The 72,089-nt window shown below is 46.8% G+C and overlaps 1 protein-coding gene across 1 annotated transcript; it reads left to right on the forward strand.

Moving 5' to 3' along the window:
• Positions 1-6,926: 6,926 nt before the first annotated feature.
• LOC134948744 (keratin, type I cytoskeletal 18-like) lies at positions 6,927-53,084 on the forward strand. The gene is made up of 8 exons (XM_063936940.1): positions 6,927-7,254; positions 21,780-21,862; positions 26,321-26,477; positions 28,655-28,819; positions 30,786-30,911; positions 32,393-32,610; positions 48,359-48,384; positions 50,658-53,084. Exons 1-8 carry the CDS (start codon positions 6,940-6,942, stop codon positions 50,810-50,812), a joined length of 1,245 nt encoding a protein of 414 aa, XP_063793010.1. The 5' UTR covers positions 6,927-6,939; the 3' UTR covers positions 50,813-53,084.
• Positions 53,085-72,089: the final 19,005 nt, after the last annotated feature.

Genomic DNA, 72,089 nt, shown 5'->3' on the forward strand with positions numbered 1-72,089 from the left:
GGGGTGGACCTAGCTGGAAGGAAAGTACAGCCCTTGGAAAAGGGGAGGGTTAGTATATATAGGGAAGGATAGGCCATTTTGTCTCTCTCTGGTTGGTGAAATTGCCTGTTTGTGTGGGTGAGTGCTGCAGTGCAGAACTTCCCATTTCATTCCCAGTTTCCCTGCGGTTTTTCTAATTGGGGTTTATTGTTAAGCCCCCTGCATCCCTACATTAGCTGTGCCTATTGCTCCCCTGCATTACCGTTGAAAAATGGCTGCCCGCCCTCGACGTTCCGCCGGGCCCCCAGCCCGGTACTGCGCTTCTGGCGGTGGGGCTTGCCCGGGGGAAGGGGTGTCAGGCCTAGGGGACGGGGCTCCGTCCCCCAGGGCCTCCACGGGCTCGGGCGGGAGCGCAGTGCGGCGGACCAGGTCGGCCTCGCCGCTGGGGTCCGGGACGGTTTTGCCGGGCGGGCGCGGCGGGGTGGGCCGGGGGTCCAGTCCGGCCGCCCGGAGGTAGACGGGCATCGGCCCTCGCCTCCGGGAGCGGCTGAAGCAGCGGTGGTGTCCGGCGCCCGCGGGCGTGCGCATGCGCGCTGCGGCGGGCACCCGGCGGGGGATCCACGCGCGGCCTCTATCAATCCCCCCCTGCCGCGGCCGAGTGTAGGTGCCGGGCGGGGGGGAGAGGCCGGACGGGGGTCGGCTGCTCGCCGCGCGGGGCTGGTTACGGAGCCTCGCGCGGCGGGTACTACAATGGCGGCAGGCGGGAGCTTTGTGCCTGAGAGCGGTGGGGCGCGCGCACGAGGCCACGCTCGCCTCCGACGGTGCCAGCCGCGCACGTGTGCGCGCAGCGGCGCCGCCAGCCTTGCTGTCTCCCATGATATCGCCCCGGCAGCCAGAGTCCGGCAGGGGCCGGGGGGGGAGGAGAGGCAGGACATTTTCATATGCAGGGGACGGGCAGGGGCGTGCGGGAGTGGCACAATGGGTTGCGGCAGCAAGAGGTGACGTGGTGCACGCACGGGACATGCGCGAGCCCGTGCCCACGGCGAGCGGCGCCGCGTGTATCCCTGTCTCCCCAAATCACTCCCCTGGAGCCGGAATACAGCGGCCTGCGGGGGAGGAGGGGGGACAGGGAATGGGTTAGTGGCCGCGGGGCTGCTGCACGCGCCGCATGGGCTCGCAGTGGCCCCCCCTCAGTGGCGACGGATAGTTCTGATCCGCAAGAGGAGGGGGCGTATTCGGACGGGGAGAGCGAGGGCAGTGCGGGCACCGACAGGGGTGCCTCCGCTTTCCCGCCGGGGCAGCGGGCGCCGGGTGCCCGGTTCACGCCGGGCGGGCGGCGAGCGCGTGTTCACGCGCGGGCCCCGGCTGAAGGGCCATCGGGGCCTGGGGCCGCGTTTTGGGGCGGTCACGACCCCTCCGGAACGCTGGCGTCGGCCCTGGCCACGGTGGTGGAGGCATTAGGGCCGCTAGCCGCGGCTGCCTCCCCGAGGGCGGCTGTAAGTTCCGGCGCGTGTGGCACGCGCCTGCCGGGAGCTTGGGGCGGCCGCCGCAGAATTGGAACAGGGTCCGGGGCAGGACGCACAGGGGCGCGCGGCGGCAACGCCCCCTCACGGAGGGTGGATGTGTCCTCCGCTTCTTTCTCTGTTACAGGGGAGCTCGGGGACGAGGAGATGGCAGAGTTCGAGGAGGAAGACGTCGGTTTGGCCACGCCGGAGGATTCCATGTCGGGGCAGTCGGCGGCATCAGGTGAGGCGGTGCAGTCGGTATCGGGTTCCTCCACGAGCTCTAGTTCTCGTAGTTCCTCCTCTTCCTCCTCTTCATCGTCTCTGTCGTCGCAGGCGTCCGAGGTCAGTAGCACGACTAGGGCGAGGAAGCGGGCGACGAAATTCGCCAAGAGGGCAGCGGGCCAGCAGAAGAGGCGGAAGAGACGCAAGCGGCTTAGCGAGGAAGCTCGTAGGGCCAAGAAGCGCCGCGATTTGCCCGGTGTCGTGCGCTGCGACTATACTGCTGTAATGCGGGGGCTGCGAGATAGCTGCCGCAGGAAGATTCGCAGAGGGGACTTCGTTGATGTGTTCGTCTTGATGAAGGACGCGAAGAGGGAGTATAAAGCAGCGGTCGCAAAGAAGGGCATCGGGGCTGAGGCATTCCGTACCTTCGATAACTGGCTGGCCGGGTTTTGGGTCTTCGCGGCGTGTTACCTGGAGGACAGGCCGAACGAGCACATTAACATAATTCGGTACCTGCATCTCGTGCATGACATGCAGCGCACGTCTTCGGGATCGGAGTGGCGTAGGTACGACCAGGAATTCAGGGAAAAGCAGGACGGTTTGCAGGTCATGGATTTTGGGTTCAAGGACGTTGAGGTCTGGCTCAAGGTCACTCGGGCTTCGCAACAGGCTGAGGAGCCCCGGAAGCCGGGGGCGGACGCGCACAGCGCAGGGTCGTCCGCCCAGGGGGCCGGCGCGGACGGCGGATTGGCCAAGCCAGGTAGGTCGGCCGTCCGCGCAGGGGGGCGAGCCGCCACAAAAGGTAAATGTTTCGCGTTTAACAACGCGGCGTGTTCCTTCGGCAAACAGTGTCGTTTTCGACACTCGTGCCTGCAGTGTGGCGGATCCCACCCAGCCTCCTCCTGCTTCAAAGGCAGTCAGCAGGGTGCCCAGGGTAAGCCAACTTACCCCAGGCAAGCCGCGGGCGGGAGCGCTCCACAGAGCGCCAACACCAATTAAATTGGAAACTATGGGCCGGTGGTTGGACTGGTATCCGAATAGGGAGGATGCACAATTTTTGTTTTCCGGTGTTCAGTTTGGGTTTCGCTTGCCTGTTGCGAGCGAGGTGTCCGTGCTGGCCCAGCGGAACCTCCAGTCTGCCCGAGCCTTGCCGTTAGTACTGAGGCAGAAAGTGGAAAAGGAGGTCAGGTTGGGCAGGATGGAGGGACCGTTTCTATCACCCCCCGTGGATGACTTGGTCATCTCTCCAGTGGGGGTGGTTCCCAAGAAGACTCCAGGCGCTTTCCGGCTCATTCAGCATCTTTCTTACCCGTCGGGGGCGTCGGTCAACGACGCAATACCGCCGGCTCATTGCTCGGTGGTGTATCAGTCGTTTGACGAAGCGTTGGAGATGGTCCGCAGTTACGGGACTGGGGCCCTCATGGCTAAGATTGATGTTGAGTCCGCTTTTCGGTTGCTGCCATTACATCCGGAATCATTCCGTTTTATGGGTTTCCGGATTGGAGCGGAGTATTTCATCGACAAATGTTTGCCGATGGGATGTTCCGTTTCATGCTCATTTTTCGAGCGTTTTAGCACGTTTCTACATTGGTGCGTGGAGTCTTCGTCAGGGGGTCACGGGGTAGCCCATTACCTCGATGACTTCCTGTGCGCGGGTCCGGCAAATTCACCACGGTGCGGCAACTTGCTTTTCAGCACCCGAGCTCTGTTTTTCCACTTCGGCGTTCCGGTGGCCGAGGATAAAACAGAGGGCCCGTCCTCCTGTTTGTCCTTTTTGGGGATCGAGATTGACACGGTGGCAGGATCGTGTCGGCTGCCTCGGGACAAGGTGGTGAAGCTCCGCGACGCTATTTGCCGGTTTGAGGGGTCGCGTAAGGTCACACTACGGCAGGCGCAATCCTTGCTGGGCATGTTGAACTTTGCTTGTCGGGTAATCCCGATGGGCAGGGTTTTCTGCCGGAAGCTAGAAAGGGCGACTGCGGGGTGTGTCAGACCACACCATTTCGTGCGTTTGTCCTCAGAGATCAAGAGGGATTTGGCCGTATGGGCCTCGTTCCTGGAGGACTTCAACGGGGTGTGTATATGGCAGGCCCCAGTGGTGGACAGCGCTAGGTTGCAGCTGTTCACCGATGCAGCGGGTGCCTCTGGATTTGGTTGCTATCTGGAGGGATCTTGGTGCGCAGCCTCGTGGCCGGCGGAATGGCATCGCGAAGGTTTAACTAAGGACCTTTTGCTTCTGGAGCTTTTCCCCATTATGGTTGCACTGGAGGTATGGGGCGATCGGCTGGCTCATCGCAGCATCTTGTTTAGATGTGACAATCTGGGCATGGTGCATGCGATAAATAACCAGAGGGCGAAGTCGCTGGTCGTTCTGCGGGTGCTGGGGCAGTTGTTGTTGTCATGCCTACGGCGAAACGTGTGGTTCCGCGCGCAGCACGTGCCGGGGCTGTAGAACGGAATTGCTGACGCGTTATCACGAGGGCAGTGGGAAAGATTTTGTTTGTTGGCACCCGAGGCCGACGAGCATGGTTTTCATTGTCCCGGTTATGTTTGGCAGGTGATCGGGCCGGACTGGAGGGTCTAGCGTTGCGGTCAGTCGCGCCAACTACGCTTACGGCTTACAGGCAAGCTTGGAGCGAGTGGGAGGAGTTTGTTCAAGGACGGAATTCACAAGGTAAGAGCGGGCATCGGATGATGCTTTCTTTTATTTGGCAGCTGTATGTTTCGGGTAGGTCCAGAGCGGTGGTTGCCCGGTACTTGGCTGGTATTTCGTTTTTCAGCAAAATAAAGGGCGTCCCCGACGTGACGAAAAGTGGGATTCTGCTGAAGGCGATGAAAGGTTGGGCGCGAGTCGCGCCGGCGCCGCCTGACAGGAGGCGGCCCATTGACGCGGCCTTGTTGTCGGCTGTCATCAGGGCGGTGGGAGGTGTCGCATCGTCCATGTTTGAGTCGCTGTTGTTTAGTTTGGCGTTCTCAATGGCTTACCACGGGGCCTTTAGGGTTTCGGAATTGGTAGCGCCTTCTAAGCGAGCAGATTCGCGCATGCTTGTCGGGGACGTGGTGGTGGGTGAGAGATCCTTGCTTTGCAGATTGCGTCGCTCTAAGACGGACCAAGTGGGGAGAGGTCGATGGGTCACCTTGGTTCCGGCTCTTGATGAGAGCATTTGCCCAGTACGGTTGGCAGTGCAATATGAGGCAGTACGGCCCGACGGTCGGGGGTCATGGCTGCTGCATTATGACGGGCTGCCGGTGACGAAATATCAATTTCGTTGGATGCTGGGTCGCTGTCTTGCGAGCTTGGGCTTTCCACCCGCTGCGTTCGGGACGCATTCCTTCCGCATAGGGGCTGCGACGTCGGCTGCGGCGGCGGGATTTTCCACGGCTGAGATCCAGGCGGTTGGGCGATGGAAGTCGTCAAGTTACAGACGGTATATTCGCCCCGTTGAATGAGATGTTGGCTCGCGCGTGCTTTTTGTGCAATTGCAGTTGTTAATCATGATTGTTACAGTTCAGTACGTTATGGTGTTGTGCGTTTTGTTTGTCTTCCCGTTTTTTATCCTACTCAGGGATTAGCTACTCGCCGTTGCGGGCATGAGCCGGCAGCGGGGGTCTGGAGTTATTTTGCGATTTTTTGCCTGACTTGACGGACTGAATTCTAATCCACAATTCGGCTAATTTGTTCTAATCAGAGTCCCTCAGCAGGTCTTTACGCTTTCACCTCCAGCTGAGTTCTTACGTGTTTTACCCTTTTTTTACCCCCCCCCCCCAACCCCCCTCCCCCTTTTTTATTTTCTTAATTTTGTTTTTCAACTTCCCCATTTGTGTGTTCATGTTCTGCTTCAAATTGGCTGGAAGCTCAGGCAGATCGGCTAGGCCGAGATTTCTGCAATATTCGGAAACAAATTTGTTTTCTTTTTGGCAGATCCTTCAGGTTAACGCACTTACTGAATTATGGTGTAGATATTTAGTAACCAATTTTACCCCCTTTTTCCTCCTCTTCAGGTTGGTTTGCTGATGACTTGACCGTTTGGGTGGTGGGCCACTTGTATGTGTTTTGGGCCGCAAAGTTTTTAGCCTCGGCTGGGGCTCAGCGGTTTCCTAGGGCTCAGGGAGTTAGATGGCTTGGTTGGCGAGGCATGATGTGGAAAGATCTGAGGAGTAGGCTATTTAGTCAGGCCAGCAAGCATGGAGTTCCTAGAGTATTGGTTGTCCATCTAGGTGGCAACGACCTGGGGAAGAGGACATCTTTGGAGTTGCGGTGGGCCATGATACAGGATCTGGCAAGTGTGGCCGCGGCATGGACCAATTGCATATTGGTGTTCTCCTTGATGGTGCCAAGGTTGAGTTGGCGAGGTGTGGCGGACGGTCGCATAATTGATGAGGCCAGAAAGAAGGTGAATGGGGCGGTGGCGAAGTGGGTGCTGTCCCACGGAGGCAAGGTAGTTCGCCACCCTAGGATTCGGTTCCGAGACAGTCACCTTTTTCGGCCTGATGGTGTGCATCTATCCAATGAGGGGATGATGTTTTTCCTGGAGGATCTGTTCCTAGTGTTGCAGGAGTTAGGGTGAGGTTATGGTGGCGGTGCGAAGACTCTGGGGAGGAGTCTTTCGCTGTTGGCGGAAAAGAACGGCAGTTTGTAGTTGTATGGTAAGCTGTAGTGATTTACAGTTTGATTTGGTTTAGGTGCACTCACCTCCATCGACTTATTGGCCGCTCGACCACCCGACCGGGAGGCAGCGGAATGGGCACCCATCAGGGTGGGAAGTCACTGTGGGGGTGGAGCTAGCACCTATTACCGTTTTTGATAGTTTGAAGTTAAATTAGGATGGTTTTGATTTTAGCATTTTAAGGTTAGCGTCAGTTTAATAGAGCCGTTCTTTTTTCTGCCACCATATGCCGGCTGATTCGGCATCTTAACAAAAGTTTTTCATTTACAGGTTTGCTATGGTTAGGGTCAAATAAATAGCTAGCAATTTTTCTGCCAAATTCAAGTCTCCGTGTCTTTATTTCTTGGTATGAGAGGTAACGAATGCTTACTTAGAACGAAGGGGTCCACCAAATGTCACTAGGATGTTTATAGTATATTTATTTGGCTTCTAGATAATGTATTTAATTGTGATAGAAGTTTCTATGAATAAGCACAACTTGTATAAATGCATTCAAGATGCAACATACTGCTTTTTTCACACAATGTTCTAAATATTGCTTTTATCCAGAGACACAACAATCTCCCATGGCTTCTCTATCTCTCCTGCATGGAGGGTCCCGCAGGCTCCGGACCTCCTCTGCCAGTATCTCTTATGATGGAAGACCCAGGATTGTGTCTTCAGCACCAGAGTTCAGTTTACCTCTGGACCATGGGTCTAACGAAAAGGAGGTGATGCAAAACCTTAACAATCGGCTGGCCAGTTACCTGGACAAGGTTTGCGCTCTGGAGAAATCAAATAAGCAACTGGAGATCCAAATTCGAGAAAAACTATCAGTAGGTACTGCAGTAAGGAAAGACTACAGTGATCAGTTCAACCTGATTAATACCCTCAGAAAGAAGGTGAGAAATTAACATTGGCCATTATTTATTAAATGTAATTGCATATCATTGACTAGTGGAGTGCGCAGATGCCTCCTGTGTCCCTGCACAAGCGTATTAGGATTGTGTGCCAGGCTTTTAGGTGGGCCCAAGGAGATAAAGATGTGTTCACATTACACCTAGAGTCTCAAATTGCACCAAACAGCTACGTATGGCGCACCATGGACTTTGTGACTTATTGTAGCCTCTCCAAGCGTCCTTCCAGAGATTTTGTCACAAAATATGCTTCTTTTTTGCATTACTAATGTGACAAACACAGAATGCACAGGTAACCTAACTACTGGCACTGGCATTTCATGTAGCTTCTGTGTGCGACTAACCTGGGGAAAAATGCAAAAGACACAGGTCTGATACGAGTGGTCCACGATATGCCTTGGCCTGCGCATTGTCATGCTTAATCTGTGATTCTGGGCGTAATACAGACCTGACCAGACATTTTTCTCTAATAGACAAAACCATGTGCAGTGCAGCGGGGGGGGGGGGGGCAGATAAAACATGTGCAGAGAGAGTTAGATTTGGGTGGGGGGTGTTCAAACTGAAATCTAATTGCAGTGTAAAAATAAAGCAGCCAGTATTTAACCTGCACAGAAACAATATAAACCACCCAAATCTAACTCTCTCACATGTTATATCTGCCCCACCTGCAGTGCACATGGTTTTGCCCGTTAGAGAAAGATTTTGCTGCTGCGATCAGGTCTGGAAAAAAATAATAGTGCACAATTCAGGGAAAAGTATTAAAAGTCTGTAAATCGCTACCCATAGCGGTTCATCTAAGTCACACAGGGTGTCTCCCGCCATATGGAGCAAAAAGGTTAGGCGTATGAGGACACATCTGTACAGCAGCCCCACAGGGCCCCTTGTACAATTCAAGGCTTCTGGAAAATAAAATTTTATCAGATAACCTCATTCAAGTTTTTGTTTTATATTTATTTTGCTCTCCCAAGTTGTGTGATCTTCACTGTAACGTCTGCCCTTCCTTATCTTGCTATTAATTAAAACACACAATGGGGGTAATTCCGAGTTGATCGCAGCATCAAATTTGTTAGCAGTTGGGCAAAACCATGGGGGTCATTCCGAGTTGTTCGCTCGTTATTTTTTTTCTCGCAACGGAGCGATTAGTCGCGAATGCGCATGCGCAAAGTCCGCAGTGCGACTGCGCCAAATAAATTTGCTATGCAGTTAGGTATTTTACTCACGTTTTTTTCTTCGTTCTGGTGATCGTAATGTGATTGACAGGAAGTGGGTGTTTCTGGGCGGAAACTGGCCGTTTTATGGGTGTGTGCGAAAAAACGCTACCGTTTCTGGGAAAAACGCGGGAGTGGCTGAAGAAACGGAGGAGTGTCTGGGCGAACGCTGGGTGTGTTTGTGACGTCAAACTAGGAACGACAAGCACTGAACTGATCGCAGATGCCGAGTAAGTCTGGAGCTACTCAGAAACTGCTAAGAGGTGTGTAATCGCAATTTTGAGAATCTTTCGTTCGCAATTTTAAGAAGCTAAGATTCACTCCCAGTAGGCGGCGGCTTAGCGTGTGTAAAGCTGCTAAAAGCAGCTTGCGAGCGAACAACTCGGAATGAGGGCCCATGTGCACTGCAGGGGGGGCAGATATAACATTTGCAGAGAGAGATAGATTTGGGTGGGTTATTTTGTTTCTGTGCAGGGTAAATACTGGCTGCTTTATTTTTACACTGCAATTTAGATTGCAGATTCAACACACCACACCCAAATCTAACTCTCTCTGCACATGTTATATCTGCCTCCCCTGCAGTGCACATGGTTTTGCCCAACTGCTAACAAAGTTCCTGCAGCGATCAACTTGGAATTACCTCCCAATATGTACAGCAGAAGGACCAATGCACCTAAATAATATAAAATAAAATCCAAACTTTCAAAAGTATCTGAATGATACATGTATGCATTTTCAAAGTAAGAATATCAACGGTTTTATATGCAAATTGTGATCAAGATTATAATAAATAAATCAGAAAGGATTCTGATGACATCTGAGGATCTCATAAACAGAGAATAGATAAGCATTTTGTTAATCATTTAATAAATTATTTACTTGTAAAATCTAACTGATCATGATATTTTCAGACAGATTATTGCCTTCAGACAAGATAAATATTAGAGACAACAGGGGCGATTTATCAACACAGTGTAAATATTAAAATATATTCTACCCCCATAGCAACCAACAATAAGCTTTAGATGCCGCAGCAGAGGTAAACTAATGCTGGGTAAACACCTTCCTTGGAAGCAGCGCTATGGAAGCAGCAGTGATAGCGCTGTATGGTAATGAAGCAGGAGGCGTCTACTACAGGTATGACGTCTCCTGCTGCAGTAGTGATCCGAACTGTGTCCTAGGATGCAACATTGGATTAGTCACTCACCATCAGGCGGCTTGCAGCATTAATGGGGACGTGCAACCTGCCTGTCGCAGTGGCCAGAAAATCTCTTTGCAACTATGGCGATCCCTAGCCTCTTCCAATCCCGTAAATGGCGGCAACACACCTCCGTTTTGGGAAACGGAGGCCATCACTGCTCCCTCAACACCTCCTAGATGGAGTAGACTGTCAATCACTGACAGTCTGTTGCCGTCCTGCTTCCTACATTTCAGGATCTGTTCGCTCATGCACGGAACAGGTCCAGTGTGTACAGAGCCTAGGAAAAGCAAGTGTCTGGGGTAATTGCATATTTTAACATTTGTTAGTAATCAATCTAAGGGGTAAATTTACTAAGGTGGGAGGTTTTTTTTTAGAACTGGTGATGTTGCCCAGGGCAACATTACATTCTATCTATTATCTTCTGGAAGCAGCTAATGCAGGCCTGGCCAACCTGTGGCTTTCCAGCTGTTGTGAAACTACAGATCCCAGAATGCCCTGCCACAGGTTTAGCATTCCCTAATAGCAAAGCTGTGACAGGGCATGTTGGGACTTGTAGTTTCATAACAGCTAGAGAGCCACAGGTTGGTCAGGCCTTGACTAGATAAATGTTAAGTAGAATATGATTGGTTGCTATGGGCAAGATCTCCAGTTGTAAAAAAAAACCTCCCACCTTAGTAAATTGACCCCTAATTGTCACTTAGTAATGTTACTTATCAAATGAATTAGAATTTGCTTGTCATGTGCTGCATTGTGGTGACCAGTATACTACAGTACAATAGTCCAGTGCTGCATCTCGTTGCCCAGTGTCAGTTCTAGTATCCTCATCAGTGCTCAGTATCACTACTCATTGTCTTGTGCTGCATTGTGGTAACCAGTATACTACAGTACAATAGTCCAGTGCTGTTCTCGTTGCCCAGTGTCAGTTCTAGTATCCTCATCAGTGCTCAGTATCACTACTCATTGTCTTGTGCTGCATTGTGGTAACCAGTATACTACAGTACATTACTAAAAGTCCAGTGTCTTGTGCTGCATCTTGCTACTGTAGGGTGCTGTGGTAGTGTCCTGTCACTGTGCATAGGTCATCATCATTCCAGTCACAGTGGTATCTGGTATCTATCTAGTGGTATCTATTTCCAGACATTACTGCCGTCTAATTCCAGATACATTACTGGCATATAATTCCACACATTAAAAAATGGAGAACAAAAATTTGGAGGGTAAAATAGGGAAAGATCAAGATCCACTTCCACCTAGTGCTGAAACTGCTGCCACTAGTCATGGCAGAGACGATGAAATGCCATCAACGTTGTCTGCCAAGGCCGATGCCCAATGTCATAGTAGAGAGCATGTAAAATCCAAAAAACAAAAGTTCAGTAAAATTACCCAAAATCAAAATTAAAAGCGTCTGAGGAGAAGCGTAAACTTGCCAATATGTCATTTACGACATGGAGTGGCAAGGAACGGCTGAGGCCCTGGCCTATGTTCATGGCTAGTGGTTCAGCTTCACATGAGGTTGGAAGCACTCATCCTCTCGCTAGAAAAATTAAAAGAGCTAAGCTGGCAAAAGCACAGCAAAGAACTGTGCGTTCTAAATCACAAATCCCCAAGGAGAGTCCAATTGTGTCGGTTGCGATGCCTGACCTTCCCAACACTGGACGGGAAGAGGTGGCTCCTTCCACCATTTGCACGCCCCCTGCAAGTGCTGGAAGGAGCACCCACAGTCCAGTTTCTGATATTCAAATTGAAGATGTTACTGTTGAAGTACACCAGAATGAGGATATGGGTGTTGCTGGCGCTGAGGAGGAAATTGACAAGGAGGATACTGATGGTGAGGTGGTTTGTTTAAGTCAGGCACCTGGGGAGGCACCTGTTGTCCGTGGGATGAATAAGGCCATTGACATGCCTGGTCAAAATACAAAAAAAAAATCACCTCTTGTATGGTGTGGAATTATTTCAACAGAAATGCGGACAACTGGTGTCAAGCCGTGTGTTGCCTTTGTCAAGCTGTAATAAGTAGGGGTAAGGACGTTAACCACCTAGGAACATCCTCCCTTATACGTCACCTGGAGCGCATTCATCAGAAGTCAGTGACAAGTTCAAAAACTTGGATGACAGCGTAAGCAGTCCACTGACCACTAAATCCCTTTCTCTTGTAACCAAGCTCCTGCAAACCACACCACCAACTCCCTCAATGTCAATTACTTCCTTAGACAGGAACGCCAATAGTCCTGCAGGCCGTGTCACTGGCAAGTCTGACAAGTCCTCTCCTAACTGGGATTCCTCAGATGGATCCTTGAGTGTAACGCCTACTGCTACTGGCGCTGCTGTTGTTGCTGCTGGGAGTCAATCGTCATCCCAGAAGGGAAGTCGGAAGACCACTTGTTATACTTCCAGTAAGCAATTGACTGTCCAACAGTCCTTTGCGAGGAAGATTAAATATCACAGCAGTCATCCTGTTGCAAAGCGGATAACTCAGGCCTTGACAACTATGTTGGTGTTAGACGTGCGTCCGGTATCCACCGTTAGTTCACAGGGACTTAGAGAATTGCTTGGGGTAGTGTGTCCCTGGTACCAAATACCATCCAGGTTCCACTTCTCTAGGCAGGCAATACCGAGAATGTACACAGACGTCAGAAAAAGAGTCACCAGTGTCCTAAAAAATGCAGTTGTACCCACTGTCCACTTAACCACGGACATGTGGACAAGTGGAGCAGGGCAGACTAAGGACTATATGACTGTGACAGCCCACTGGGTAGATGTATTGCCTCCCACAGCAACAACAGTGGCGGCACCAGTAGCAGCATCTCGCAAACGCCAACTTTCCATAAGAGGCACACAGCTGATAACCTCTTACGGAAACTGAGGAACATCATCGCAGATTGGATTACCCCAGTTGGACTCTCCTTGGGATTTGTGACATCGGACAACGCCAGCAATATTGTGCTTGCATTACATGTGGGCAAATTCCAGCACGTCCCATGTTTTGCACATACAATGAATTTGGTGGTGCAGATTTTTTTTCAAAATGACAGGGGCGTGCAGGAGATGCTGTCGGTGGCCCGAAGAATTGCGGGCCACTTTCGGCATTCAGTCACTGCGTGCCGAAGACTGGAGCACTAGCAAGAGGTGGTAACAAGGTGGAATTCAACCCTCTATATGCTTCAGAGGATGGAGGAGCAGCAAAAGGCCATTCAAGCCTATACATCTGCCTATGATATAGGCAAAGGAGGGGGACTGCACCTGACTCAAGTGCAGTGGAGAATGATTTCAACGTTGTGCAAGGTTCTGCAACCCTTTGAACTTGCCACACGTGAAGTCAGTTCAGACACTGCCAGCCTGAGTCAGGTCATTCCCCTCATCAGGCTTTTGCAAAAGCAGCTAGAGAGATTGAAGGAGGAGCTAAAACGGAGCGATTCCGCTAGGCATGTGGGACTTGTGGATGGAGCCCTTCATTCGCTTAACCAGGAATCACGGGTGGTCAATCTGTTGAAATCAGAGCACTACATTTTGGCCACCGTGCTCGATCCTAGGTTTAAAGCCTACGTTGTATCTCTCTTTCCGGCAGACACAAGTGTGCAGATGTTCAAAGACCTGTTGGTGAGACACTTGTCAAGTCAAGCGGAACGTGACCCGCCAACAGCTCCTCCTTCATTTTCTACCGCCACTGGAGCTGCCAGGAGAAGGATAACATTTCCAAAAACACCCGATGTCGGTGATGCAGGGAGCGAAAACTGGTTCGGACTGAAGGACCTGCCAACGATTACTGACATGTCGTCTACTGTCACTGCATATAGTTCTGTCACCATTGAAAGAAAGGTGGAGGATTATATGAGTGACAGCATCACTGTAGGCATGTCAGACAGTCCGTACGTATACTGGCAGGAAAAAGAGGCAATTTGGAAGCCCTTGCACAAACTGGCTTTATTTTACCTAAGTTGCCCCCCCCCACCCCCTCCAGTGTGTACTCCGAAAGAGTGTTTAGTCTAGCCGGTCACCTTGTCAGCGATCGACGTAGGGGGTTACTTCCAGAAAATGTGGAAAAGATGATGTTCATCAAAATGAATTATAATCAATTCCTCCGTGGAGACATTACCAGCAATTGCCTCCAGAAAGTACACAGGGACCTGTGATGGTGGATTCCAGTGGGGACGAATCAATACTCTGTGAGGAGGGGGATGTACACAGTGAAAGGGGTGAGGAATCGGACGATGAGGAGGAGGTGGACATCCTGCCTCTGTAGAACCAGTTTGTGCAAGGAGAGATTGATTGCTTCTTTTTTGGTGGGGGCCCAAACCAAACAATAATTTCAGCCACAGTCGTGTGGCAGACCCTGTCGCTGAAATGATGGGTTTGTTAAAGTGTGCATGTCCTGTTTATGCACCATAAGGGTGGGTGGGAGGGTCCAAGGACAATTCCATCTTGCACCTCTTTTTTTATTTATTTATCTGTGCATCATGTGCTGTTTGGGGACTATTTTTTTAAGTGCCATCCTGTCTGACACTGCAGTGCCACTCCTAGATGTGCCAGGTGTTTGTGCCGCCCACTTGGGTCGCTTAGCTTAGTCATCCAGCGACCTCGGTGCAAATTTTAGGACTAAAAATAATATTGTGAGGTGTTCAGAATAGACTGTAAATGAGTGGAAATTATGGTTATGGAGGTTAATAATACTATAGGATCAAAATTACCCCCAAATTCTATGATTTAAGCTGTTTATGAGGGTTTAAAAAAAAAAAAACGAATCCAAGACGCACCGGAATCCGACAAAAATTCTTAAGGGAGGTTTTGCCAAAACGTGTCCGAATCCAAAACACGACCGCGGAACCAATTCCAAAACCAAAACACAAAATCCGAAAAATGCCCGCTGCACATCTCTAATTTCAACCCGGTATAAAAGCAGTGTTATACACGGGTTGGATCCGGGTCAATGTGCCCTCTAAAGTATTCAACCCTGCATTCATGTAAAAGTGCTGATTGGCTGTTCTTTGTGTGCCTTGATGATGTCAGCAGCCTGAGCCCTGCTACACAGGAGAGCATTAAGACAGAGAGCAACAGAGAGCATTAACAATTAGAGCTATTAAGAATTAGGGGTGAGGCAGAGATTGCTAGGCTGCTTTCTGCATACCTCCCAACTTATTAAAAGTACAAAGAGGGACCTTTGCGCGTGCCTGAAAAGGGTGTGTGGCCTATATGAAAGGGGCATGGCCTCGTGATAGAGCCTTGATCGCGAGTCACGCCCCCTTGTACCATCATTGAGGGGGCATGCCCAGCGCTCTCTGAGCTGCTGGCATGCCCCCTCTCCCTCTGTCACCTGTGAATAGATGCATGCGCACAGCTAGGGTGTTCGGCGCCCCCCCTGCAAACTATAAATTTGCGCCCTCCCATATTCCTTTGGCGCGCGCCGGGAAAAGGGGTGTAGTCTCACAAGTAAGGGGCATAGCCACACAATAGTGCCCCCATTCAAAATTACGCCACAATGTAGCACAATCTTATTCATCTTATACGTAATGCCCCACCCGTAGTAGTAGCGTCCTTATATGTAATGCCCCCCCAGTAGTTGTAGCGTCCTTATACATAGTGCACAACCAGTAGTAGTAGCATCCTTATGCATAATGCCCCCCAGTAGTAGTAGCATCCTTATGCATAATGCCCCCCCAGTAGGAGTAGCATCCTTATGCATAATGCCCCCCCAGTAGTAGTAGCATCCTTATACATAATGCCCCCCCAGTAGTAGTAGCATCCTTATACATAATGCCCCCCCCAGTAGTAGTAGCATCCTTATACATAATGCCCCCCAGTAGTAGTAGCATCCTTATACATAATGCCCCCCAGTAGTAGTAGCGTCCTTATACGTAATTCCCCCCAGTAGGAGTAGCATCCTTATACATAATGCCCCCCAGTAGTAGTAGCGTCCTTATACGTAGTGCACCCCCAGTAGTAGAAGCGTCCTTATACGTAATTCCCCCTAGTAGTAGTAGCGTTCTTATACGTAATGCACCCCCAGTTGTAGTAGCGTCCTTATACGTAATGCACCCCCAGTAGTAGTAGCATCCTTATGCGTAATGCCCCCCAGTAGTAGTAGCATCCTTATACATAATGCCCCCCCCAGTAGTAGCATCCTTATACATAATGCCCTCCCCCAGTAGTAGTATTGTTATACGTAATGCCCCCCCAGTAATAGTAGCGTCCTATACATAATGCCCCCAAGTAGTAGTATCGTCCTTATACGTAATGACCCCCCAGTAGTAGCGTCGTTACACGCAATGGCCCCCATTAGTAGCGTTGTTACACGTAATGCCCCCCCTGTAGTAGTAGCGTCCAAAAGCACACATAAACGCACACACACACACACACACACACACACACACACACACACACACAATTTCCCTCTCACACTTCACTTACCTAAGCCAGTCTCCCTACACTACAGCAGCCTGGTCCGTGTAGCCCCCTTCTGACCCGTTTAGCCCCGCCCCTTCCGCCGCTTAGCTCCGCCCCCTTCTGTACCGTGCACAGCGCTGTCCTGTCACACAGGTGAGGGAGGAGGATTTTCATGATGCAGGTGCCGCAGCCAGTGCCTGTCATACAGTGACAGGCACAGCAGCAGCAGGGGGCACAGGACGGCGCAGCAGGGAAGGAATGCAGAGCAGGGGGAGCGCCTCTCCGTCCCAGCGCCTCCCTGCACTGCATCCCTTCGCTGAGCGAGTAGCGCCGGGCCTGCGCACAGCGTCTATTCGCTGCTGCTCTGCTAAGCAGAACAGCAGTGAGAGGAGCCTCCCAACTGCCCCCCCCCCCCCCCCCCCCTCCTCCACCACGCGACACAGCGGCCCGCAGGTGGAACAGTGGGACAAGCCCCAAAAACGGGACTGACCCGCGAAAATAGGGACAGTTGGGAGGTATGCTAAAGATGCAATTGTGTATAAAAATTAGCTCTGTCAGCCATGATTCCTGCAATGCTGTGAGCTGTCCCCACCCTCTCCTTTTGTCCCCTTCTGACACCTCATCTTTCTGAGCCAAAAAAGTCCATTTAAAATGACATCCATGGTGTTTTAATTGCTGACCCGGGTTGAGTTAAAAGGAGCCAACCCTGCAATAACCCGGGTTGAAAGTGTAGTGTGAAGGAGTCGACCCGGGATTGCGGTGTAAAAGAGGTATAATTCACAATAGGGATCTGATGTAGATTTAGAATCAAAACTCAAAAAAAGGTGCAGCTTTGCTCCTGAACAAACCATTTTGCAAAACAATGCAAAAAGGGCAAATGCATTTATTTATTTTCCCATGCAGGAAATGACTGGCTTCTTTTGCATGCAGCCCACAAACACTGGATAGTTTTAGTGTTACGCTGCAATGTATGGGACGATACAGTTAGTCCAGCGATCTGTTCACAGCAAAGTCCTGCGAAACACTGCTTAGAATTTAACTAGAAATGTTACATTGTGGCCCCCAGCCTGGTATCATGTGTTAACTCATTGTGCGATTTATGTGAAGTGCACAAAAGAGGAAATTATCCTGAACCACACAAAAGTGTTACATATTGTAGGATAGCAAGAGGCCACAGGAGACATGTAGGAGGCTGTGAGTGGCCATAAGTCATTAAATTTGATTTTTACAATAAATTAAAAACAATAATTCATTTATTAATGAATGGAAACGATAATCAGCAATGTTTACAGTATTGTGGGGAATGTTTAAACAGAGTAGCAGCAGGGGTATTCCCCAAACACGTGACATCATGAGGTCATATTGAGGGGGCAGGGCTGCAGAGGCAGGGGAGCATCCCAAATATGCTCTAGGGAGCTCTGCAGCAGTGACCGCAGCATTCTAAAGGTGGGTACACATGGAACAATTAGAACTACGATGAGGGCATTCCCGATCATTTGGAATGACACATTGTGTATATCGTTCCATGTGTATGCCCGATACCGGTGGCGATGCATGCACCGGAGAGTCGCTAACGACAGCTCCAAATCTTTTGAACATGCAAGAAGATCTGTGGCTGCCGTTAGCTAAGCCATCCTACCGAATGAAACATGGCCCCTGCCCCCCTCCTCCCCCCGCCACCGTTTGTCACTCCCCACGTTGCCAAGTGTGTATGCACTTGGCGATGCCATGTGTACGGACCATAAGGATGATCCGGGCAGCTATCTAGGGTGTAGGGTGCCATTTCAGGTATGCTACAAGACAATGCAGGTCCCACAGTGTGAGTCACAGTGCTGCCCCTGAGACCTGCTCCCTCGCAGTGGCACCACTCACCCACCCTTAGTTAGAACTCTGCATTTAAATGTCTCTGTTGAGCTTTGTAAGTGTACATACTGTATATAGGAATACTAAATTATTGGAACAAAATACCTGCACCTACCATCAATACAACACATCAACATACATGCTGAGCTAGTATATAACCCTACCAGCTGTAAATCTATACATTTTAAATTTGGCTGTTTAAAATGCTCCAAAAAGCTTCATTTGTTACTTTAACATTAATATTTTCAATATTTTTAGAGAGAATTATATAATTATTGCTAGAAATACTAAGCTCCACAATTGCTAGTATACTAATCCTTATTTTCACACTGTAAAATAAGAGTATTTCCAACTGTGTCACCCGTGAAAATTGTAGTTCAGCCAGTTTCATTACTGCAACAGGCACATGAAATCTCCCTTATATAACCAACAATATAACAGAACAATGCTCAGAGTGAAGCAGCAAATATTTAACATAATCCAATTTCTCTACAAATGGAAATATTTATTGATCTTTCAGTTACTAAGGTGAGAAAACAAACAGTAACGTGCACTAAGACATTTATATTTGCAGAGGATTATGTGTATTATGAGAAATGGTGACTTTACTAAAGCAGCCCAAACTGCCTGATAATCCACATCCCAAGTGTGTGTGTGTGTGTGTGTGTGTGTGTGTGTGTGTGTGTGTGTGTGTGTGTGTGTGTGTGTGAGAGAGAGAGACTGTGTGTGTGTGTGTGTGTGTGTGTGTGTGTGTGTGTGTGTGTTTGTTTGTTTGTGTGTGTAGTGTGTATGTATGTTAGTATGTCCCCCATCGGGGGAATGCAGTTGTAGGGGCCCATGATCAGGGGTGTGGCCAACCATTGGAGTGCATGGTCCGAGTCCCTTGAGATTGAGATATATATATACATATATATAAATGCACTCACCAAGAAAGTTCAAACAGGCATTTTTAATGATAACTCATGAACATATGTAGATAGGTTGGGTTCCGGTATAAAAGATAGATAGTGTCTAGTTAGACAGTCAATAGATAGACACCATATGTTAGACAGACATTAGGTCGACAGGGTCAAAAGGTCGACAGGGTCAAAAGGTCGACATGAAAATGGTCAACATGAAAAAGGTAGACACCATGTTTTTTGCATTTTTGTGGTTTGTGTGGATAGTTTTGTCATCTGGAACCCCCAATTGTACAAAGTCATACCCTCGCGGGGCTCGCTTCACTCGACACGCTTCGGGCACGGTGGCTCGCTGCGCTTGCCACAAGGTTTATAACCAACTCTATGCCGACATGGATAGAGAAAGTATGAAATAATCCAAAAACATGTTACATAAAAAAAAAAAACATTTGTCTATCTTTTTTATGTCGACCATTTTCATGTTGACCTTTTGACCCTGTCAACCTTTTGACCTGTCGACCTTTTTCATGTCGACATTTTGACCCTGTCGACCTTTTGACCCTGTCGACCTAATGTCTGTCAACATATGGTGTCTATCTATTGACTGTCTAACTAGACACTGTCTATCTGTCAAACGGATACCATAGGTTGTCGAAGTTTCGGTCATAGCACAACCTTTTTCAAGACATCATACAGCACAGCGGGGGTAATTCTGAGTTGATCGCAGCAGCAAGTTTGTTAGCAATTGGGCAAAACCATGTGCACTGCAGGGGGGGCAGATATAAGCATGTGCAGAAAGAGTTAGATTTGGGTGGGTTATTTTGTTTCTGTGCAGGGTAAATACTGGCTGCTTTATTTTTACACTGCAATTTAGATTTCAGTTTGAATACACCGCACCCAAATCTAACTCTCTCTGCACATGTTAAATCTACCTCCCTTGCAGTGCACATGGTTTTGCCCAACTGCTAACAAAATTCCTACTGCGATCAACTTGGAATTACCCCCAGCAATAGGAATAATGCACAATGAACCACCAATGGTGGCTTATATAAGCCGTCCACCTGTGGGTCACTGGTGAATGGGGATATAAGGTGAGCTTTGTTTGATTTGTATTATGTTTGTTCCTGACGAAAATCCATAAAGGATTGAAACGTTGACTGTACCTGCACTGGATCTGTGACTTCTTCCAAAGTGTTCGTGAGTGCCGCATCTTTGCTTGCCCATATCCTTCTTATGAGGGCACCAGAACAAGTAATACATCAGGTGGAGTGCCGGGTTAACTGCATTGTGTATATATATATATATATATATATATATAACATACATGGAAAAAGTGGGGGATAGGGGTACCGGCGACCTGTGTTGTTTCAAAAGTATGTACTAAAAAACTTTGAATTTATGAGCCAAAAAATATATATATAAAAATAAACAAATTTTAATAAAATATAAAAGTTAATAGATAAAAAGTACAAATTTTCAAGAGATAAAAGTATATAAATATAAGGTAGGAGATTAGACTTAGCTTTAAAAATAGGCAGGGGGTCAGTGCAGGGAACCCAACGCGTTTCGTCACATATGACTTCTTCAAAGGGTAGGTATACATACATGCATACATACAATATGAAAGGACCGGCACTCCCCCCGATACTTGCTAAGTTTCACTCAGGTGCCATTCGGATAAAGTAATAAAATACAAACAGTTAAACGAGCAGCGGCACTCTGAGATTCAATGTGTTCAACAAAAGTAAGTAAACAAATGAGTGATTTATTCCATCCTAGTGTGCCAACGTTTTGGGGCCAACATGCTTCTTAGTCAAGGTGATTATAATCACCTTGTAAAAGGGGCATGTTGGCCCTGAAACTTTGGCGCACTAAGGATGGAATAAATCACTTGTGGGCCAATCAAACCATGTGCATATGTATCTCCCACACCCCTGAGACAGTAGACAAGCCTACTCTATCTGCTCTCTTCCCCAGAGTAGTGGTGCTCGATGACCTGATTTGCACTGTACAATGCCCATATAGCTTGGAGAAAATGGAGTATCCAGGAGGGGGATGGGACAGGACAATCAATTCCCCCCCCCCCCCTCTTCCCCCCACACACACCACATAACATACACACCTGTGTCCTGTCTCCTGTCTCAGCCCTCCTTAAGCTTCTGGATCACCTCTGGCGGAAATTTTTCCATCTAGTGCAGGCCTGGCAACCTGTGGCTCTCCAGCTGTTGTAAAACTACAAGTCCCATCATGCTTTGCCACAGTTTTGCTATTAGGTAATGCTATAACTGTGACAGGGCATGCTGGGATGTGTAGTTTCACAACATCTGGAGAGCCACAGGTTGGCCAAGCCTGATCTAGTGCTTCTGAATGTGTAACAGGACAATAATTTATAATGAACAGGTCACTTAAGCCCTCTACCACTTAAAAGTTTTTCACCATTGCAGGGCACTTATGCTGGTTCTTCTGATGTGGTCATCCCTTCTAGATCAATAACTGGATACGGCTAAAGGAGAGCTCTTAAAGTTGCCCCCTATTTGATACCCAGTTGCATGAGGCAGTTTGGAGGCATATAAGGGGCATATAAAGTGCATGTGGAGTAGATGGCATTAAAGGAACACAGGAGTTCTTGAAATATGACACAGGTCACAGTGTTTCAGGGTTAAGTTGATCTGCTGGCGACAGTCTTCCCAGAGTGAAGGCTTCAGTTATGTGAGCATGGGGCTGGGCCACACACTAGGTAATAACCTTTTCTAGATATGCTTTACTTTGACAATATAATTTTTGTATATATGATAATGAAATGATACAATTACATGATTGCTTGTAACCGTGGTAACTATAGGTTATATGAATGCCCTACTACTAGGCTTTTTTGCCTATAACTAATTTTGCTTACAAATATATATTTTTTTAAAAGTTCACTGTGACTTTCACATCATATGAATTCCATTGATTTTATAGATTGCAGATTCAATCTCTGAGAATACAAAGCGCCTGTTGGCTATTGATAACAGCAAACTAGCAGCAGATGACTTCCGGGAGAAGTGAGTATCAGATGTGTAACCCATAGTCTGGGAATTACTTTGTGAATATACTTTGAAATATGGGAAAGAGCACTCTTATCTTCTGTGAGCAATTTGTCAACTGTTTACAGCAAATTAAGGTCCAGATTTATCAAGCCTTGGTGGAGTGATAAATTGCACGGTGATAAAGTACCAACCAATCAGCTCCTATCTGTCATTTGTCAAATACAGCATGTAACATGGCAGTTAGGAGATGATTGGTTGGTACTCTATCACCGTGTAATTTGTCCCTTTCCAAGGCTTGATAAGTCTGGGCCTTATTAACTTATAATCATTGTGATGGCAGTTCCACTGTGTTGCTACAAGAGTCTTGGTCAGCAATTAGGTCTAACTTGGTGATATCTCTGGATCCCTTTAATTTAGAGGTTCTTAAACGAGGAATTGACTGAGGTGCTAATTAAGTCACTTGTGCCCAAGTTTGGCTAACCTTAAAGCCTGGATCATTGGGGTGCCTTGAAGAACGTGTTTGAGAACCTCTGCTTTAATCAATAATGACGCAGGTGACATAGACAACACTTACAGATTATTATTATTATTATTATTATTATTATTATTATGTTAAAGTAGTTGTATTATTTGTATATTTATCAATAATACAACTGCTTTAACTTAATAATCAATATCATAGTGGAAAGTAAAACACCAGTGCGGCAGAAGAACAGCTACAATATCAGCAGTGTTTGATTTAACCAAAATTGACATCCATTCAGAGTATATGATATTTGGGTCCTCCTAAATGCTACAGCAATAAATATAATTGGAGCACAGTCTGAAGGTGATATTTTGGGGTATATCAATAGAAGTAACAACTGTGCCACGGCCAAGTGACATTGGGGGCCAGGTTGCAACTAAAATATGCTACATTCATACCTCCCAACATGACCCTCTCCAGGAGTGACATAATGGTCTGCTCCTGTACTTCCCTCTTAATTTATTATTGCTATCACCTGTGCTGAAACACCTTTCATATCCATTAACTAGTTCAACACAGGTGACGGCAATAATAAATGAAGAGAAAAGTCCAGAAGCAGAGCATTTTGTACCTCCTGGAGAGGGTCACGTTGGGAGGTATGTACATGGGTTTAGGACCCAGTCAGATGTACAGTGTAGCCAAATTTCACCCAGAAAGCAGAGTGTAGATATCATGGTTGGAAAATCACTACAAACAGAACATAGTCGAATGCAGCTATTGCCTAATCATAGTTATCAGCAACCTCAATCATCATCTCAATGATCACGATCAGAGGACCCATTTAGAGCTAGGACTAAATTCAGCTAGAACGTGCTCTGTTGCACTGTGGCAAAACCAGGTTACGCTGTAAAGACCAAGCCTGGGTTACCCTACAGGAGACAGGATTGAGACTGTGCATGTGAGAAGCCAGGCAACGCTAACCTTGTGAGAGATTTTTTATATAAGAGCCTTTTGGCAGATTTATCACCATCCGGATCTGAGGATGCATATGGGATAGGATAAAATCACTCCAATCTGCAATTCGATAATTGATTACATTGCATGGACATATCAATTATCGCATGCAGGGACAGAGCTTGCAAGAAAACTCTGTCCCTTTGATGCCACTCCGCAGCAGGGTATTTTTTTGTGAAAAATACCTGGAGTAATGGCTGCGCATGCACTGCCAACATCGCCACTACCGCTGTCAGGGCACATCCCCCCGTTGGGACTACCCCCACACCGCTACCCCCATTCCCTGCATACTTTCCCGTGACCTGTGCCCCAGTGCGCTCCTCCATCTCTGGTCATGTGATCGCTGGCTTCTTGCACTGTGACCCAGTCATCTGATGCTGTAAACTGCTCTGAATGTCGGTTTACAGCAGATGACCAGGGACACAGTGCAGGAGCCAGAGTTCAGTATATTTAAAAAAAGGGGGCAGAGAAGTCAATGCAGGAGGCAGCATATCGCAGTGAGCTCTCTGATAATGCTATCTCAGGATAACGTTATTATCACAGGACTTTTTTTATTTTATAGTAAATTTGGCCAGATCACATTTCCCATTATAGTAATGGGAAATACAATCTTGTTACTAAAAAAAAAAAGTGAATTAAAGGGTTTGGAACAGTTTTTCCCAAACACTGCTCCAAAAGCCCTTAATACAGCCAGGTGATACTAAAATAATGTGAAAAGGGTGTAAAAATAAAAATTTTCACATTATTTTAGTAAATTGTCCCCTATATGTTTGCAGAATAGCTGCCCAAAGTTAGTTAGGGGCAAAGAAGTGAGCCAGTGCCCTGAATGGGGGCTAGGCATTTGTTATTTTCTATTGACTTGTGTTGTTCCATTTATGCTGAAAGTAAGCACCATTCCTTTACCTAAAAATCTGTGTTGGATACTGTGTGAGCACCTAGACACTGCACAAATTCAACCCTCTACCATGCTAATTATCCCACGTCATCACAGTCCTTATACGCGGAAATCCGTTATTCATTGTACCGAGGGCCTGATTTAGAAAAGGACACAATGTTGATGTTGTACACAGTGGAGTGATTTACCTTGCCACTGTGTATGCTTCTGAGTCGCACTGCGCATGTGTTGCAATGGGCTTGCAATGGCGATTACAGTGAGGATTCTTTTGCAAAGTGATTGACTATCAGGTAGCATTTGTGGAAGGTAACAGGGGAGTGACGACTCAAAGGCAGGCATGTCACAACTGTTTCAAGTGCCTGTCCCAGCTTGCGACTGCCACCCCGCATGTAGTAAAAGGGTTCCAGCATCTTACTGCAGGTGACCATGCTGCGTGACCATAAAGTTACCCAGAAGGCCAATATTTAACGTAAGCGCATCCGATGTGTGCGCCATTCATACACAAGCGGCAAAATTCTCAGCTCCAGTGGACACCTTTATACGGGTGTAGTACGGCTGACCAGCGGTCTCCTGACCGCCGGTCAGCTTACCCACGCCGGGATCCCGGCAGCATACCGACGCCGGGATCCCGGCGGGGAGGGGCGAGTGCAGCTAGCCCCTTGCGGGCTCGCTGCGCTCGCCACGCTGCGGGCTCGGTGGCGACCTGCGGTCGCCACGGATTCTATTCCCACTCTATGGGTGTCATGGACACCCACGAGTGGAAATAGTCCCTGTTGGTCAGCATGCCGACCATCGGGACAGTGACCCATCGGGCTGGTGGAGGAGGTCATGTGACTGTCGGTCAGCTGACCGGCGGTCACATGAATACCACCCCTTTATACAAAGCCCAGTGGCTGCGACATTTGCATATTTTCACACGCGTGCTGTGCAATGCCGTGATGGCATTTGCCTACATCCCTAAATCAGGCCCATAGTATGTTGCTTTTAACATGCTAGATTTAACTGATTTTCAATGCTAGTAAATATTTTTAAGTTATAGTGCAAGTTCAAAAAGGTAAAAAACAAAAACTTCTCATTTTCTGATGTGACCTATTTCACCTAATGCACAATGTAAAAACTGTTATCTAGCCACACAGATACATCTAACTGGCTATGGGGTGCCCATTATAATGAATGATGTCTTAAGATGGCCATACTCTGATCGATAATCAGCTGATAAAACCATTGTTCTGTATAATTATCGTTCAGTGAATGAATATTAATGATAGTTGTCCACACCATGAAAACACTAGAAAAACAGTTAGGATCATTTGATTTATTTATGAAACATGTCCGATGGTCTTCACCGTCATCCAGCTGATTCCTAGCTGTAAATTGTAGATCGTGCATTGATGTATGGAGGCATGGTTATTATTGGCCATTGCACCGCCCCTCATCTGTTCCATCTGATCGTGAAGCCTATGGCCAGCATCAGTATCATTTAATATCCAAATACAAAAGCAATAACACAAGGACCACCAACCCCAACCCAAATAAAATGCCAGATAGATATGTATCATCAAACGTAAAACATTGTGTATGCATACAGTTATTTGTGGGAGTGCTTTTATTGCTTGTCTTCATGAGAACAAATGCCAGGGGGTAAATTTACTATAGGTTCTAAGAATGATAAGTGGTGAAGTTGCCCACAGCAACCAATCAGATTCTGTCTATCATTTTCTAGGATACAATAGAGAAATGATAGACAGAATCTGATTGGTTGCTATGGGCAACATCACCACTTTTCATTTTTAGAACCTTTAGTAAATCTACCCCCAGCTTAAGCCATAAGTATTAGGCATCAGAAGTATTGAGTATTAGCCGTTACATGTGAAAGACAGCTTTATATGATCATTACCGAAAAACTGAAACTAACATTGTTTTAATAACCGTATCACAAGTAAACAGACTTCATCGCAGACAACCTATAATATAAACCGTATTGACTTATTAAGGTAAATTCCTTTTAATCCTCATGAAGTATGCCTTAAAGCAATGTTAATCTGCACTGCTATGCATTATACCTTCACAATGAATGAGAACATTGTATTGTCATTAGGTGGACCACTGAATCTGCACTACGTCAGTCGGTGGAGAGAGATATGGTCTCACTGAGAAAAGCAAAGGAAAATCACGAATCTCTAAATGACAGTCTGAGAGCCGATCTAGGCACTCTGGACAATGAGCTGCTGACTTTAAAGAATGACCACAAACAGGTACCATTAATAAATAACTTCCATCAAATTCCGTCTTCGACAATAATTAACCAGCTATGGGATAGGTAAACATATCTTTTACATACTAAAACAATGAAGACTTCACAGTGGAAATGATGTCTTTGCTGATAAGCCACATATTATTACTGTAGTTCTCTCTTTTTTTTTTATAGAGCAGTGTTCAGGAGACCATGGTCACCAACGCTAGTGCAGACAGGCTTTAGCACACTTGGTATTGAGAGTGAGGGAGGCACAGATTGGATCAAATAATCATCTCATCTTCCATATACAGTAGGAGCTGATTACTTGTTATGGAGGGGAACAGTCAGTGGTCTATCTATCATGGGTGCAGTGTATAAGGTGCATACGGGCCACTGAGCATACTTGCCTACCCTCCTGGAACGGCCCAAAGGCTCCTGAAAATCGTGTGGCACACACTCCCGGTCCCCCCGAAAGGTGGGCAAGACTCCTACATCCCCCACCTTACCTGCCCACAACAGAGCACAAGTGGGCAGTCCAAGTGGACCCGATGACACAATTCATGCTGTATCATGCAATTGTAGCCCTGCCCCTCGCTATACAATGCCTGTTTTCTCAGCCCACATTTGCATGCGCCATGTCCCCTACGTGGAGGAGGGGGCTGCAAGTATGCCACTGAGTCAAAGGGAACCTGCAATTGCTATAGATCCTGGACCCATAGCAATTACTCACCGTGCTCCCACCCTTAGGAATTATTGAAGCAATCGCCAGATGCGAATAGTCGCAACCTGGCACACCATGCAGCATGCAATGATGCAAAATGCTGCATCGCAGCAAAAGATGATAGTACACGATAGTGAGCATAATACAAAGGCAATCACAGGTGGGTGCATCTGGTTCTCCACCCACAGGGCATATGTGCTATGTGTTGAGCACCGTCCGCACCACCATAGTTATGGCCATGCATAGAGCATCAAAAGACAGTCCCATATAAACCAGGGCAATCAGGGATAACTGAAAAAGAGAAAATGGAAAGGCTTCTTGGATACTAAAAAAGATCCAAAGGATAAAAAAGCCTGGAACCAAGAACACACAAGGTGACCATCTATAATAATAAGATAACATTTGTTGGAGACTTAATAGATAATGATGACCCTCCTAGACTTAGCTACGATACAGAGGCGAAATCCAACACTAAACAGATCTTTTTAACAAACAATTAAATTCACTGTAGGGCTAGGCACTATGGGTAAGATAACATAGTGAAGAACAGACTACCAAGTAAGACATTCAACAAGGGAAAACAAACATAATCCATTTCTGTATATCTCTCAAACAAAGCAAGTGCAATTAGTATTTGTGAACATCCTGGAAAGACTTATCTCATCTTTCACAAAGGGAAGCCAACAGATGACCAAAGCTGCTGAAGGAAATATTGTCCATGCACGTAAACCAAACCGGGATTATCATGCACAAATAAATGTTTACTTAAAGAGAAGTGTAACACAGATTACAAAATTGAATGACAGCCATTACAAGTAATGTAAGGAAAATGGGTCTAAAGATGGGAACACACACTATATATATATCTCCACGGAAGTCCAACCAGATAAATTCTGTATAATGAAGAACAATAGCTCATGGGGTCCTAAAAAGAATAACCCCTCACCAAAAGATCACCCAAACAGAGGCCCACGGCCAATTAGTAAAAAGTAATATTTTAATATCACAAATTACACATATAAAATTTCTTTGCAGACAAAAGTCAAATATTTATACAAAGAATTTATAATTAAGACAGGGGGCCCAGGGTTCTGACCCCCTGGCCCCTCCCCCCTTAATCCGGCTCTGGCCGAAGTAGGAGCGCACAACACATGCCATGGGGAAGAGGGTGGGAGTGCAAGACACACTGGAACAGCGCTGCCTACTATCACATAGCCAGCGATCCAGCGCCATCCGCCAACCCAGGATAAAAGCAGACGGTGTGCCTGAATGACCTGCCTCCAAAGATTTAGCTACTGTGTTGCAATTTGGAATACAGTGTTTTGCAAATTTCTACTTTCTGTAAATACCATCATGGACTTCTCTTTTGTCTGATAACTATCCTCTACACATTAACATAAAAGTGACATGTTCTAAATACTACTGTAATAAGTCCATAAAGATCTATGCACCCTGACAAGTAGCATTTAATACAGGAACTTGCAGCTCTCAAGGAGTCACTGGCGAAAGGAAAGATCGAAGTTGCTGTTGATGCTGCCCAAGGACCTGACCTCAACTCTGTTTTGTCTGAAGTCCGTACACAGTATGAAGACATTATAAGGAAAAATAAAGAGGAAGCAGATGATCTGTTCCAGACTCGGGTATGACTATTAATGTGAAAATGAAGTAAAATATGTGATTAAGCAAACATACTAAAGGCAAGCTACACCAAAAAAAAATGAGTTTGTAGGGTCTGGTGCCAATTTTACTAACTTCACCTGCACCTTTTGTAGCTATACAGGGCATAAGATTTGTATCAACGATAAGCATCCTTGGTATATCTGGCCATTGACAGACAACAACATATTTATTATCTGGCCATTGACAGACAGCAACATATTTATTGTCTGGCTGAAATCCAGTGCAGTGACTAATGAGCCATGATAATTACACATATCTAGTTTATACTGATAAACTGTAGTACTGTAAAACTAACAGGGCGGTAAACTAAAAATCAAATAGATTACCCTATAGGTCTGCTTACTGATGAATAAGTAATGAATAATGTCATACATTACTCTACACCACTGCTCACAGACTCCTACCACCGGGTACAAAACACTCTGCTCTTGAACTTCCCACTTCATGTATATTTACAGTCACCTGTGTTGAACTGATTGATGAGTCCAGGAGCAGAGGATTTTGTACCTGGTTGAAGGTGTTGGGGGGTATTACACAGCACTTTACCGATACACATGCTGCAGCAGCCGGCCGTGATAGACGACTGAACTGGGCGGGCGCATGTAAATTCCCACCAGGTTTGTGACATCAGTTCCCGACAGATCGGGCAGTGTATATTCACAACACACTGCCCAGTCCATCTGTAGATATACAGTATCTACAGATCAGTTGATCTGCAGATATATCTATAAAGGTGCATACACACGGTGAGATTTTGGCTATCTACGATTTTGACTATGCGATATGGACTATGCGATTTTGTCTATGTGTGCTTGCGATATTGGCTATGGGGGTAATTCAGACCTGATCGCTCACTAGTGTTTTTTTGCAGTCCAGCGTTCGCATAGTCGCAGCCCACCGGGGAGTGTATTTTAGCTGCGCAAGTGTGTGATCGCATGTGCAGCCGAGCGGTACAAAAAGATCGCTCGCTAGCGTTTTTTTTGCAGTGCTGCGGTCAGGTCAGAGCTGCGCATGTGTATGCACCGCAATGCACAGACACGTCGCACAGGTACAAAGCGGATCGTTGCTGTGCGATGGGTTTTACAAAGAAACTATTCGCACAGCCAGTTGCAAGCATATTGACAGGAAGAAGGCGTTTGTGGGTGGCAACTGACCGTTTTCAGGGAGTGGTTGGAAAAACGCAGGTGTGTCCAAGCATTTGCAGGGCGGGTGTCTGACATCAATTCCGGCCTCGGACAGGCTGAAGTGATCGCAGCGGCTGAGTAAGTCCTGGGTAACTCAGAAACTGCACAAGGTTTTTTTGTACCACTGAGCTGCACATGCGATCGCACACTTGCACAGCTAAAATACACTCCCTGGTGGGCGGCGACTATGCAAACGCAGGACTGCAAAAAACAGCTAGCGAGCGACCAGGTCTAAACATTTTTTGCAAATATACAGAATCCACACAGTTAGTGTCCCGCTTGGAATGGAATCCATGGTCGCAGTGCAGCAAAGCTAATCCCTGCGCTACCATGACACACTTAGTGGTCTATTCAATTGAAGTCGAAACTGCCGTCTACTCGGGAAAGACGACAGTTTCCGACTTTTTTAGGTCAAATTATGATTCAACCTATTCAGTGGGGCTGCCGTTTTTCCGACTTGTTGGCAATTCCGTTTTGTCGGAAAACACATGGATCGGCGGATTGTTTTCGACAATGTCAATCCGAATTTTAAAAAAGTCGGATTGGCATTGTCGAAAATGGGCAAAACCATTCGGATTTTCCCGCAAATTGAATACTGCATTGTCAGATCCTTTCCGTCGGAGAGGATCCAACATGCATTGAATAGACCCCATACTAGATAAATTCCTATTTTAGGATACATCTACTACATACTGTTGTTGTTTTTAAAAGTGTTTGATACATAGTGCTACTTGTTCTGTAGTATGAAGCTGTGACTCTGCAGCTGTCAAAGGAAGATGAAGAAGTTAAGAGGACACAAGCTGAATTGCGGGAGAAACGACCTCTGATACAGTCACTACAGCTGGAATTAGAGAACGCAGGAAACCAGGTGATTATAAATTGTTTTATAGGAATGTTCTCACATCTTGGCCACTGTCACACTACAGTAGTGTTCTGTTGTTGATATACAGCACTCAGTAGGAAACAGTGTTTTTCCGTCACACTATGCTTCAGAGGCATATGTGTGTTACATTGAACAGTGATAACTCTCAGTTATTGCTGACCAAGAGCTGCCATCATTTTGGTTACTTGGGGAGAGATGTCTCAAGCAGTGTAAATCCTGGAGAAGTGGACAAGTTTCCTAGAGCAGCCAATCAAATTCTTCTACCTATCATTTTATAGGATGTACTTGATAAACTAATGAATGGATACAATGGACAACTTCTCCACTGGTCCACTCTGCACTCATAACACTGCAGTATACAGCAACCCCTAAATTGTATATACTGAAGGCAAAGCAAATTATATGGTAACCAAACAAATAACTTATTCAACCGAAACATTTTAAACCTCCCCTGTGTTCAAATGCGGATTTAGGGGTCTGGCCGCCCCAAGCACACCATTTTACCCCCCTCCCCCCCCCCAAAGAAATTTATATATATATATATATATATATATATATATTATACAATACGAGTGGCCAGACTAAATTACAGGATTAAATAATCTAAAATTATACATATATGAGCTCATTTAAGATACCCAGCAGGGCAATATAAAATGCAGTGTTGACAAAGAGGGGAAAGGGGAGGGAGAGAGGGGTGGGTGATCAGGGGTTCTTAGATGAGGTGAGGAGGGCGTTGGAGGTGCCTCGCTACGAGGAAGATGAGAGGGATCGGAGGTGCTGCGATGGTGGGGTGCCTCAATGGTAGGGGCATTCGGGGTTCTGCGATAGTGGGGGGATTGGAGGTGATGCGATGAGAGGGTGAGTAGGGGAGGGTCAGGAGTGACGCAACTGAAGGGGGTTTTGAGGGGGGTCGGGGGTTCTGCGTTGGGGGTGAGCTAATGAAGCAGGGACTCAGGAGAGGAAGCCGATGGGAGGAGTGAGAAACAGGAAGACAGAAGGTGATGTGTGTATCCAGTTGCTGCCACCCCATATTTCCCTGTCCGGTCTGATCCCCAGCTGGATCTTACCTGCTGCCCGGCATTGCAGGGTGTAATTTCCACGTGCAGAGAGCCAACATCGTGGGGGGAGAGACCTGCTGTGCCACTTCTGGTAGGTGGCACTGTCTGTGTTTCCCCTCGCTGCCCTTGGCATCCCTTCCCTAATTAAGTTGTGCACCAAACCTGCTCATAGTCCTGTAACTGTGGTAAGAAACACTCAGTGATTGTATGTATCTGTGTGTGTCACAAAATAAATAAAGAGCAGAAATACTTTACCTCTTTTTACATTCTGGTTCTGGAACTTTATGGATTTCCAGATAAGAGATCCCACACCTGTCATTTACTTACTACTTCTAGCAGTTCCCATCCAGCATACAGTATGAGAAATTACTTTGTGGTCTGACTAAAAGGAAACCTTTATTGCAGGTAAATGCCCTAAGACGAGATATTGATGAAACCGAGCTCAGAAACAAGAAGGAAATGGAGAAATTGCAAGGTCACTTATCTTTGGTAGAACAGGAGCTGTCTGAGATATTAAGAACTGTACAGAACAACAAACTGGAATATGAAGCCTTGTGGAAAATTAAAGAGACCCTAGAAGCTGAAATCATTGAATATCGGCGTTTACTAGATGGAGAACCTGAGTAAGTGCCCAGTGTAGCAGCAGTGATGGAATGCAGTTATTTCACAGCTGAATGATGAGAGTGATTAATTTAGACACCTTGAGAATGTCACAGGCCTATGTGATATGTAGCCCTTTCTTTATACACAGGCCTCACATTCCTCAGCTGTCCTTGGTGTGTGAGAGCTTTGCAATGATATTCATGTGCGTGTGAGATGTACTACATAAACTTTTTATATTTTTCTCACATTGTAGATACATTTTGCAGCTCAACTGTTATCCTGACAACTTAGTTAATAGGAGTCTGGCCCAGTGACTTGCTTTACCCACATAGATTGTCCTTGTTTTACCTCTCCCTTTCACCATATTATGCCCCCTGCATCACATTATGTCATACACAGCAATGCCCGTGATACATTATGCCCTACAGTAAAGCTTCTAATTACTTTTAAATTACCTGTTCGTTGCTAGGGGTTTCATGCGCTAGGTGTTATGCTCATTGCCAGAGGTTTCATGTTCTGGGATGCATGTTCGTTGCCAAGGGTAAAGCTCATTGCCAGGTGTTTCATGCTCTGGGATCCATGGTCATTGCCAAGGGTAATGCTCATTCTATGGGCCACTTCACTGTGACTGATTATTGATTAATTGAACTCACTGGACCCGATTCAGAGGTGGATGCTGCTGCGTCCACTATAACGTCTTTGCAAATGTTAGTGTCAGCCTTCCCTTGTGCACTAGCATGTGCTGGCCCGGGGACAACCACTTTCTGAGTCCATGCACACAGTAACACCTTTGGTGGTTCTAGACAATCCACCATCCCCTGCACAATCCACACTTGCACCTGCACTCTAGAATAGCCTCCCTACAGAGATGGTTGAGGCAAAGACAGTAGAGCAATTTAAAAACAATTGGGAAAGACACGAATCTCCTTACAAAGACCTAAGGAACAAATATTTGAAGTTTTCGTGCATGTGCAGTAGCAAATTATCGCTAACCTATGTGAATATCGGAAAAGCGTGCAGTTTGCATGTGCCTCTAAATTAGGCACACTGTCACTGCCTCAGCAAAGTAACAACTTAATTAATGTCACACTGAAGGTTTTCAGACCCTCTTAACTCAACCAGTGCTGCCGATTCACTGACTGACATGTCTCCACAGGCCAGTCATCTCAGTATATTCCTCTTTATTTCATCTTTAATATAATGCTCCTGCTGCATGGGTGCAGCCATCTTGCCTGAAGTCAGTTGACACTATTGCAGCCAGTCACAGAGACCATACTACTCACATGATTCCAGTGTCTAATTCAGGTGCAGACTGTCCTATATAAACTGTTCCCAACCACCTGTGCTTTGCCACTTCGACTTCTTATTCATTTGTTCCTGTTCAGCAGCTCTGTCTACTGACTCCTGTTTCAGAGGGATGCAGTTAATTTGCCGGCTGTAGGGATCCCGGCTATCAGGATACCGATGCCAGAATCCCAACAGGCGACAATGCTGACAGCCGGAATCCCAGCGCACGGTCTATTCCTACGTGTGGGTGTCCACGACACCCATAGAGTGGAAGTAGAACCTGTGGTGAGTGCAGCGAGCCAATGAGCCCACAGCGTGGCAAGTGCAGAGAGCCCGCAAGGGGACTCTTTACACTTAGCCCACTGCCGGCATTATGGCAGGCGGGATGCCGCTGTCGGAATATTGACAGCCAGCATTCCGTCCGCTGGGAATACGTATGTATTCCCTTTCAGACTGTACATTCCACTATTCTCGTTCAGCAGTGAATCCCATCATTAGTAACTCACGTCTGCCTGTTTGGTGCACAATCCACTGTGAACATTAAGAGCAATTAATTCTCTGGCTTGGAGCTTCCTGCATTTTTCATTGTGCTCATTGCTAGACCAAGTACACATTGTTACTGATTCTAGTGTACAATATTACCAGCTTGCAATACCTGTTACTCTGTTACAAGAGGTGTATCCATCTCCAAGCACTGTGTCAGTGCTCTTGTATTATTTCTATTTAGTGAGGTACAGTACTCAGCCTTCCCTAACTGTACTCTGCATTTCCTAATTACAGGACAGGGCTGTTTCTAGCCAATTTGGCACCCAAAAGTGTGCCCCCCCCCCCATAGTAATGGAATGGGAGGAAAGGAATCTGCGTGTGGAAACGCCCCCTCCCCAAAAGGGGAGTGGTCTAGCAGAAAATGGGTGCGGTCTTGCTAAAATGGGCATGGTCCTGCAGAAAAACACTACCTTACACCATATTAAGCCCCAAACAGTAATGCCCCTAGCACCAAATTTTGTCCCACACAGTAATGCCCCTTGCACCTTATTATCCCCCCACACAGTAATGCCCCTTGCACCATCTTAAGACCCACACAGTAATGCTCTCTAGCACCAAGCCTCACTTGAAATCAGCACTGTACCTGCTTGTTGTCAAGAGGTTGTTTCATGCTGCTGGCCATGCCTGCGCCCTTCGCTGCTGCCGCATCCCCTATTTCTGCATCTTCCTGCTCCCTCCGGGTTCCATCTATGAGATGTCCCTCCCAAAATGGCCGCCGCCTCTTCTAGCATCCTTCATCCTTAAAAAATGGTTGCGGCATTTTAGGAGGGACGCTTTCACAGTATTATTACATGCGGCCAGCATAAAATAGTCCATCTATTCTGCCCATGTACTACACTATTACACACCAAGGTTAATTTTTGTCAGGAGCCAATTTATTTACAAGTATATTTTTTTTTAAAAACTGGAGTACCCGGAGGAAACTCACACATGCACGGGGAGAATATACAAACTCCATACAGTTAGGGCCATGCTGGGAGTGGAACCCAGGTGCTCTGAAGCAGTAATGCTAACCACTACATCATCCATAGTTACTCGACGCAGCAAGCACATTCCCATCCCCAGTACGTTGCCCCCCCTCAAGGAGTGTAGCAAGCACACACCCCTCACTTGTGTAGTAATAAGTATGCCCCCACCTAGATCAGCACAGTGAGCACATGCCCCCAACCCAGTAAAAGAATGACTATGCCAACCTTCAAATGGTACAGCAAACACATATACCCTCCCTAGTGGCACAGTGAGTATGACCCCCTCAGGAGGTGCAGTGAGCATGACCCACCCTCAGTCAATGTAGTGAGCACATACCCCTTCCGCAAGTGGCAAAGTGAGTACAGACACCCCCCAGGAGGTGCAGTGAGTATATATATATATATATATATATACACACACACAAATCAATACCTCACCATCCCCTGGTTCGGAGACCCGCACTCCCCCACGTAGCACTATTACACGTAAACAACATTTAAAAAAAATATCCTAAACAATAGGTGAGGCACGTGCCGTGCCTGTCAATCAGGCAGAGGCCTGTCAATAAGTTAAATGGGGGGCATGGGGACGCAAACGAGGGGCGTGATCACGGCGGCTGTGTGACGTCACATGCAGCTGCCGCGATCGGAAAGATGCCGGTGGGCCTCCTGCAGGTGCAGCTAAGCTGCGCCGGCAGGAGGCAACCTGAATTTCTGCTATCAAGCAGAAATTGCGATGTGATCACACTTTCTGCTTGATCGAGAGGGGGAGGCGGCAGTCAGCATGCTGGTCGGCCCCCCCAGCGTTCAATCTCATGGATTGCAAATTCTGCTACTTAGCAGAATTTGCAATCCAACCTGAATCAGGAACATACACTGTAGGTGTGTGCATCATTGCAAACCAAAGTGATTTGTGTTGTGCATTCACTTTTATTCATCCTGATATATCTATTTCTCAATTGCTAATTTGAAACAGCACACTCAGCACCAGTACTGTCGCTGTTCTGTAAAGCACTAACTCAGGGGCTGCTTCAGACCTGATCGCTGGGCTGCAAAGTTTGCAGTCCTGCATACAGATAGTTGCCGCCTCCAGGTGGAGTGTTAAATCTCTGTGTTCTAGCGTGCGATCCCATGTGTACGCAGAGCTGCAAAAATCCACTTTGTGCAGTCTGGGCCTAAATCAGACCTGATCGTAGATGTGTTAAACTTAGCACATCCATGATCAGCTACCCTGACATGCGGGGGGACGCCCAGCACAGGGCTAGTCCACCCCGCATGTGTGCCCCCCCCCCCCCCTTCCCGCACAAGTACAAAAGCATCGCACAGAGGCTATTGGCTGTCATGATTCCGGCATCGGTATCCTGACCACCTGGATCCCGACAGCCAGGAAACTAACTGCTTTCCATAGAGAGCACTGTCAGACTAACCAGACCTTAACAGATGAGGCCCTTTCAATCTTAATGTTGGAGCTCCTTTTTGTGTATGTTTGTTACCCGTTTTTGCATATTTGATGAAGGAAGGATATTGATTATCGTACTAGCAATGAAATCTTTGACCCTTTTATTAAAATAAATGTGAGGCTGATGCAGTGTGACTGCTACATCAGTCTATCCTTGGTGTATCTGCTCAGAATGAGAACACACACATACAGTATGTGGTTAGCAGACCCCCACCTATTTTTACAGGGATTTATTCTTGTTACCAGAGTGGGGAAGCAAGGGTGAGAAGGCCCAAGTAGACCAGATGTTAGGCACATATACTAGAGATGAGCGGGTTCGGTTTCTCTGAATCCGAACCCGCACGAACTTCATGTTTTTTTCACGGGTCCGAGCAGACTCGGATCCTCCCGCCTTGCTCGGTTAACCCGAGCGCGCCCGAACGTCATCATGACGCTGTCGGATTCTCGCGAGACTCGGATTCTATATAAGGAGCCGCGCGTCGCCGCCATTTTCACACGTGCATTGAGATTGATAGGGAGAGGACGTGGCTGGCGTCCTCTCCATTTAGATTATAAGAGACTGAGAGAGATTTACTGGAGCTGACTAGGAGGAGTACTGTTACTGTAGAAGTGTAGAGACTGAGTGGAGAGAGTTTACTAGTGAGGACAGTGCAGTTTACTTTATAATCCGTTCTCTGCCTGAAAAAAGCGATACACAGCACACAGTGACTCAGTCACATACCATATCTGTGTGCACTGCTCAGGCTCAGGCCAGTGTGCTGCATCATCTATTATCTATATATAATATTATATATATCTGTCTGACTGCTCAGCTCACACAGCTTATAATTGTGGGGTAGACTGGGGAGCACTACTGCAGTGCCAGTTATAGGTTATAGCAGGAGCCAGGAGTACATAATATATTATATAGTGAGTGACCACCAGACACACAGTGCAGTTTATTTAATATATCCGTTCTCTGCCTGAAAAAAGCGATACACACAGTGACTCAGTCAGTCACATACCATATCTGTGTGCACTGCTCAGGCTCAGGCCAGTGTGCTGCATCATCTATTATCTATATATAATATTATATATATCTGTCTGACTGCTCAGCTCACACAGCTTATAATTGTGGGGGAGACTGGGGAGCACTACTGCAGTGCCAGTTATAGGTTATAGCAGGAGCCCGGAGTACATAATATATTATATAGTGAGTGACCACCAGACACACAGTGCAGTTTATTTAATATATCCGTTCTCTGCCTGAAAAAAGCGATACACACAGTGACTCAGTCAGTCACATACCATATCTGTGTGCACTGTGCAGTGCACTGCTCAGGCTCAGGCCAGTGTGCTGCATCATCTATATATATTATATATCTGTCTGACTGCTCAGCTCACACAGCTTATAATTGTGGGGGAGACTGGGGAGCACTACTGCAGTGCCAGTTATAGGTTATAGCAGGAGCCAGGAGTACATATTATATTAAAATTAAACAGTGCACACTTTTGCTGCAGGAGTGCCACTGCCAGTGTGACTGACCAGTGACCTGACCACACTGACCACCAGTATAGTTAGTAGTATACTTATATTGTGATTGCCTGAAAAAGTTAAACACTCGTCGTGTGACTTCACTTGTGTGTTTTTTTTTTTTTTATTCTATAAAAATAAAACTCATTCTGCTGACAGACAGTGTCCAGCAGGTCCGTCATTATATAATATATAATATATACCTGTCCGGCTGCAGTAGTGATATATATATATTTTTTATATCATTTATCATCCAGTCGCAGCAGACACAGTACGGTAGTTCACGGCTGTGGCTACCTCTGTGTCGGCACTCGGCAGCCCGTCCATAATTGTATATACCACCTAACCGTGGTTTTTTTTTCTTTCTTTATACATACATACTAGTTACGAGTATACTATCTCTTTATCAACCAGTCTATATTAGCAGCAGACACAGTACAGTGCGGTAGTTCACGGCTGTGGCTACCTCTGTGTCGGCACTCGGCAGCCCGTCCATAATTGTATATACCACCTAACCGTGTTTTTTTTTTCTTTCTTTATACATACATACTAGTTACGAGTATACTATCTCTTTATCAACCAGTCTATATATTAGCAGCAGACACAGTACAGTGCGGTAGTTCACGGCTGTGGCTACCTCTGTGTCGGCACTCGGCAGCCCGTCCATAATTGTATATACCACCTAACCGTGGTTTTTTTTTCTTTCTTTATACATACATACTAGTTACGAGTATACTATCTCTTTATCAACCAGTCTATATATTAGCAGCAGACACAGTACAGTGCGGTAGTTCACGGCTGTGGCTACCTCTGTGTCGGCACTCGGCAGCCCGTCCATAATTGTATATATCACCTAACCGTGGTTTTTTTTTCTTTCTTTATACATACATACTAGTTACGAGTATACTATCTCTTTATCAACCAGTCTATATATTAGCAGCAGACACAGTACAGTGCGGTAGTTCACGGCTGTGGCTACCTCTGTGTCGGCACTCGGCAGCCCGTCCATAATTGTATATACCACCTAACCGTGGTTTTTTTTTCTTTCTTTATACATACATACTAGTTACGAGTATACTATCTCTTTATCAACCAGTCTATATATTAGCAGCAGACACAGTACAGTGCGGTAGTTCACGGCTGTGGCTACCTCTGTGTCTGCACTCGGCAGGCAGTCCATAATTGTATACTAGTATCCATCTCCATTGTTTACCTGAGGTGCCTTTTAGTTGTGCCTATTAAAATATGGAGAACAAAAATGTTGAGGTTCCAAAATTAGGGAAAGATCAAGATCCACTTCCACCTCGTGCTGAAGCTGCTGCCACTAGTCATGGCCGAGACGATGAAATGCCAGCAACGTCGTCTGCCAAGGCCGATGCCCAATGTCATAGTACAGAGCATGTCAAATCCAAAACACCAAATATCAGAAAAAAAAGGACTCCAAAACCTAAAATAAAATTGTCGGAGGAGAAGCGTAAACTTGCCAATATGCCATTTACGACACGGAGTGGCAAGGAACGGCTGAGGCCCTGGCCTATGTTCATGGCTAGTGGTTCAGCTTCACATGAGGATGGAAGCACTCAGCCTCTCGCTAGAAAAATGAAAAGACTCAAGCTGGCAAAAGCAGCACAGCAAAGAACTGTGCATTCTTCGAAATCCCAAATCCACAAGGAGAGTCCAATTGTGTCGGTTGCGATGCCTGACCTTCCCAACACTGGACGTGAAGAGCATGCGCCTTCCACCATTTGCACGCCCCCTGCAAGTGCTGGAAGGAGCACCCGCAGTCCAGTTCCTGATAGTCAGATTGAAGATGTCAGTGTTGAAGTACACCAGGATGAGGAGGATATGGGTGTTGCTGGCGCTGGGGAGGAAATTGACCAGGAGGATTCTGATGGTGAGGTGGTTTGTTTAAGTCAGGCACCCGGGGAGACACCTGTTGTCCGTGGGAGGAATATGGCCGTTGACATGCCAGGTGAAAATACCAAAAAAATCAGCTCTTCGGTGTGGAGGTATTTCACCAGAAATGCGGACAACAGGTGTCAAGCCGTGTGTTCCCTTTGTCAAGCTGTAATAAGTAGGGGTAAGGACGTTAACCACCTCGGAACATCCTCCCTTATACGTCACCTGCAGCGCATTCATAATAAGTCAGTGACAAGTTCAAAAACTTTGGGTGACAGCGGAAGCAGTCCACTGACCAGTAAATCCCTTCCTCTTGTAACCAAGCTCACGCAAACCACCCCACCAACTCCCTCAGTGTCAATTTCCTCCTTCCCCAGGAATGCCAATAGTCCTGCAGGCCATGTCACTGGCAATTCTGACGAGTCCTCTCCTGCCTGGGATTCCTCCGATGCATCCTTGCGTGTAACGCCTACTGCTGCTGGCGCTGCTGTTGTTGCCGCTGGGAGTCGATGGTCATCCCAGAGGGGAAGTCGTAAGCCCACTTGTACTACTTCCAGTAAGCAATTGACTGTTCAACAGTCCTTTGCGAGGAAGATGAAATATCACAGCAGTCATCCTACTGCAAAGCGGATAACTGAGGCCTTGACAACTATGTTGGTGTTAGACGTGCGTCCGGTATCCGCCGTTAGTTCACAGGGAACTAGACAATTTATTGAGGCAGTGTGCCTCCGTTACCAAATACCATCTAGGTTCCACTTCTCTAGGCAGGCGATACCGAGAATGTACACGGACGTCAGAAAAAGACTCACCAGTGTCCTAAAAAATGCAGTTGTACCCAATGTCCACTTAACCACGGACATGTGGACAAGTGGAGCAGGGCAGGGTCAGGACTATATGACTGTGACAGCCCACTGGGTAGATGTATGGACTCCCGCCGCAAGAACAGCAGCGGCGGCACCAGTAGCAGCATCTCGCAAACGCCAACTCTTTCCTAGGCAGGCTACGCTTTGTATCACCGCTTTCCAGAATACACACACAGCTGAAAACCTCTTACGGCAACTGAGGAAGATCATCGCGGAATGGCTTACCCCAATTGGACTCTCCTGTGGATTTGTGGCATCGGACAACGCCAGCAATATTGTGTGTGCATTAAATATGGGCAAATTCCAGCACGTCCCATGTTTTGCACATACCTTGAATTTGGTGGTGCAGAATTTTTTAAAAAACGACAGGGGCGTGCAAGAGATGCTGTCGGTGGCCAGAAGAATTGCGGGACACTTTCGGCGTACAGGCACCACGTACAGAAGACTGGAGCACCACCAAAAACTACTGAACCTGCCCTGCCATCATCTGAAGCAAGAAGTGGTAACGAGGTGGAATTCAACCCTCTATATGCTTCAGAGGTTGGAGGAGCAGCAAAAGGCCATTCAAGCCTATACAATTGAGCACGATATAGGAGGTGGAATGCACCTGTCTCAAGCGCAGTGGAGAATGATTTCAACGTTGTGCAAGGTTCTGATGCCCTTTGAACTTGCCACACGTGAAGTCAGTTCAGACACTGCCAGCCTGAGTCAGGTCATTCCCCTCATCAGGCTTTTGCAGAAGAAGCTGGAGACATTGAAGGAGGAGCTAACACGGAGCGATTCCGCTAGGCATGTGGGACTTGTGGATGGAGCCCTTAATTCGCTTAACAAGGATTCACGGGTGGTCAATCTGTTGAAATCAGAGCACTACATTTTGGCCACCGTGCTCGATCCTAGATTTAAAGCCTACCTTGGATCTCTCTTTCCGGCAGACACAAGTCTGCTGGGGTTGAAAGACCTGCTGGTGACAAAATTGTCAAGTCAAGCGGAACGCGACCTGTCAACATCTCCTCCTTCACATTCTCCCGCAACTGGGGGTGCGAGGAAAAGGCTCAGAATTCCGAGCCCACCCGCTGGCGGTGATGCAGGGCTGTCTGGAGCGACTGCTGATGCTGACATCTGGTCCGGACTGAAGGACCTGACAACGATTACGGACATGTCGTCTACTGTCACTGCATATGATTCTCTCAACATTGATAGAATGGTGGAGGATTATATGAGTGACCGCATCCAAGTAGGCACGTCACACAGTCCGTACTTATACTGGCAGGAAAAAGAGGCAATTTGGAGGCCCTTGCACAAACTGGCTTTATTCTACCTAAGTTGCCCTCCCACAAGTGTGTACTCCGAAAGAGTGTTTAGTGCCGCCGCTCACCTTGTCAGCAATCGGCGTACGAGGTTACATCCAGAAAATGTGGAGAAGATGATGTTCATTAAAATGAATTATAATCAATTCCTCCGCGGAGACATTGACCAGCAGCAATTGCCTCCACAAAGTACACAGGGAGCTGAGATGGTGGATTCCAGTGGGGACGAATTGATAATCTGTGAGGAGGGGGATGTACACGGTGATATATCGGAGGGTGATGATGAGGTGGACATCTTGCCTCTGTAGAGCCAGTTTGTGCAAGGAGAGATTAATTGCTTCTTTTTTGGGGGGGGTCCAAACCAACCCGTCATATCAGTCACAGTCGTGTGGCAGACCCTGTCACTGAAATGATGGGTTGGTTAAAGTGTGCATGTCCTGTTTTGTTTATACAACATAAGGGTGGGTGGGAGGGCCCAAGGACAATTCCATCTTGCACCTCTTTTTTCTTTTCTTTTTCTTTGCATCATGTGCTGAGGGGAGGGTTTTTTGGAAGGGACATCCTGCGTGACACTGCAGTGCCACTCCTAAATGGGCCCGGTGTTTGTGTCGGCCACTAGGGTCGCTAATCTTACTCACACAGTCAGCTACCTCATTGCGCCTCTTTTTTTCTTTGCGTCATGTGCTGTTTGGGGAGGGTTTTTTGGAAGGGACATCCTGCGTGACACTGCAGTGCCACTCCTAGATGGGCCCGGTGTTTGTGTCGGCCACTAGGGTCGCTAATCTTACTCACACAGCTACCTCATTGCGCCTCTTTTTTTCTTTGCGTCATGTGCTGTTTGGGGAGGGTTTTTTGGAAGGGACATCCTGCGTGACACTGCAGTGCCACTCCTAGATGGGCCCGGTGTTTGTGTCGGCCACTAGGGTCGCTAATCTTACTCACACAGCTACCTCATTGCGCCTCTTTTTTTCTTTGCGTCATGTGCTGTTTGGGGAGGGTTTTTTGGAAGGGCCATCCTGCGTGACACTGCAGTGCCACTCCTAGATGGGCCCGGTGTTTGTGTCGGCCACTAGGGTCGCTAATCTTACTCACACAGCTACCTCATTGCGCCTCTTTTTTTCTTTGCGTCATGTGCTGTTTGGGGAGGGTTTTTTGGAAGGGACATCCTGCGTGACACTGCAGTGCCACTCCTAGATGGGCCCGGTGTTTGTGTCGGCCACTAGGGTCGCTTATCTTTCTCACACAGTCAGCTACCTCATTGCGCCTCTTTTTTTCTTTGCGTCATGTGCTGTTTGGGGAGGGTTTTTTGGAAGGGCCATCCTGCGTGACACTGCAGTGCCACTCCTAGATGGGCCCGGTGTTTGTGTCGGCCACTAGGGTCGCTTATCTTACTCACACAGCGACCTCGGTGCAAATTTTAGGACTAAAAATAATATTGTGAGGTGTGAGGTATTCAGAATAGACTGAAAATGAGTGGAAATTATGGTTTTTGAGGTTAATAATACTTTGGGATCAAAATGACCGCCAAATTCTATGATTTAAGCTGTTTTTTAGGTTTTTTGGAAAAAAACACCCGAATCCAAAACACACCCGAATCCGACAAAAAAAATTCGGTGAGGTTTTGCCAAAACGCGGTCGAACCCAAAACACGGCCACGGAACCGAACCCAAAACCAAAACACAAAACCCGAAAAATTTCCGGCGCTCATCTCTAACATATACTGTATGTCTGTCAGGGCAGGAGTGAGTACACACTAATGATGATATGTAGTAATCTTCCCTAGCGGAGAGCAGATCAGGGAAGTAGGTAAATATGCAGTGACTTTTATTATTTAAGTAATTATTTAAGGGTAGTAAGGATGGTGTAATGGTTAGCGTGGCTGCCATCAGAAATTGTGGGGCCCGCGCCCCCCCTCCCCCCCACCAAATATAAAGTTAAATCAAAATAAATATATATTCCAAAGCCACCCCCTCAAGTCTCAAGTCTGTGTATTTAAGGTAGGAATATTTATTTATTAATTGTAGTTGACATTTTTAAATTCGCCATCAGATACCTTAAGATCTCACCTCATTTTTCTTTATATATATATATATATATATATACATGCATACATACATGTGCCTCTGTCTGGAGGGCCCAAGATGCTCATGCTGCTGCCTGCCCGCCTCTGTCCCCGCTATTCTGCTGCTGTCCTTTGTCCTCCTGCAGCTCTGTGTTGAAAATGTCCCTCTCAAAATGCCCACCGCCTCAAAGGAGACAGTTATTAAAGATACTAGAGGGCTTCTCTAGTATCTTGAATAACTGTCTCCTCTGTGGCAGCAGAATTTTGGGAAAGACGTTTTTCAATACAGAGCTGCTGGAGGATCGGAGGACAGCGGGGATCACAGCGGAATGGCAGGGACGGCTACGGGTGGGTAGGCGGCTGCATGAGTATCCCGGGCCCTCCTCTCTCTTCAGAGAGGCCGGGCCCGGGACAGCTGTGCTCCCAGCACCCCCCTGATGGCGGACCTGATGGTTAGCATTACTGCCTCACAGCACTGAGGTCATGGGTTCAATTCCACTATGGCTCTATCTGTGTGGAGTATTCTCATCATGCTTGTGTACGTTTCCTCCAGGTACTCTGCTTTCCTCCCACAATCCCAAATTATACTGGTAGATTAATTGGCTTCTGACAAATAATAACCCTCGTGTATGAATGTACGTTTAGGGTAGACTAGATGGGCTTCTTATCTACTATTACATTTTACTTACAAGACACCACAGTGTTTCGCAGCTATGTAAGTACATAGAATTTGTTTCCATGGATACCATGTGCCACATTTTCTTGAGGAGCTACTGCCTAGAAGGGTATTTAGGGATTTTATCCAAATACATGCAAATAAAAATGTAGCTTCATTAGGAATTTGCATGAGAAGTTTTCATAATATTAGCTTGGACCTCTAGTGGAAAACCAAGACTTTGGTGGAAATTTACTAAGGTCCACTCCCAACTTGATTCAAGATTGCATTTTCATACAAAAATGCAACTCGGAAATTTACTAAACACAAATCTCGGCAGTGCTGGGCCAATTCCTATTGAGATGCACTGCCGTCCACGCAAATACGAATCAATAGACCATCGGTCAAACACGGTTGTTTGTACACATAAACCTTATACAACACGGGAATTTACTAAGAATTCGTATTCTCAGTCACTGCAGATAATAGCTATACACTGCTGGAAAAGCATGGAATTCGTACACAAATAGAACTTTCAAATAAACCTGCTTCTGGCTGGCATGTTTGAAGAATCATGCACGGATCAGTGAGATCCGTGCATGCTTCTCTATTTTAAAGTATAGTAAACAGTCACAAATAAAAAATTGTGTGGGGTCGCCCCTCCTGAACACAACCAACCCCGGGCTCTTTAGCTGTTCCTTCCTGGTTGTTAAAATACTGGGGGGGAAATTGAGTAGGGATCCCCAGTGTTTTAAAAGCCAGCACTGGGCTCTTGGACCAGTCCTGGTTCCAAAAATATGGGGGGAAAGGACGTAGGGGTCCACCGTATTTTAGAAACCTGCACTGTGTTCCACTAGTCAAAGAGATAATGCCACAGCCAGGGGAGGGGGCACATTTATATAGGTCCCTGCGGCCACCACCCGTGTGCTGTGGGTGGCGATGTCATAGCTTTAGTGTAAAAATATTAGTGATGTGCACCGGAAATTTTTCGGGTTTTGTGTTTTGGTTTTGGACTCGGTTCCGCGGCCGTGTTTTGGATTCGGACACGTTTTGGCAAAACCTCCCTGAAATTTTTTTGTCGGATTCGGGTGTGCTTTGGATTCCTTTTTGTTTTTACAAAAAATCCTCAAAAACAGCTTAAATCATAGAATTTGGGGGTCATTTTGATCCCATAGTATTATTAACCTCAATAACCATAATTTCCACTCATTTCTAGTCTATTCTGAACACCTCACACCTCACAATATTATTTTTAGTCCTAAAATTTGCACCGAGGTCGCTGGATGACTAAGCTAAGCGACCCAAGTGGCCGACACAAACACCTGGCCCATCTAGGAGTGGCACTGCAGTGTCAGACAGGATGGCCGATTTAAAAAATAGTCCCCAAACAGCACATGATGCAAAGAAAAAAAGAGGTGCACCAAGGTCGCTGGATGGCTAAGCTAAGCGACCCAAGTGGCCGACACAAACACCTGGCCCACCTAGGAGTGGCACTGCAGTTTTCTAGCGAGAGGATGAGTGTTTCCATCCTCATGTGAATCTGAACCACTAGCCATGAACATAGGCCAGGGCCTCAGCCGTTCCTTGCCACTCCGTGTCGTAAATGGCATATTGGCAAGTTTACGCTTCTCTTCAGATGCTTTTAATTTTGATTTTTGGGTCATTTTACTGAACTTTTGTAGTATACTTGACAACACAGAGGTAGAGCAATGGACTACTGTACCGTACTGCTATATATATACTGGTGGTCAGCAAAATTCTGCACTCTATATAATGAGTAGTGATGAGCGGGTTCGGTTCCTCGAAATCCGAACCCCCACGAACGAATACGAATCTCGCGAGAATCCGACAGCGTGATGATGACGTTCGGGCGCGCTCGGGTTAACCGAGCAAGGCGGGAGGATCCGAGTCTGCCTCGGACCCGTGTAAAATGGGTGAAGTTCGGGGGGGTTCGGATTTCGAGGAACCGAACCCGCTCATCACTAAAAAATATACATAAATATTGTCTTTTGCTGTGGAACTACAAGTCCCAGCAAGCTTCCCTCGCATGCTGGTACTTGGAGAACCACAAGTACCAGCATGCAGGGCATTAAAGGGTCTGCTGGTAGCTGTAGTTCCACAGTAAAATAAATATTTAAAAAAAACAGTACACACACACACTGTGAAAGTAAAATTTTATTTAAACATACATGCACAATTACACACTCACACATACTTACCTAGTGTCCCATGGAACCCCTCGGTCCCCCTGTCAAGTAGAATCCACGGAGTACCTGTAAATAAAAAAATTGCACTCACCTAATCCGATGTAGATTGGTCCTCTTCAATCCATGGAGGCACCCAGGGGTTAAAAAAACAAAAACAAAAGAATGTTCTGAAGAGAACGCAGTTTAAGGCCTTGCGCATGCGTGTACGTGCGTATGTGCATGCACTGATGTGCAGAAATCGCTTCATTGCGATTTCTGCAAATCAGTGTGTGAACCTGAATTAAGCCCTTAGGGTATTAGTAGAAAGTGGTTTATTCATAATAGATGTTTACAACATCTGCCCAACGTCCATTTCAACCACCACATTGCTTTTCGTCAGGGGCGTTCATCATTAGGCCCCAGACAAAAAACCCTGCAGTGGTCAAAACGGTCATAGGGAAAAAGTTGGTAACACCTATTATAGAATAAAACACTTTTTATTAATAAAGTATCAGTGACGTTTAATTCCCTGGTTGTCGCACCACCAGTGCCGCCCAATCTACCCGGTAACAGCTGGGAAAGATGGGGAATTGATTGGACAGCCAGGGGGCTGTCACATACGGGGGCACCGATCGCAAGCAATCCTGCGCAATGGATGCCCGTACCTAATTACATTCTGGAGCGACGGAGCAAGAGGGTAAAACTCACTGCAGGTCTGGGTAGCTGCGGGCCCCTTAGTCCCTAGGGACCCCAGTGCATAGCAGTGGTGGTAGTCCCGCCGTTGATGCATACTGTATATATATCTATAGTCGAAAGTGAAAACAGCACTCATGGTCAAGTCAAACACCAAAGTGTTTATTCAAGCTTCAGGATACAGACTATATAAGTATACTTTACACAGTTTTTAATGTAGTTGCATTTAACATTGTGAGTCAAAGAAAATTGCCATAGAAAAAAAATTATTTCTGGCAGTCATTTTTTATGTTTTATTCTAAAAGCTATATATATTTTTTTCTTTTTCAGAGAGATCATCATACCTGAACCACGGCGTAAGTTACTTATATAGAGAACCGGTATTATCAGTGCATTATCACATACACAGAGCTAAGTGGGATAGGCACTGTGCGCCTGATTCATGTTTGTAAGCAGGGCCGGACTGTCCATCTGGCAAATGCCAGAAGGAATGATGGACTGGTGGGCCAGTCCTGTCACACAGAGAAACGGGAAGGCCGCGCGCAGCGCAGCCTCCGTCTCTCTGGTCTTGGCCGCTCCCCCGCCCGCCTCCATGGAAATGGGGGTTTGCCGCGAGTCCACGCCTCTGACGGTAGGGTCCACGCACCCCTGGGTGGGGTGTGTTCAAACTGAAATCTAAATTGCAGTGTAAAAATAAAGCAGCCAGTATTTACGCTGCACAGAAATAATATAACCCACCCAAATCTAACTCTATCTGTAAATGTTATATCTGCCCCCCCCCCTACAGTGCACATGGTTTTGCCCAACTGCTAACAAATTCGCTGCTGCAATCAATTCTGAATTACCCTCTCTCTCTCCTGCCTTTGTATTAGTACTATAGTAGCTTTTGTCACACATGCTACTCACAGACTGACAGAGATGACCTGGCTTCTGTATGCCTGCCTTTCTGAACGAACGTCCACACCCATGCCACCTGCTGGTGACTGTTAGGCTGCACATTGGGGGAAATTCCAAGTTGATCGCAGCAGGATTTTTTATAGCAATTGGGCAAAACCATGTGCACTGCAGGGGAGGCAGATATAACATGTGTAGAAAGAGTTAGATTTGGGTGGGTTATTTTATTTCTGTGCAGGGTAAATACTGGCTGCTTTATTTTTACACTGCAAATTAGATTGCAGATTGAACACACCCCACCCAAATCTAACTCTCTCTGCACATGTTATATCTGCCCTCCCCTGCAGTGCATATGGTTTTGCCCAATTGCTAACAAAAATCCTGCTGCGATCAACTTGGAATTACCCCCATAGTCCTTAACCAGGTAGCTGGTTTTATTGGTAGACACCAAAAACAGGATATGTAGGAACAAAATAGTAACGCAGGGGTTAATAGATGTAGTAAATGCATGTATTAGGTGTCTCACCTAAGGAGCTAATTACTGTGCATCTACACAGTATTGTGGCCCTCTACACAGTAGTAAAGATGGCTAGGTGCTCATGCTCAGTAGTCCAGTTGTGACGTCATCAGGTCGGAGGTTGGACCTCCCAGTGTCCCCAGGTTCTTGTGCCCGATGTATGCAGTGAGGAGACAGCACCGGAGCACACTGCTCTTCATCACATCTCCCAATTCTTGCACTACTACCGAGTACCAAAGTCTCCCTCTCATAGCTCAGGCTGGTAACAGTTCTAGCAATAAACATTCAAGTACAGTGGCACGTCTTGTTGGCAAGCTTTTTGTTATTGAAAGGAGCGCTTTTCCCTGATGGAATCCTTTTTTTAAGGAGATTTTTATTTTCTCTATGGTGACTCCTTTACCAGGCTCCAGAGTTTGTATGGTATCCGGTCTCTAGGTCGACAGAAACTAGGTTGACAGTGTCTAGGTCGACCCCTGTTGGTTGACAGAAACTAGGTCGACAGGGTCTCTAGGTCGACATGTTCTAGGTCAACAGGTCAAAAGGTCAACATGAGTTTTAAAAAAGAAAAAAAAAAGAAAAAAAAAATTGAACTTTTTCATACTTTACGATCCACGTGGACTATGATTGGGAACGGTAACCTGAAGCATGGTACCCAAAGCATGGTGAGCGAAGCAAGCCATGCGAGAGTACACGGTGCACTAATTGGGGTTCCCGGTCACTGTATGGCGAAAACTACACAATAAAAAAAAAACCTCATGTCGACCTTTTGACCTAGACTATGTCGACCTAGAGTCCCTGTCGACCTAGAATCCCTGTCGACCAGTAGTGGTTGAACTAGACACGGTCGACCTAGTTACTGTCGACCTTGCATACCACACCCGTTTGTATATATGTACTCCTGAAGTGGCACACTCTGCTATATGTCACTCAGGGGCGTCATTCATTTATACACATGGGCATCATCATCAGGGGCATCATTCATGCAACAAGATAAGAACATGGAAACAGACGTAAGAATCACAGTGAACAAAGAATTGTGCTCTTTCATTTTCCAATATCTTTCTCTTAAAATGTGACACTTTTTGCTCCAGTTTACTGTTGCTGTCAAGTTTTTTTGAACATGTCCCTAAATTCCCTTTTGTCACGTATTGTCAGTATTACGTTACAAATATATCTATCTAATGGATGACTTTCAATAAGTTTTTATTTTTCTCACAGAACCAGATATTAGAACCAAAAAGATTGTAAAAACGGTCACACAGACGCTTGTGGATGGAAAGATTGTTGGTGAATCGAGTGAGGTGGAGGAGTATGAGCATGCCGAGAAGGAAAACCAACCAACACGGCCATCGGCTGTGCCACATGGATATTAGTCTTGCAGCAGGGTGATCTAGAGCAGCTTCTATTCTCTTTGGCCACAACAGCTGCTGTATGATTATTTATTATTATATGCTTAACTGTGACCTGCTTGATGGGTATCATGGGAGATGTATCTGAACAGGGTTGGAAAGGATGACCATTCCTTGCTATGTACTGTATTTGTAATTGCATAATCTAATTTTCTACACATTTTAAAAAGAGATATGGAACCCTTCCCTGCTAATCTGACTATCCCACAAGGACTTCTGTGGTTCAGAAAGTGCTTATCTCAGTGGTGTTGCTTTATGCCAAGTATTTTTGTGTCTTTTCTACTAAATGGACATTTAATGTGATATATATTTATAATAACTATTTTTATGTAATTATATGGTGGGGGCATTCTAAGCCTACTATAGAGAGGGTTTATCTATAGGACTGGATGAGTCCAGGATATGGGATCACAGCATTACTGCTAGTCATTGTAGAGCGGGAAAGGGCTTCTTTAAAAATAAATAAAAAAATCAAGTCACCCACCTTTATCTACTCTTAAACAGGACATACAGTATATGAGAGACACATGCTGCACAGTTGCATATGAGTCAGAGCTTATAAGAGACAAATGGTTTCTGAGTTAATGCCATGCACCCAAAGGGATTAAGTGGCATATTTATATTTGTTACTAAAATAATGTGAAATCAGGTGTTTTCACACTTTTTTCACATTATTCTAGTATCACTTAAATGTATCAAAGGGCTTTTGGAGGAGTTGTCAAAAACTCCACCAAGCACTTACATTTGCATTCCTTCAGTAAGAAGATCTTATAATTGTAATTGTAAATGCAGTCTGTTTCAGATTTACTAAAATAACTTGTGAAAAAGTATTGGGGGGAAGGAGGAGGGGGGCTAGCAATAATAACATAATCTACAGAAGGCGTTATTAGGGCTTTGGTCTATTTACCCCACTCATGTTCTGCACTTACCTGCATGCTGACAGGCAGAGCAGAGCCTGGAGCCATCTTCAGTGATCAGCCTGTGTGTCTGATAGATAGTGCTTAAAGTGGTCCTACAGAGGTGGTGGAACTCACCTCCCACCCCACGGCGCCCACGTAACAAAGGTATTGCAAAAAAAATGGGCGTGGTCTCAAAAAGAAAGGGGCGTTGTCACAGAATAGTTATAATGCCCACAGTAGTAGCACCCCGTAATACGCAGTAGCGCTTCTTATACAATGCCCACAGTAGTAGTGCTCCTTATGCAATGTCCACTGTACTGCTAGTGCCCACAGTGGTAGTGCACCTTATATAAACTCCATAGTAGTGGTGTCCCTTATGCAATGCCCGCAATAGTAGTGCCCCTTATGTCCCCAGGAGTGATGCCCCTTATGAAATGCCCCCTTTATAATGCCCTCATTAGAAGGGCCCTCAGTAGTAATGCCCTTAATGGTAATGCCCCTGTGTAGTATTGCCCCCAGTAGTAATGTTGCCTGTAGTAATGCCCCCAGTCATTTAGCCCCCTGTAGTCTAGCCCTAGTAGTTATGCCCCCAGTGGTAATGCCCCTGCAGTTATGACCCCAGCAGATTACCCCCCTTTAGTTTAGCCTCCCAGTGGTAATGCCCCCAGTAGTTTAGCCCCAGTAGTTTGCCTGCTTGTAGTTTAGCCGCCAGCAATAATGCCCCCCTGTAGTTTGCCCCTTTGCAGTTTAGCCCCTGCAGTTATGCCCCACTTGTAGTTTAGCCCCCAGTAGTAATGCCCCCTGTAGTTATGCCCCTGTAGTTACGCCCCCAGTAGTAATGCCCCTGTAGTTATGCCCCCAGTAGTAATGCCCTCCTGTAGTTATGCCCCCAGTAGTAAGGCCCTCCTGTAGTTTGCCCCTGTAGTAATGCCCTCCTGTAGTTTGCCCACAGTAGTTAGCCCCTTTGTAGTTTGCCCCCTTGTAGTTTGCCACCAGTAGCTTGCCCCCTTGTAGCTTGCCCCCTGTAGTTTGCCCCCTTGTAGTTGGCCCCCAGTAATAATGTCCCCCAGTAGATGCCCCCCAGTAGTAATGCCCTCCTGTAGTTTGCCCCCAGTAGTAATGCCCTCCTGTAGTTTGCCCCCAGTAGTAATGCCCTCCTGTAGTTTGCCCCCAGTAGTTAGCCCCTTTGTAGTTTGCCCCCAGTAGCTTGCCCCCTTGTAGTTGGCCCCCAGTAAATATCCCCCAGTAGTAATGCCCCCAGTAGTAATGCCCCCAGTAGATGCCCCCCGAGTAGTTTGCCCCCAGTAGATCCCCCCAGTAGTTTGCCCCCTGTAGATGCCCCCCTAGTAGTAATGCCCCCAGTAGTTTGTCCCCAGTAGTTTACCCCCTGTAGATGCGCAGCTACACTAAGAAAGAAAACAATCACAATACTTACCGAGCCCCGCTCCCGCTTTCAGACCGCTGCAGTCCTCTCTCGCCGCCCACTCCTCGGCACTATGGGAGAGACGGCATGACGTCTCTCCCATAGCGCACAGTGACAGCGCCGGAAGCCGGAGCTCAGTACTGAGCTCCTGCCTCTGGCTGCCGCCGGTCGCCCGCTGGTAACGCAATCTCAGCGGGCGCCCGGCATCTCCCTGCAGCGCTGCACACAGCGGGCTAGGTGAGCCGGAGGAGGCAGAACTGCGTTCCGTCTCCAAGTGGAACTGACGGAACACAGTTCCATCCCATTCTGGCTCACTTTAACCACTGCTGATAGACCACAAGCTGATCACAAAGAAAGTAAAATAGGGGTAAATATTTTAATGGGGCAATTATTTAAAAGGAAAAACCAACCTTGTTTTCCCTTTTAAATTAATATTACTTTAAAACATTGGGCAGACTAACCGGGAACCCGCTGATGCCTGCCAGTTTCAGGCTATTACATTTACCACATAGTAGAGCAGATATTCCCCGCTACCTCTACTACTAGTTCATCTCATACTCATGAAAGTAGAGCCGTGTGTGATAACAGGCCAATGACTGTGCGCCCCTGGTTGAGGTTACGGTTGATTCTATATCAGAGTGGGAGAAGGGACCTTCTGACGTACCTAGGGGAGGAGACACGTCACCAGGGGGAGGAGCTACGGCCGAACAAGGTACCCGAAAAGTTCGCTTGCCGCGCTTCAGGCTCGGTGGCTTGCTTCGCTCGCCACCTGATTACTAAAGGTAATAGTTGGTGGCATGGATAGTAGAGGAACTATCCCACTGGCCTAGCTCCTCTGCCTTGTGTCGTGGCTCCTCCCCCTGACGGAAAAGGTCCCTTAGCCCACTTGAATCTAGTCATCAACCTTGAGGTTACTGAGAAGCAATTACAGGGTAATCGTATGTGCTGAGAAAGCTGAAGCATGTTGGTTCACAAAGCAGCAACTTGATTTAAAAAATAAAGTAGTTTTGCTGTATTTTTATTAAATTCAACTAAATAAGCTTCACCTGCACGCCAGCATTCTGCTACCGGTTGTCAGATGTATCCCTACCTGGGATGGTGCAGATCTGGAAGGTCGGTGTCATTTTAGGAGGGTAACAGATCTAATATGAGGCTTGGAATGTCTCCTTGGATACCATTATACAGTACAGGTTGAGTATCCCATATCCATATATTCCGAAATACGGAATATTCTGAAATACGGACTTTTTTGAGTGAGAGTGAGATAGTGAAACCTTTGTTTTTTGATGGCTCAATGTACACAAACTTTGTTTAATACACAAAGTTATTACAAATTTTGTATTAAATGACCTTTAGGCTGTGTGTATAAGGTGTATATGAAACATAAATGAATTGTGTGAATGTAGACACACTTTGTTTAATGCACAAAGTTATAAAAAATATTGTCTAAAATGACCTTCAGGCTGTGTGTATAAGGTGTATGTGTAACATAAATGCATTCTGTGCTTATATTTAGGTCCCATCTCCATGATATCTCTTTATGGTATGCAATTATTCCAAAATACGGAAAAATCCCATATCCAAAATACCTCTTGTCCCAAGCATTTTGGATAAGGGATACTCAACCTGTATATAAGAATATTTTCATGTATTTTTTTTAGAAGGGCAACATCCATGGGACGTGACTTTAGAAGTTGCAATAAAACATGTAACTAATATATCTGTATCCTGTGCACATACAGTTTCTGTATTAATTTTAACTCATCTTTAACAATTGAAAACTAATAGTTTATTTTTATGCATCTTCTGTATCTCGCCAAAGTTTGTTTAATAAAATGGTTTCCGCTATTTATCCATGTCTAATTGTTTCATTTAATTATACTGTATCAAACTTGTGTGTACTCTTCGCATTCATGTTGAGGGCACAGTCACACTTATTCATTTTGAAAGCATTTTTCCTATGTTAACAAATGCAAACCCACCATTGCAGTCTGGAGGGGCCAATCCTATATGCCATACTTATGGTACCTCTGAACTCGCTGATTTTTGTTCGTAGTCACATATGGCTGTGTACAAAAATCTTTCAGTCCGGGGTGAGATTGGGCCATGAGGGGGGCAAGTTGTGGTGCTGTGGGCAATGTTTCCACACTTCCCAGAAGTTCCCACAATGGCAACTGGCCCCCTCGGAGCTAATCGGACTGACCCCTCGGTGTTTAACATTTTACATGCAGCACACACTATTTCTCATACATTACCAATGTTGAGGGGGGTACACACGGAGAGATGTGTGCTGAGTGATATAGCACAGAACACTCAGCACACATCTCTCCCCCCACTCAGCACACAGCGCCGTGAAGTGAGCGACCTAACTAGATTGTGCCTGCATGCAGGTTAAACTAGAACCGGCGACAACGACACGCAGGGCCATGCATCGCTAACAATATGGGGCATACACACGGAGACATGTGTGCTTCATTTCTAAGTAATTTAGTAAGATTGCTTAGAATTTAAGCACACATTGCTACGTGCAGTGTCAGACTGGGCCGCCGGGGAGCCGGTGAAACCAGCGGTAGACCCCACAGATATTTGGCCACACCCTCTTTTATGTGAGGGCGGGGCCTACTGTAATAACGTGGAGCAGCGGCGCATGTAACGTGCTGCCGTCAGTGGCCTTGGGAGAGAGAGCGGCAGCACGCACTGGCCGGCAGAGTCAGTTGAGGGGAAGGAGAAGCGCACGCTGCGCTCTCCTCCCCGCCCCGACACAGGAGCAGCAGCAGAGCCCGGGCGGCGGCGGTAATTAGATCCCACGCAGAGTGGGACTGAGGGCCAGGAGAGGCGTAAGCTGCGCTCTCCTCCCCAGCCCAAAGACATGGAGCAGCAGCAGAGCCCGGGCGGCGGTGGTGAGTAACGCATAAATTGACATTGTATGTGTAACTAGCACTGTGGGGGGGGGGGTATGTATATCCTGCACTGTGGGGGTCATTTGTGTAACTGGGGGTACATATGTATATCCTGCACTGTGGGGGTCATTTGTGTAACTGGGGGTACATATGTATATCCTGCACTGTGGGGGTCATTTGTGTAACTGGGGGTACATATGTATATCCTGCACTGTGGGGGCATGTGTATATACTGCACTGTGGGGGCATGTGTATATACTGCACAGTGGGGGCATGTGTATATCCTGCACTGTGGGGGCATTTGTGTAACTGGCACTGTGGGGCATGTGTATATCCTGCACTGTGGGGGCATTTGTGTAACTGGCACTGGGGGTACATATGTATATCCTGCACTGTGGGGGCATTTGTGTAACTGGCACTGGGGGTACATATGTATATCCTGCACTGTGGTGGCATTTGTGTAACTGGCACTGGGGGTACATATATATATCCTGAACTGGTGGGGCATTTGTGTAACTGGCACTGAGGGTACATATGTGTATTCTGCACCGTGGGGGCATTTGTGTAACTGGCACTGGGGGTACATATGTGTATCCTGCACCGTCAGGGCATATGTGTAACTGGCACTGGCAGGGCGTATGTGTAACTGGCACTGTGGGTGCGTATGTGTATCTGGCACTGCTGGGCGCGTATGTGTATCTGGCACTGTGGGTGCGTATGTGTATCTGGCACTGCTGGGCGCGTATGTGTATCTGGCACTGCTGGGCGCGTATGTGTATCTGGCACTGCTGGGGGCGTATGTGTATCTGGCACTGCTGGGGGCGTATGTGTATCTGGCAATATACTCCAGTCATTATGTGTATCTACTGTTCTCTCCCAGATTTACTCAGGTGCATATACTACTGCTCTCTCCTGGGATAACCCAGGCACGTATACTACTGCTCTCTCCCGGTGTAACCCAGGCACGTATACTACTCCTCTCTCCCGGCGTAACCCAGGCACGTATACTACTGCTCTCTCCCGGTGTAACCCAGGCACGTATACTACTGCTCTCTCCCGATGTAACCCAGGCACGTATACTACTGCTCTCTCCGAATGTAACCCAGGCACGTATACTACTGCTCTCTCCCGGTGTAACCCAGGCACATACACAACAGCTTGAAGTGGACAGCGAGGTAGAGCTCTTTTTCTTTATATACTATGCTAGGTGGCGCCTCTAATGGCTGGCCACTCCCCTCTGGTCATGTGGCCACTCCCCTTCCAGCATATGGCAGTGCCTTTAGTGGGCCCCTGTGATTACATTTCCCTGGTGGGCCCTTCATGCCCCAGTCCGACACTGGCTACGTGTGTACCCTCCTTAACAGTAAAAGTGTAAAGGGGGGTACACACGGAGAGATCTGTGCTTAATTTCTAAGCAATCTGACTAGATCACTATCACCGGTTCTAGATTGTCCTGCAGGCACAATCTAGTTACATCACTCACTTCACCGCTAAGTGAAGTGAGCGTCCGTCCGGTTGCCCCCCTCTCGCTCAGCACACATCTCACTGTGTGGTGAGCGGGGGGAGACACGTGTGCTGTGCATTCTGTGATAGATCACTCAGCACTCATCTCTCCAACAGATCTCCTTAACACATGGAAAACATGTTAAACACACATCACTAAAATCATTTCACTAGCACTTGTGCGAACCAGTAAGGTAGATCTGGGAGGTATAACCAAGTAACATTTACTATAACTCGTATTTCTTATATTATTAGCAAAAGAGCTAAAACATACCAGATAGACTTGTTTCATTTAGAGAAGTGTTATACTCATATCTTTATTCACAAAAGTAACTTTTGTACTTGGCATGACCGGTGCTATAAATATTTGTAATTGCACTAGTTAGCACAACTTTACAAGACCTGTAGGATTAGGGCTTCTTGTAATCATTGTTATGGCCAATTGTTTTGTTTCTTCTTTAATTCCTTATGGGACAATGGGATGGTATCGGGATCCTGGTGCTTGGGATGCTGGCAGTCAGAATACCGACAGCAGCATCCTGACACTCAGCATCCCGACACCTACTTGGTAAGTATAGAACCCCTAATCCCCAAACTCCCTAACCCTCCATCAGGTCCGGTTCTAGGGTTTGCAGCGCCCCGGGCGGGCAATAGGGGCATGGCTTCATACAGGGGGCGTGGTCAGTTACGCCCCCTGTACAGTAGTAGCGCCGCTGAAATGATGTGCGGTGCGCGATGACGTCATCGCGCACCGCACAGTAAAGGTCCTCTCCACGAAGGGAAACTAGACGCTATGCGTCTAGTTCCCTTCACAGCGGGGGCAGCGGCAGCAGGACAGAGCGAGCAGTGGATCTTGCCATGCTGCGGGGCCCTCCGGAAGGCGGCGCCCCGGGCAAAAGTCCTGCTTGCCCGTGGCAAGATCCGCTACTGCCCTCCATACCCTAAACCTAACTCTCACCGTGGTGCATAAACCTCACTCCCCCTCCCCCACAGCCTAGCCCTAACCCTTCTCCCTCTGCCCCATCCCAGTGTGCAGTCACAGCAGTTCCTCGTTTGGGATCCCAGCAACAGCATTGCTATCCGTGGGGGTAATTCAGAGCTGTTCGCAGCAGCAGATTTGTTAGCAGTTGGGCAAACCATGGGGGTAATTCCAAGTTGATCGCAGCAGGAAATTTTTTAGCAGTTGGGCAAAACCATGTGCACTGCAGGGGGGCGGGCAGATGTAACATGTGCAGAAAGAGTTAGATTTGGGTGGGTTATTTTGTTTCTGTGCAGGGTAAATACTGGCTGCTTTATTTTTACACTGCAATTTAGATTGCAGATTGAACTCACCACACCCAAATCTATGTCTCTCTGCACATGTTATACCTGCCTCCCCTGCAATGCACATGGGCCCTCATTCCGAGTTGTTCGCTCGCAAGGCGAATGTAGCAGAGTTACACACGCTAAGCCGCCGCCTACTGGGAGTGAATCTTAGCTTCTTAAAATTGCGACCGACGTACGCGCAATATTGCGATTACAAACGAGTTAGCAGTTTCTGAGTAGCTTCAGACTTACTCTGCCTGTGCGATCAGTTCAGTGCTTTTCGTTCCTGGCTGACGTCATAAACACACCCAGCGTTCGCCCAGGCACTCCCACCGTTTCTCCGGCCACTCCTGCGTTTTTTCCGGAAACGGTAGCGTTTCCATCCACACGCCCCTAAAACGCCGTGCATCCGCCCAGTAACACCCATTTCCTGTCAATCACAATGCGAACGTCGGATCGATGAAAGTGCCGTGAGTAAACTTACTTTCTTCATAGTAAAGTTACTTGGCGCAGTCGCAGTGCGAACATTGCGCATGCGCACTAAGAGAATTCTCACTGCGATGCGATGAAAAACTCCGAGCGAACAACTCGGAATGAGGGCCATGGTTTTGCCCAACTGCTAAAAAATTTCCTGCTGCGATCAACTTGGAATTACCCCCCATGTGCACTGCAGGGGAGGCAGATATAACATGTGCAGAGAGAGTTAGATTTGAGTGGGTTATTTTGTTTCTGTGCAGGGTAAATACTGGCTGCTTTATTTTTACAGTTTGAGCACAACCCACCCGAATCTAACTCTCTCTACAGATGTTATATCTGCCCCTCCCCCCCCCCTTCCGCCCCTGCAGTGCACATGGTTTTGCCCAACTGCTAACAAATTTGGGCTGCGATCAACTCTGAATTAGGCCCATATCAGGATCCCGGCGTCAGAACTGCTGGGATCCCGAACACCGGTATCCTGATCGGATCCCTTGGAGCCTGTTCATGCAGTCGGCAGATGACAGCACACACCGACAGAAGGCATCTTCCAAGTAGATTTTCATGTCAGTATCTGGTTTAATAATTGCTCTAATACCTCATATGTGCCCATGAAAAGCCAGTATGTCAATATCACCATGACTGATTATTATGAACTATATAATGTGTGAAGCTGTGAGCAGTACTTACTTACAGTCTATATGCCTGATTCTGAGTCGGATGCTGCAGTGTCTGTGTGTTCATCTTTTTTTTTTACCAGTATTGCTTCTGTGACTTCATGCAAATACCGCTACATGCTCTTCCCTAACGTACATCCCTGCGTCTGTATGTGCAAGTACTGAGTTGCTCACTTTGATGCTGCAATTGTGCTAGGTGAGTCTTTATACACCACCATCAGTCGAACCATCGAGACTTGCATCAGCCCCTTGCTAGGTTCAGATTCTCCATCTGACTGTGGCCTCAAATGTGAACAATTATTCATCTGAATTCACAGCTACTTCAGCAACACTCCCATACCACGCCGATAAGACAGACCATCTTTGTGCTTCTGAATACCTCCCAGTTATATTTCCAATACATTTCTAATACTGTGCATCTCAATCGGTCCTGCACCCCTGTGCGTGCATACCGCCGGACGCATGCACTGTTTAGCAACAGACGCATGCGCAGTGAACATCAGCAATGCATGGACTCTTAAACAGGTCCATTGTGTTATTTACTGTATCTCCTTTAAATAAAACTTAAGGTAAGGGAAAAGCTAAGCTTATAATTATAGTTCTTGAAAAGTAAGTACTCCCATACATATTTCCATACTGTATGTCACTAATGGTATATGCTTTCCCATTAGCTATGAAGCAGGCACTGAAAAGCATCATAGTGCAAGTGTTAAAGTCATGTTATACTGTTTTAAACAATTCCTTACCCCATAGATGCCAATTCCTGAGATCAATCATCATAAACTATGCAAACTAATACTTATAGCTAGCGATATAATTTCTTGTAAGAAAATTATCCAATCTTATGTTTTTTTCTGTTTGCTACCAAAGCATTATGCTACGGAGCAGCTGGCATTGCTATTTTACACATTCAAATTTGGTAATATACAAGGATTATTATAAATAGCAGTACAAGTAGATTTATGGTAGACTTACCATAGTTAAATCTCTTTCTGCGAGGTACACTGGGTTCCCAGAGAATACATCAGGGTGTAGAGTAGGATTTTGATCCAGAGGCACCAACAGGATAAAGCTTTGTTCCCAGGATGCATTGCATGGCCTCCTCTATAACCCCGCCTCCGGACATTGGAGCTTAGTTTCGTTAACCAGTCCAATGCAGTAGCAGGTAAATGAAAAGGCAGATGTTAGTCACATAGAACCACATTCTCACGACAGGAGAAGGGACCAGTGGCCAATGCCATACAAACCCAGAGAAGCTAAGTCGTCAGGGTGGGCGCCCTGTGGAACCCAGTGTACCTTGCTGAAAGAGATTTAACTATGGTAAGTATACCATAAATCTCCTTTTCTGCAGCGGGGTACACTGTGTTCCACAGGGAATACATCAGGTATGTCCTAAAGCAGTTCCTCATGGGAGGGGACGCACCGTAGCGAGTACAAGAACATGGCGTTCAAAGGAAGCATCCTGGGAGGTGGAAGTATCAAAGGCATAGAACCTAATGAACATGTTCACTGAGGACCACGTAGCCGCCTTGCACAATTGTTCAGCGGACGCACCTCGGCCGGTCGCCCAAGAAGGTCGAACAGACTGAGTAGAATGGGCATTGATAGCAGCAGGAGCTGGGAGTCCAGTCTGCGCATAGGCTTGAGCACTGACCATTCTAATCCATCTGGCCAGGGTTTGCTTATTCGCAGGCCAGCCACGTTTGTGAAAACCAAAAAGTACAAAAAGGGTAACGGACCATCTGGGAGAGGTAGTCCTCTCCATGTAAATACGGAGAGCCCGTAGCACATCCAAAGACCGCTCTTTGGATGACAAACCAGAAGAGATAAAAGCCGCAACCACAATCTCTTGGTTAAGGTGGAAAGATGACACCACCTTAGGCAAATAACCAGGGCGAGTTCGACGAACTGCCCGGTCACGATGAAAAATCAGAAAGGGTGGACAACAGGATAAAGCACCTAAGTCTGACACCCTCCTAGCAGAGGCAATAGCCAGCAGAAACACGACCTTAAGCGTAAGATATTTAAGGTCCACAGACTCAAGCGGTTCAAATGGAGACAGACAGACAGATCCCATAGAGCCACAGGAGGGACATAGGGAGGCTGAATCGGTAAAACGCCTTGAGTGAAAGTATGAACGTCAGGAATAGACCCAATCTTCCTCTGAAACCACACCAACAAGGCAGAAATATGAACCTTCAGGGAGGCCAGACGAAGACCTAAGTCTAGGCCTTGTTGCAGAAAAGCCAAAAGTCTGGAAGTTCTGAAACTGTATGCATCGTAATTCTTAGCAGCACACCAGGTGAAGTAAGAATTCCAGACCCTGTAATAAATCCGAGCAGAAGCCGGTTTGTGGGCTTTCAACATAGTTTGGATAACTGCCTCGGAGAATCCTTTGGCCCTCAGGAGTGAAGATTCAAGAGCCACGCTGTCAAAGCCAGTCTGGCCAGGTCCAGATAGACACAAGGGACCTGAACGAGGAGGTCTTGGTGTTGAGGAAGTAGAAGAAGACACTCGATCAATAGACCCTGCAGGTCTGAGAACCAATGCCTTCTGGGTCACGCTTGAGCAACTAGAAGTAGTACTCCTCCTTCTTGCTTGATCTTCCGTAGTACCCTGGGCAGGAGTGACACTGGAGGGAACACGCATGGCAGCCGAAAGTTCCATGGAATTGCTAGTGCGTCCACAAATGCTGCTTGAGGATCCCTTGTCCTTGCTCCGAAGACCGGAACCTTGTGATTGTGTCGAGACACCATCAGGTCTACATCTGGTAGGCCCCACTTATCCACTAGGAGTTGAAAGACTTCCGGATGAAGACTCTACTCTCCGGCATGCACGTCCTGACAACTGAGGAAATCTGCTTCCCAATTTAGGACTCTGGGAATGAACACCACCGATATTGCTGGTAGATGGCGTTCTACCCAACAAAGGACTTTTGATACTTCGGTCAGTGCCATGCAGCTTTGAGCGCCGCCTTGATGATTTATGTATGCCACCATGGTGGCGTTGTCTGATTGTACTTGAACAGGCCTGTTCTGTATCAGAGGCAGGGCAAGCGTCAACGCATTGAAAACTGCCCGCAAATCTAGAATGTTTATCGGGAGAAGAGACTCCTCCTTGGTCCACCGACACTGGAGAGAGTGTTGCCCCAACCCCGCAGACTGGCATCCGTCATCAATAGAACCCAGTTGGAGATCCAGAAGGGACGGCCCCAGCTCAACTGTTGGTCCTGTAGCCACCAGCACAGTGACAGACGAACCTCCGGAGTCAAGGAGAACATTTGAGACCTGATCCAATGGGGCAGGCCTTCCCACTTGGCAAGGATTAACCTCTGCAGAGGGCGGGAATGAAATTGAGCGTACTCTACCATAACGTGTATAATGGGCTCTACCATGGCATAAGGTGTATAAGCGGCTCTACTGTGGTGTAACATCTATAATGGGCTCTACCATGGTATAAGGTGTATAAGCGGCTCTACTGTGGTGTAACTAGTGATGAGCGGGTTCGGATCCTCGGGATCCGAACCCTCCCGAACTTCACCTTTTTATTCCACGGGGCCGAGCAACTCGGATCCTCCCGCCTTGCTCGGTTAACCCGAGCGCACCCGAACGTCATCATCCCGCGGTTGGATTCTCGCGAGATTCACATTCTATATAAGGAACCGTGCGTCGCTGCCATTTTTCACTCGTGCATTGGAGATGATTGTGAGAGGACGTGGCTGGCGTCCTCTCAGTTTCTATGTTCAGTGGGCTGCAAATATCTGTGCTCAGTGTGCTGCAAATATCTGTGCTCAGTGTGTTGCAAATATCTGTGCTCAGTGTGCTAATTGCGTTATTGTGGGGACTGGGGACCAGCAGTATTATATAGTAGGAGGACAGTGCAGAGTTTTGCTGACCAGTGACCACCAGTATTATACGTTCTCTGCCTGAAAAACTCTCCAATTCTGTGCTCAGTGTGCTGCAAATATCTGTGCTCAGTGTGCTAATTGCTTTATTGTGGGGACTGGGGACCAGCAGTATTATATAGTAGGAGGACAGTGCAGAGTTTTGCTGACCAGTGACCACCAGTATTATACGTTCTCTGCCTGAAAAACACTCCATATCTGTGCTGCATTGTAGTATATAGTAGGAGGACAGTGCAGAATTTTGCTGACCACCAGTATAACTATATATATAGCAGTACGGTACAGTAGTCCACTGCTCTACCTCTGTGACGTCAAGTATACTATCCCATCCATACCTGTGGTGCATTTCAGTTTTGCACAGTTTGCTGACCACCAGTATATATAATATATAGCAGTACGGTACAGTAGGCCACTGCTCTACCTACCTCTGTGTCGTCAAGTATACTATCCATCCATACCTGTGGTGCATTTCAGTTTTGCACAGTTTGCTGACCACCAGTATATATAATATATAGCAGTACGGTACAGTAGGCCACTGCTCTACCTACCTCTGTGTATTCAAGTATACTATCCATCCATACCTGTGGTGCATTTCAGTTTTGCACAGTTTGCTGACCACCAGTATATATAATATATAGCAGTACGGTACAGTAGGCCACTGCTCTACCTACCTCTGTGTCGTCAAGTATACTATCCATCCATATCTGTGGTGCATTTCAGTTGTGCGCAGTATATATAGTAGTAGGCCATTGCTATTGATATATTACTGGCATATAATTCCACACATTAAAAAATGGAGAACAAAAATGTGGAGGGTAAAATAGGGAAAGATCAAGATCCACTTCCACCTCGTGCTGAAGCTGCTGCCACTAGTCATGGCCGAGACGATGAAATGCCATCAACGTCGTCTGCCAAGGCCGATGCCCAATGTCATAGTAGAGAGCATGTAAAATCCCAAAAAAATAAAGCTCAGTAAAATGACCCAAAAATCTAAATCAAAATCGTCTGAGGAGAAGCGTAAACTTGCCAATGTGCCATTTACGACACGGAGTGGCAAGGAACGGCTGAGGGCCTGGCCTATGTTCATGGCTAGTGGTTCAGCTTCACATGAGGATGGAAGCATTCATCCTCCTGCTAGAAAACTTAAAAGAGTTAAGATGGCAAAAGCACAGCAAAGAACTGTGCATTCTTCTAAATCACAAATCCCCAAGGAGAGTCCAATTGTGTCGGTTGCGATGCCTGACCTTCCCAACACTGGACGGGAAGAGGTTGCGCCTTCCACCATTTGCACGCCCCCTGCAAGTGCTGGAAGGAGCACCCGCAGTCCAGTTCCTGATAGTCAAATTGAAGATGTCACTGTTGAAGTACACCAGGATGAGGATATGGGTGTTGCTGGCGCTGGGGAGGAAATTGACAAGGAGGATTCTGATGGTGAGGTGGTTTGTTTAAGTCAGGCACCCGGGGAGACACCTGTTGTCCGTGGGACGAATATGGCCATTGACATGCCTGGTCAAAATACAAAAAAAATCACCTCTACGGTGTGGAATTATTTCAACAGAAATGCGGACAACTGTTGTCAAGCCGTGTGTTGCCTTTGTCAAGCTGTAATAAGTAGGGGTAAGGACGTTAACCACCTAGGAACATCCTCCCTTATACGTCACCTGGACCGCATTCATCAGAAGTCAGTGACAAGTTCAAAAACTTTGGATGACAGCGGAAGCAGTCCACTGCCAACTAAATCCCTTCCTCTTGTAACCAAGCTCCTGCAAACCACACCACCAACTCCCTCAGTGTCAATTTTCTCCTTAGACAGGAAAGCCAATAGTCCTGCAGGCCATGTCACTGTCAAGTCTGACGAGTCCTCTCCTGCCTGGGATTCCTCCGATGCATCCTTGAGTGTAACGCCTACTGCTGCTGGCGCTGCTGTTGTTGCTGCTGGGAGTCGATCGTCATCCCAGAGGGGAAGTCGGAAGACCACTTGTACTACTTCCAGTAAGCAATTGACTGTCCAACAGTCCTTTGCGAGGAAGATTAAATATCACAGCAGTCATCCTGCTGCAAAGCGGATAACTCAGGCCTTGGCAGCCTGGGTGGTGAGAAACGTGTTTCCGGAATCCACCGTTAATTCACAGGGAACTAGAGACTTGATTGAGGTACTGTGTCCCCGGTACCAAATACCATCTAGGTTCCATTTCTCTAGGCAGGCGATACCGAAAATGTACACAGACCTCAGAAAAAGAGTCACCAGTGTCCTAAAAAATGCAGTTGTACCCAATGTCCACTTAACCACGGACATGTGTACAAGTGGAGCAGGGCAGACTCAGGACTATATGACTGTGACAGCCCACTGGGTAGATGTATTGCCTCCCGCAGCAAGAACAGCAGCGGCGGCACCAGTAGCAGCATCTCGCAAACGCCAACTCGTTCCTAGGCAGGCTACGCTTTGTATCACCCCTTTCCAGAAGAGGCACACAGCTGACAACCTCTTACGGAAACTGAGGAACATCATCGCAGAATGGCTTACCCCAAATGGACTCTCCTGGGGATTTGTGACATCGGACAACGCCAGCAATATTGTGCGTGCATTACATCTAGGCAAATTCCAGCACGTCCCATGTTTTGCACATACATTGAATTTGGTGGTGCAGAATTATTTAAAAAACGACAGGGGCGTGCAAGAGATGCTGCCGGTGGCCCGAAGAATTGCGGGCCACTTTCGGCATTCAGCCACCGCGTGACGAAGACTGGAGCACCAGCAAACAGTCCTGAACCTGCCCTGCCATCATCTGAAGCAAGAGGTGGTAACGAGGTGGAATTCAACCCTCTATATGCTTCAGAGGATGGAGGAGCAGCAAAAGGCCATTCAAGCCTATACATCTGCCTACGATATAGGCAAAGGAGGGGGAATGCACCTGACTCAAGCGCAGTGGAGAATGATTTCAACGTTGTGCAAGGTTCTGCAACCCTTTGAATTTGCCACACGTGAAGTCAGTTCAGACACTGCCAGCCTGAGTCAGGTCATTCCCCTCATCAGGCTTTTGCAGAAGAAGCTGGAGACATTGAAGGAGGAGCTAAAACAGAGCGATTCCGCTAGGCATGTGGGACTTGTGGATGGAGCCCTTAATTCGCTTAACCAGGATTCACGGATGGTCAATCTGTTGAAATCAGAGCACTACATTTTGGCCACCGTGCTCGATCCTAGATTTAAAACCTACGTTGTATCTCTCTTTCCGGCAGACACAAGTCTGCAGAGGTTCAAAGACCTGCTGGTGAGAAAATTGTCAAGTCAAGTGGAACGTGACCCGTCAACAGCTCCTCCTTCACATTCTCCCGCAACTGGGGGCGCGAGGAAAAGGCTAAGAATTCCGAGCCCACCCGCTGGCGGTGATGCAGGGCAGTCTGGAGCGAGTGCTGACATCTGGTCCGAACTGAAGGACCTGCCATCAACTACTGACATGTCGTCTACTGTCACTGCATATGATTCTGTCACCATTGAAAGAATGTAGGCACGTCAGACAGTCCGTACGTATACTGGCAGGAAAACAAGGCAATTTGGAGGCCCTTGCACAAACTGGCTTTATTTTACCTAAGTTGCCCCCCCTCCAGTGTGTACTCCGAAAGAGTGTTTAGTGCAGCCGCTCACCTTGTCAGCAATCGGCGTATGAGGTTACTTCCAGAAAATGTGGAGAAGATGATGTTCATCAAAATGAATTATAATCCATTCCTCCGTGGAGACATTCACCATCAATTGCCTCCTGAAAGTACACAGGGACCTGAGATGGTGGATTCCAGTGGGGACGAATTAATAATCTGTGAGGAGGGGGATGTACAGAGTGAAAGGGGTGAGGAATCGGAGGAAGAGGAGGAGGTGGACATCTTGCCTCTGTAGAGCCAGTTTGTGCAAGGAGAGATTGATTGCTTCTTTTTTTGGTGGGGGCCCAAACCAACCAGTCATTTCAGTCACAGTCGTATGGCAGACCCTGTCGCTGAAATGATGGGTTTGTTTAAGTGTGCATGTCCTGTTTATACAACATAAGGGTGGGTGGGAGGGACCAAGGACAATTCCATCTTGCACTTTTTTTTTCTTTCATTTTTCTTTGCATCATGTGCTGTTTGGGGACTATTTTTGGAAGTGCCATCCTGTCTGACACTGCAGTGCCACTCCTAGATGGGCCAGGTGTTTGTGTCGGCCACTTGTGTCGCTTAGCTTAGCCATCCAACGACCTTGGTGCACCTCTTTTTTTCTTTGCATCATGTGCTGTTTGGAGACTATTTTTTAAACCTGCCATCCTGTCTGACACTGCAGTGCCACTCCTAGATGGGCCAGGTGTTTGTGTCAGCCACTTGGGTCGCTTAGCTTAGTCACACAGCTACCTCATTGCGCCTCTTTTTTTCTTTGCATCATGTGCTGTTTGGGGACTATTTTTTTGAAGTGCCATCCTGTCTGACACTGCAGTGCCACTCCTAGATGGGCCAGGTGTTTGTGTCGGCCACTTGGGTCGCTTAGCTTAGTCACACAGCTACCTCATTACGCCTCTTTTTTTCTTTGCATCATGTGCTGTTTGGGGACTATTTTTTAAATCTGCCATCCTGTCTGACACTGCAGTGCCACTCCTAGATGGGCCAGGTGTTTGTGTCGGCCACTTGGGTCGCTTAGCTTAGTCACACAGCTACCTCATTGCGCCTCTTTTTTTCTGTGCATCATGTGCTGTTTGGGGACTATTTTTTTGAAGTGCCATCCTGTCTGACATTGCAGTGCCACTCCTAGTTGGGCCAGGTGTTTGTGTCGGCCACTTGTGTCGCTTAGCTTAGTCACACAGCTACCTCATTGCGCCTCTTTTTTTCTTTGCATCATGTGCTGTTTGGGGACTATTTTTTTGAAGTGCCATCCTGTCTGACACTGCAGTGCCACTCCTAGATGGGCCAGGTGTTTGTGTCGGCCACTTGGGTCGCTTAGCTTAGTCATCCAGCGACCTCGGTGCAAATTTTAAGACTAAAAATAATATTGTGAGGTGTGAGGTGTTCAGAATAGACTGAAAATTAGTGGAAATTATGGTTATTGAGGTTAATAATACTATGGGATCAAAATGACGCCCAAATTCTATGATTTAAGCTGTTTTTGAGTTTTTTTTGTAAAAAAACAACCGAATCCAAAACACACCCGAATCCGACAAAAAAAATTCAGGGAGGTTTTGCCAAAATGCGTCCGAATCCAAAACACGGCCGCGGAACCAAATCCAAAACCAAAACACAAAACCCGAAAAATTTCCGGTGCACATCACTAGGTGTTACGTGTATAATGGGCTCTACCTTGGCATAATGTGTATAAGCGGCTATACTGTGGTGTAAGGTGTATAAGCGATTCTTCCGCCCGCACCTCCCGGCATGACAGAAACATGGATTCGGGCTGTGAGGCCATGCCCCATCCTGACTAGACCACTCCCCTTTAGCCGGTGTGATTACTAGCATCAGGAGGAAGGGGGGGGGGGTGACGCCAAGGGAAAACTTCGTCCTGAGCTCCACAAGGTCTAGTTCCTGCCCTGTGCACACTAACATATGCCATCTCTCACCTGATTTTAATGTATCACCAGAGCCGGCCCTAGCCAATTTGATGCCCTAGGCAAAATTTTGTCTGGTGCCCCCTAGAACCGCCGCTAGTTCTGCATTTGACCCAGCAACACTCAGGCAGTGAAGCCCACCGGGGGGTTACCCTGTGGGCCAGTTCAACCCTGCATAATGGCATACAGTAATGCCCATAATTCCACACAGTAACGCACCTGACACATATGCCCCACATTAGTAATGCTAGTAGCTTTTTTTATAAATCATACTTTTGCTTGCTGGCATGTTTGCAGTCAGTGTGTGCGCCCATGCAGCTCCCTGGATCCATGACTGCATTTTGTGAGATGGGGGTGGCAGGATGGGTGAGTGCTTGCACTTGCACCCGTTAAAGGGGCACATGTACAAAGGATGTGACCTCACAGAGCATGCCGTCCTTTGCAAGCCTCACCCTTTATTTTTGCTTGCTGGTTGGACATAGATAGCAGCAATGTCCAGATACTGCCATACTCGCTGGTTATACAAAAAGACCAGTATCAAACATGTAGCAACTGTCATCCAGTAATAACCTTACATAGTCAGTGAAAATGTCACAGGTCCAGGAATTGCAGTTACCAGGCTTCTGCTGTCCTCTCACAAGTCAGGGGCATTCAAGCATGTCAGTGGGAGTTTAAAGAACTTTAAGGGAGAGTGTGCATTTTATTTGACAAATGTAAACAGCAGTGTATACAAGTACTGATTGAATACATTTGGAAAGTAACAGGTAGTTTGCAGACTGTCCCTCCCAGCATGAGATACTGCAGGGACATGCTTGCATGCCCTAGGCAAATGCCTAGCCTGCCTATAGCTTGGCCGGCTTGTGTATCACAGGCGGCTAATAGCAGGAGTGTTGGTTTCAGTAGCAGTCAGTTGCCTCGGGACTCATTTCTGCTTCGGCAGGTTACCTGTAATTGTACAGAGGCCATGTATTAGTATTCCCATCACACAAATTATTACTGTGTCCAATGCAATCCCCGAACCAATCCATAACCTTCGTGCATCTTATATACTGCATAAGTAGTACCTTTATTATTATTTTTTATTTATATGATGCAATAAGTGTCGGTGCCACCGTATAGGAAAATAACAATTATATGCACAAACAATAAATATAAAAAGGTTCAAACTGACAGCACAAGGGGGGGGTCACTGCAAGGTATTTAGACAATGAAGTGAGTGACAATAATAAAGCTAGGTACATACCATGCCATTTTTGAACTGACAAATACTGTAGTCCCATTGTTCTGCTATCGGAAGGTCCCGATATCGGTGCTACACATAAAGCGATCTGTTCTTATTTGCGATTTTCTGCCACACCGCACTGAATGTGCATATGTCAGCCACAAGAGGATGAGGTAGTCAGGATAAACCACAGGAAATGTGGTCAGATGCCCACACACTGCACAATATCAGGATTGTGGCCGATATCAAGACTGACCCATCGGATAATCGAAGCCAAGCGTTTCTGTTACCTGTTTGACCATTTATTCAGCGTTTGGCCAAAACCCTCATACCTACACACTACACAATTAAACCAGGCAATTACCCCAGTCCTTGCATAGTGTATAACTAGCAATGCAGTAACAAATCCACTCAGAGGGGAAATCCAGCCATTCTCTAATGCTTGCACCACTCTGTAAATCCTTACATGTGCACCAGTATCCTATATGGATCAAATCAATGCCCAGATTTATCAACCCTTGGAGAGTGATAAATAGCACAGTGAAAATGTACCAACCAATCAGCTCCTTACTGTCATGTTTCAAACACAGCCTGTAACATGGCAGTTAGGAGCTGATTGGCTGGTACTTTATTTATCATTCTCCAAGGCTTGATAAATCTGGCCCAAGTTACTTACTCAAGAACTCTCACAGTTTCTGAAACATAGATCAGACAAGGGCATCCCCTAGTGCAGAAACAAGTGGAAACACCAATTGTGCAAAATATATAATCAAACCATACCAAAAATATAAGAAAATTGAGCTTCACTGATATACTATAGGACTTCGCAAGTAGTCCCAATAACAGGAATTTCTGCCTTTTAATTTATGGCTCCTTATCATAAACTGAATGAAATATAAACAAGAACACATAGCGTAATCCTGCTTACAAATATATCACTAAAGACATACAATATTGCATGTACAATGAATAAAAGCTGGATACCTTATCTGAACTGATAACAGCTAACCAGCGGATAACATCCAATGCGTTTTGTCAAGACGGAGCTATGTCCTGTCACTCACACTCATTTTGTTACAATCTGGGAGAAGCGCAGGTCAGCAGTTCCTGGTGGGGATATAGTGGCTGTAATCAGTCTCCTGGACATGGCCACAGGATCATTAAGCAGGGCTGCAGATAATAAATAATATGCAAATGATAACATTATAAATTGGGGCCTATGGATTAGTATGTTGCAGACTGTAATGATTGGCAATTGAGCAGAATTTACCATGAGACATACCAGCCAACTGTCACTATTACATACAAACAGTCCCAATCTGCGATCTTATAGGGGGTGGTGCTTATCGGGTAGTGGGTGGAGCTTCACTGTAAAG

This window comes from Pseudophryne corroboree, chromosome 8, assembly GCF_028390025.1.
Source record: "Pseudophryne corroboree isolate aPseCor3 chromosome 8, aPseCor3.hap2, whole genome shotgun sequence".
NCBI classification, from domain to species: Eukaryota; Metazoa; Chordata; class Amphibia; order Anura; family Myobatrachidae; genus Pseudophryne; species Pseudophryne corroboree.

Coding starts and splice junctions, on each gene's coding strand:
- LOC134948744 (XM_063936940.1), top strand. CDS start 6,940: ATGGCTTCTCTATCTCTCCTGCATGGAGGGTCCCGCAGGCTCCGGACC. Junction 21,863..26,320: donor GCAGATGACTTCCGGGAGAA/GTGAGTATCAGA, acceptor TATTGTCATTAG/GTGGACCACTGAATCTGCAC. Junction 48,385..50,657: donor CATCATACCTGAACCACGGC/GTAAGTTACTTA, acceptor TTTTTCTCACAG/AACCAGATATTAGAACCAAA.